General features: G+C 39.7%; 1 protein-coding gene across 3 annotated transcripts; it reads left to right on the top strand.

Moving 5' to 3' along the window:
- Nucleotides 1–487: 487 nt before the first annotated feature.
- Nucleotides 488–42,964, top strand: FHDC1 (FH2 domain containing 1). Of its 3 annotated transcripts, none has more exons than XM_075198640.1 (12): nt 488–680; nt 9,670–10,248; nt 20,016–20,077; nt 22,022–22,124; nt 27,249–27,334; nt 28,158–28,258; nt 30,894–30,964; nt 31,072–31,179; nt 32,688–32,758; nt 35,921–36,038; nt 37,614–37,778; nt 38,331–42,964. In XM_075198640.1, exons 2-12 carry the CDS (start codon nt 9,787–9,789, stop codon nt 40,308–40,310), a joined length of 3,327 nt encoding a protein of 1,108 aa, XP_075054741.1. In that variant the 5' UTR covers nt 488–680; nt 9,670–9,786; the 3' UTR covers nt 40,311–42,964. The 3 variants fall into 3 exon arrangements, with proteins under 3 accessions (XP_075054741.1, XP_075054758.1, XP_075054751.1); XM_075198657.1 differs by lacking the exon at nt 488–680 and adding an exon at nt 1,791–1,821; XM_075198650.1 differs by lacking the exon at nt 488–680 and adding an exon at nt 1,836–1,938.
- Nucleotides 42,965–60,948: the final 17,984 nt, after the last annotated feature.

Below are 60,948 nucleotides of genomic sequence, written 5' to 3'. Positions count from 1 at the left end.
CAGTGCTGTGAGGCAGAAGTGCTAACCACTAAGCCACCGTGCCACTTTTGTTTCTGTCCAGATACCCATTTTTAGCTAAAACTAACCTTACTGGTAGCCAATCATAAATATCTGAAACTCGGGAGAAACGGGGACTGTGATTTCAGTTTGTGTTTAAGCTAATACATTCAATTACTTATAGTAGTCTCAACAAGCTGATTGAATAATAAGAATAGAGAGCTTAAAAGAACACTAAACTAGACTGTTTGCTGTGATGGAATTATTAGAAGTCCCCTTGGGTTGGGTAAAATAAATCAATCCCGTGACTGGAAACTTTTAAAAAGCATGATCACCTCACTTGATAGTAAATAGTTATAGTGGAAACAGTGGGAGGTTAAAGCTGAAACATCCCCACTTGGAGATTGCAGGATAGGTCTCTGTACCTGCTCAGCCCCGCCTTCAGATGAACACTCTGCGCATGTGCGGCATCGTCTCCGTGCTGCCAGTGTACAGATACTACAGCCGTCATAGGCTGCCAGCAGATATACTGGAGCAGCTCCCTGGAGACGGCGGCTTGGTCATCACTGGGCACAACATTGCTGGATTATTTATTCTCCCGGCTGCTTTGTTCTTAAGCGTCAGTCACTGTGAACGGAGCAAATGTTATTTCTCATTTCCATGGAGGTGCAGACACATGACAGGTAATATTTTTTTTTCCTGTATCACAGTAGATTGATAATGAGCTGCCTGTGTTGCACTGAGCTTGTAAGTGGGATCTGACTGACAGTAACAGTTTACCTGCAGATGTATGCGGTCTGAAGGAAACACCGGGATACACCTGATCAGCCTTAGCAGGGCTGTACTAGCCTGGAGTTTATATACTGTATTCCCAGGGGACGTCAGGTGCTTTGATGTTGCAGTAACTCATATATACTCGTTGATCTGATCTGATAACACGTTTGGATTTAAATGGTAATTTCTAAAGAGGTTACACTGAAGCTACACATCAGATCCCATTCGCGTTTTGCAGAATGCACTTGTTTGGTGATCACTTATTATAGACCTACGTTCTGGATGAACTTTAGGTACTCAATCTAAAGTCCTGTCTACCTGCTCTTGTTATGTTGTTTTGTATTATTTTTGACAGGTTTCTAAGAGTCTAACTCCACTCATTGAATACTTCCACTGCATTGGCTAATGTGTTATTTATTAATACTTTCTTGGGTAATGCTCCCCCTCAGAACAGATATTTTAGGACTTTAAAATGTGCACTTGGATTTAACTCAAAGTACATGCGGCAATTTGTATTTTTTTTTTACTTTGAGGTGATCAAATGGCTTCTTAAGTTACCGAGTAAAAACTTCTTTCTGTGATCCTGGCAAACCTGAGACCTATCGATCCTTGATTGTGTCTGGCAATTCCCTGTGTGCGCTGTGCTATTGTCTGTGGGGCTCAGACACTGTGGCCAGTGATCGCCCTCGCATGCTGGGGCTTTGGCGACGCGGAGCCATGGTTTCCAAGTCATTATTCCCCATTGAATCAAAGTAGGAGCTATAAACTCCCCTTGGTCCCCAGCCTTAGAGACTGAGTCGCTTTTGAGGGGGAGGGACGCTGGATGCTAACCTCCACCCAGGATCATTCAATGGGAGAGCAGGCAAGTGACATCAAATAAGGTTTGCATTGTAAAATGAAGGGAGGGGATGGGAGAGAGACTCTTGGGCTGGGTGGGGGGAGGAGAACTGGTGAGGGTGAGCTCATCCCAGCTCAATCACAAGCATTACTTACTGGTTTTCCCAGGAAAGCTGTCGAGCAACCTGTTGTGTTGCATTCATCTGGGCAGAGGTGACTTATTTTCGTTTCAATAGTTAATAATACAGTTATTGGGGAGAAACATGGCAACCTGTCATGTTCCTGAGACTAAGTGATTATGGGAGACACTTACCTTTAGTCACAAGTCAGGTAAGTGGAGTCCCTCTATTTAATATAAAACAGGGATGCTAGTATGAAACATAGGCATAGCCTATGGAAAAAAAAACAAATGTGTTTGTGTTGTTACCTATAATAAAATGCATACAACATGGCTACATAGTGATTATTTGTAAAATAACTGCATTATGCTACAGAACAGGCTATGGTAGCAATATTATGATGTTAGATGTTCCTAGTTATTTAGGATGGGGAACTGTTTTTGGTTTTTTTTTGGTAAAATCTATAAACAAAATAAAAATGGGAAGATTAACACATAGCAACAAAACCACAAGTAAGTGAAAGTTGGGAGCTATCTATTCATCTAGGCAAAATAGTCTCCTGTCAGGAATGTGGTGTTTTTATTCTCCCTGTATGTTTATATTTATGTATAGATGTAAAACAGATACCTGATGGTATCTATGTACAGTCCTAGTGAGTGGGCTTTTTCTATCAGGTATGTTTTATTTTGATCTGTGGTATAATTGTTTCTTCTCAGGAAAAGTCCTTTACACGAACAGGTCTCCTTTCCACAGAAGCTGGCAATAGATTAGCCTAAGGGCCCAGCTGATTTACATAGTGTATATTTGTGTGTAGTTATGTATGTGTGTGTCTATCTAATGTGTGTGTGTGTTTTATGTGGAGTTTTGTCTACCTCAACCTATTGCAACAATGTCTGCAATCTTTAAAACGGCCATTAGCACATGTAACATTGAAGTTTGCAAAATACTCTAGTTTCTGCACTTGTGGTCCTACGGTTATTAGTGGGGTTATGTTAATATAATTATAATGTGTTATGTGCTGCTTCAAAGACACTCAGTCCAAATCTAGTGTGGGTTTTCTCAAATTATGGTATGCATATACCTGACTTATATAAACTATGTACAAGACAAATCAGAAGGTACACAACAAAAAAAACAGATAAAAGGGGCTACTTAGTAAATAATTGAAATATTCTAGAGCAAACCATCTTCTCAGGTACCCTCAGCAGTTCAGGTTTTAAGTATTTCCCAGTGTGATAACATGGGATAATTAGTAAATAAGCAATTTAGACACATTTGCATGTGTTTGATTATCTGCAAAACATGGTCTATGGAGGTTAACTGAGAAGACATTTGAGAAGCTCCAGTGTCTGATACACTTGTATAAAAGAAGGAGATGTGTGTGTTGCATTTTACATTGCAGATAAATAGAGACATATGTAAGAAGCACAGCATAAATGTCACTGATGTTTTATGCAGTATTGGATATGTCGGTTTGTTTCTGCAACTGCTTGGTGTTAGGTTACCAACTACTGAACTGATGTATTAATGATGCAAAACATAGATGTACATGCATTTATCAAAGTTCATTATTGGACAAGGCCTCCATTGCTATCCTACTTATGGCCAGGGCCTGATGAATGTTTCAGGCCTAGGCTAAGAAGCTCGTAGTGCCCCCTCGCTATCATAGCCAGCTAGCATGCAGTAGGTAAGAAGAAACCCCACCTTCATTTAAAATCTGTCTTTCTTCACCCCGCCAAACAGTGTTTATCTTCCTGGTATTTTGAACCTCATCTCCACTTGACTTTTTAAATGGGTCATGACCATTTTGCACCCCCCCCATCAAGCTTAGCGATGCAGCCTATTGGATAATCAGGCCCTGCTGATGGTGGACATTATGTGGTGTTTCATAGATCTCCTATATCTTTTAAATCAAATGTCTGGTTTTTTTTTTCAGCTGGTTCCAAAATTATGGGATCTATTTATGATCCCAGCTTGGTAACTCTGAACATGTATAACTGCAAAGTGCAGTGGTACATATTGAGGTACTGCTGCAATTTACTGAACTGGTGCTGCTCTGGGAGCCCCAGCAAAGACCCTATTCCTCCACAAAGCCTTTTTTCTGTTCACCGGCAGCTTAAACCTACCCACGAATGGTGAAAGTGCTCTGTGCATTTAGATAGCACTTTTACAGGTGAGGGATCCAGCGAAGCCATTGAAACTTCAGCTGACTCCCATTTAAAGAGACAGGTAGCACCGAGATGACATCACTTTGCTGTGAAAAGCTTTGTTTTTAATAAATTGCCCAATGTTGCTGTCCCCATAGAGGTCTATGGGGACAGCGGTAAGTGTGCCGGTAAGTGGGTTAATGCCAGAGAAATATCTGATTTCCCCACCGTTAATCTTTTGTCATATAAGAAAAAGCAGTGATAAATGGACCCCTATATGTGGATTGATGAATCCTCAGAGTTGGGCACATTTTTGGCTACTTGGGCTAAATAGGATTCAACTCATTGCATCATGCAGGGTTTATACTGTATCTCAGAAGATTTTCAATATTGTCTGTTTCTCCAAAGCAAAGGTGTTGAAAGCAGTCACTGTGCTTGATATTTACACATCAAATATTTCACTAATCGAATTGTAGATAAGCAAATTGATTTTATGGCTGGTATATTGTATAGGATAATTCATATAAATGATTACAGCTGTCCCCTATAGGAAATAATCAGAAACTAGTTGATTTAAAGAATATTTTCACGTATCAGCAGTTTACTGTTTAGACCCTTTGGACATAAGAAGGTTTGGATGATGAGTAGGGGGTAAGGTAAATTATCTGGAGGGGTTTCTAGCATGCTAGAATTACATTACTCTTCAGGTGATGTTACACTTACTGTTCCAAGCACAGGCAGTCTTATGTAACTCATTCTGAATGTAACACTGCAGTGTTAGTTATTAAAGGGCAGGGAGATAATAAAATGTGCAGAAATATCAAAACAAAGCCTTGAAATCCCCTTAGGCAAAAACATTATTGTATATGGCTTTATTTTATAAGCGTCTGTTCCCTTTTCTTATGGATTTGTTTAGTTTCCCTTATTAAGGTGATTGTAGTATTGTTCTCACTTCACACGTTCCGTGACCATTTTTACACAAAGGGATTTAAGACTTAACTTTGTTTTTCAAGTCATGGTGAAGTGTCATCTTGATGGTTTTTCCATTGTTTGTTCCTCAGTCCACTCCCAGACTCTGCACTTGTTCCTTATCTGAAGGCAGGATGTTACAATTGATTTGGGGATCTGGACGAGTGGTTTTGCCAGTTTCTTACCTGCTCAATCACTTCTATTCAGGATGTAGCTGTGATGGCAAGATGACATGCCATGGGCTTTCATTATGAAGTGAGTGGATTTCCACTGACCTCAATTATATTCTTCCTAGTTAAACATCCACTCATTCTGTATTGTGTTTGTGTTACTTATTGAGTAGGCTTTATTTAAGTTGTCATGTTTATAAATCAAATCAATATGCTGATAATTCCACCATATCTCTGCTCTTTTTTTTTTTTTTATGTGCAGCATTTTCTGGTCATATGATCTCCCGTTATAGTTCATCCAATCTATAATATATTACATGTTCATCCTTATACTCTTGGGGGTATAGTTACTAAACTGCGGGTTTGAAAAAGTGAAGATGTTGCCTATAGCATCCAATCAAATTCTAGCTGTCATTTTGTAGAATACACTAAATTAATGACAGTTAGAATCTGATTGGCTGCTATAGGCAGCATCTCCACTTTTTCAAACCCGCAGTTTAGTAACTATACCTGTTTTTACGTATGCCATTCCTCCATTGCCCAATGCTGTGACACCACTCCACAGCCATACCATTGTTGGTAAGGATTGAATAGTATGATTATTTTGTATTATGGTGAAACCTATTATTAATTGGCTAACTCCACATAGCTAAACAGTATTGCATGTAACGCTTAGGTACACTAGCATTCAATTTGGAAATATAAGCAACCTGATTGGTTCAGAATGAAGTCACCACAAACTGAATTCTCTTAAAAAATTGCCCTTTTTAAACAAAATATAAATATATACTGGTGTTATTTAAACTTTTGTCTTAAGTCTAGGTGCGTAGAGTATTTGATGGCTTTAAGCTGGGTACACACTACACAGTTTTCATCCAATAATCGGCTAAATCAGCCAACATACAACTGCTCGTTCAAAGTCTAGTCAGTGTGTGCAGTGACACGATGGTCGAAAGTCTGCCCAAATGGACGATTGTCGCCTCATTTGGTTGGTCGTACCGTTTAATATTTTCGTTCCAATCTCGTTTCCGCTGTGTAGTGTGTATAAACTTCCGACCGATCCACAACAGTGAGTACGAAATTAGTCATTGCTCACGACAACATGGCTGTAAAAAGTCGATAAAGGGACGTCCGCTCTTCCCTTTATCATCCTAAACAAGGCTAGTGTGTATGCAGTCCATGGACCGAGCGATCGGACCATTGATCGTATGTAAAATCACTCTGCATAAAAAGTTGGTCGAAATTTCTGTAGTGTGTACCCAGCTTTAGTGAGTAGATAACTGGTCATAAACTCCCTACAATATAATTTACCTTGGCTTATTAAAATCCTCTTCTAGTAGCAGAACATTATTTCTCACAGCCAGAAATGTATAAATGGTTAATGGGTGGAAGTGACTATATCATGCCCAACAACCCAGATTGTTACTTTGTAGAAAAACAATGAGAACTTTCACAGCCCTGTCTCTCCACTTACTAAGCTCTGTGTATTTTATCCTTTTATTGTACTTTGGCTGCATATGTGTAAAGCTAATAAAATATCTTTGTTCCTGCTTTTGAACAGTTAGTATGCAACTTTTTTTTGTAAAGGGAATGGACCTGAACCAAGAAAGAAGTTGTCCGTCCTATTAGATAAAGCCTTGTAGTTTTTTTTTTGTCCGCTGTAAATGCAGGTAAATCGTATTTGTTTTTGTGTGCACAGTAATTACTCCATCATTAGGCAAATAGATACCCATCAGTAATTGAGATGTTTAAAATGGACAAAGGGACACCTATTTGTTTTAACAGGATACAAGTAATCAGGATTGTTTCTGGCATGGTCATAAAGTCCGTTTTAAAAAAAGAGGTAAACACTGATGGGTTGTTTGTTTACTGGTTATTGTGCACTTGGCTTTTTAAATATCAAGGGGTTTTTTTTCTCGCTTGTGTTTTTGTGTGTGGTCATACTGTAATGGTTATGGTAGAAGCTCTATTTACATTTCCTATAGTGCTTTCCATTTGTCATTAGCAACAGCAAAATCGGTCGCCCTGTGACCACACACTGAGTAGGAGGGAAGATGAGTTTTTCCAAAGTATGCATGACAAAGGCTGACGATATTGGATGGGCAATATAGTCACAGGATGAAAATTGTCTATAACCAGATGTTTCTAGATGTGTGTTTGTATTGTTTCTTACAATAGGAATCTCCCACCTGTAATACTAAGCTGCCAATGTCCACACGTCATCGACTATACAAAGATCAAGGTTACTTTAAAAGAAAAGTGCTAAAACAGCTGATACTAGCTTACAAGTGCTTGTCTGAACAGCTGTATTCATAGCAGCTGGATATATCCATAGGACACTTTTCTGTGTCTGTACTTAAAGTTGTATTGAAAACACTCACCACTAATCGGAGTCCCAGAAAAAACCACCTACAACAGGATAGCCTTGTGAGAGAGAGTTATTACTGGAGCTCTTACTGGTTCCAAATACTGAATAATATAAAATTCTATTACTACTACTTTGTAGGAAAAAAAACCCTTTTTTTGTAATTAAAGGTTCCCAGTAGTGAAAGCTGTGACTCTCCTTGAAATAACCGGTACATATGGTAGACCTAAATATCCTTGTTTGGTGATATTGTGACCTACAGGCAATTAATATTGAATTTTGCGGGCTATATAGGCACACATAAACTGGGTCAACATATATATTTTTTGTCAATTTCCAAAGAAACCTTTCATAGAGTAGCAGCTAGTACTTTAGGATTATGCAGGTTCATTTTTTTTATTATAATAAATCCAATATTATGTTTTTGATAACTACTCTACTCCTTTATCATCAGATTGTTCCTTTTATTAGAAATCTCCAGGCAGTGTGCTGGTTCAACATTGTGGGTGAAAGGTTGCCCATCCTGAGCTTGAAGTGTAAGCTCTTTTGGAAAGCGCGCTTAAACAGCTCATCTATGGAAACCACTGTCCATAGATTACATAACGCAGGGGTGTCCAACCTTTTAGCTTCCCTGGGCCACATTGGCAGACGACGAGTTGGTTTGGGCCGCACATAAGATACACTAACAATAACGATAGCTGATCATCCAAAAAAACCATAGAAAACATAGTTTTTATATATATATATATATCACTTTTTTTTCAAATCCCCCTATACTTACCTTTCAATCGCCCTGTTCAAAAAATCTTCTCTAGTTATTATACTATAATCACTTTTTGTATTGTTTCGATGCAATATCAATAAAGTGCATTTAAGCCAGGCATTGTATATCAGGGTGCCCTGACCAGGCCTGCGGTACCTGACATATACATCACTGTGACCCCAAATTGTGACCTGTTTTGCTAATTACACCACTGTTAGTTAAGGGATAACAACTTATAATAGGCCAAAGAGAATAATATATAATGCCCCATTAGTATTACAAGTAGAAGTATGTAGCAGGGAGATAAGGTCCATGATGCTACAGGACCAGGTGACTTTTATTCACTGGTCAGCGTCCCTTGAAATAATAAAAAAAATCCCCCTTAACTTACCTTTTAATCGGCTTGCTCTCCTGTCCTCTTTTCTTTTCTCCAATTCTGGTGACTCCTCTGTGCTGCGCTCCACAATGGATGTTGGGCGTGATGACATCACGCCCGACATTCACTGCGAGCACCGCACGGAGGAGGAGACAAGGGAGTGAGTCGGAGAACAAGCTGACGTGACCGCGTGACCGCAAGGTAAGTATTTTCTTTTCTTTTTTTTTTTTGCAGGATTTTTTTTTTTCAATGAACAGTGCTGCCCCCTTGCCACAACCAAAACTCCTTCTGGGCCACATTTACAGGCGTGCTGGGCCGCAACCCTGACATAAAGGAACCCACAGTAATCTACATATTTCTGTATGATTCTTTGGGTCATGTTTGTTCATTACTGTATTCATAGCAAGAGATTAAGACACAGCAGGTGGATTTTTAGGATGAATATGTACTTGTCTACACACCACTTTCGTTTCTTAGAGAGTTAGAGACGTTTTACATCATGGGAAAGGGATATCTTAGAATGTGTTTGTCATTGCCACCTTTGGACCCTGTGTCCTTTTATCCAGCTGTTTAAGGCATCGTATGTGAGTGTATAAATCAGTGAGGTTTAGGCAGCTAAAGGGTGACCGCAGGTAATTCTGTTTTTCCTGCAAACATGGGGGGAAAACTTTCATCAGCTTTCGTCTGGTAGTGGAAAATATTTATTCACATTCCGAGAGAAAGACTTGGGATTGGCCTAGAGAGGCAAGATGTTTGTATGTAATATAGTTTTTTGTTTGGTTGCTACTGTTAACTGGAAAAAAAAGGTTTCATAAATACAGGTATGAATGATACAAATATTTATATGTGTGCCTGCCTAAGACTGACCATAGACCCATTCAATGTACAATACAATGTGGTTACAAACACAGTAATGCATTAATTTATATCACTCTATCACAATCTACATTACAACTTGTCATGGCACTGCTAGGTGGTTTGAGAGAACTTGAGACTGGATAATCCTTTAACATGAGTGGTGATATTTACAGTTCTTTGATTATCTCATTTTCTTTCTTGCCAGTAATATAATTTCTCAGACTTCATATAGTTTACAATCCTCACAATTAAAATAATCTTCTTTTTTTCTTCTTTCGTTCTGATTCTTTTTAGGTCTTAAAAATGGAGCATAAGCATAATGCTGAGTGAAGATTTGGACTTCGGATGTCTTTCTACTGCTCTGGATTTTACCGTTAGTGATGTACCATATGAAGATATTCCTGCATCAAGATGCATGTTATGAACTGTGTCTCATTGGTCAACGATAAAGAGAATGGTGAGTGCAGTGTGGTCATCACAGAGTTAATGCTTGGACATCCGCTGCCAGTACCAGCACCATCACCTCCCCCTCCACCTCCGCCACCACCTTTCTTTCAAAATAATGGCCCTCAATCAGTACCACCACCACCTCCTCCTCCCCCACCAGGGGCTCCACCACCTCCTCTGTTTCTACACAATGGACATGGCAATAACCATAAGAAGAAAAGGCTACGGAGCTTCTTTTGGAAAACCATCCCTGAAGAGCAAGTCAGGGGTAAAACCAACATCTGGACTATGGCTGCTCGACAGCATCAGTACCAAATTGATACAAAAACAATTGAGGAACTGTTTGGGCAGCAAGAGGAAGTAAAGTCTGGAGTGGTCAGAAGATCCGGGAGCTCTAAATCCTCTTTTCGTGACACAAAGGATGAGGTAACTTATACCGCTACAAAATGTTTAGTTTTATTCCATCCACACTTTTATTTAAAGAACCTGCTGAACGCCTTTAACTTTTTTTTGTCATTTAAGGAATATTTTTATATTTTATGCTAAAGAATTATAAACATACAGGTGTTTAGTCAGATCCCAGAATTAATGACTTTCTGGGTCTATGTTCAGGGCCGCCATCAGGGGGTTATGGCTGATACGGCTGTGGGGGGCCCATACAGACCCTTCTGTCTGTCCGGGCCCCCTGGTCTGTCCAGGCACCCTAGCCTGGCTGCCTGCCTTCTGTATGGCATTGCGGTGGCTCCCAGACACTGATAGACCGGAAGCGCATGGCACTATGACATCATCACATTGCGGCTTATCAGTGTCCGGGAGCCACCGCAATGCCATACAGGAGACAGGTACAGCATGAGAAAAGAGGGGAAGGGAGAATTATTTCACTGTGCACCCTGAAATCTAGGTGCTGCTTGATTTTCCAGGGCAGCTTCCCTGGAATGCTCTAGGTCAGGATTGGCTAACCTGTGGAACTCCAGGTGTTCTGAAACTACAAGTCCCAGCATACCCTTCCAGCAATAAGCTGCTATATATTAGCAAAGCATGCTGGGGCTTGTAGTTTCACAACACCTGGAGTGCCACAGGTTAGCCAAGCCTGCTCTAGGTGAACTTGCGCACATGAAGGACCGATGCGGATCTGCAATTGTTGGTAAATGAGTGTCTACGAGTGTGATAACTAAGATATCTGTGCTATGAACTAGCTGGAAAATGTAATTAACTAGTTGTATGTAAATGGCTAAACCTAAGTATCTAGCGGTAAGTGCGGGAAGACAGTGGATATCCTCCATGTGTGGGGACCATCACATGGAGGAAATCTTCACAGTCTCAATGGCTCATGGAAAAAACTATACTATGCTATTAATTCGTGGCCTGGCATCCTTATGTCTCACATGAGTAACATCAGTATATTATTGTAAGAAAACAAGTAACCAGTATATAATCTGTAAACCAAGTTGTATTAAGTCAGGAATATAAAATGATTTGAACTTATTCAAAATTCATCAAATTAGGTTCATTCAAGTGTTTCATACTTCCTTGTTGTATCATTAAGATTTTTATTCTGATTCGATTTGGTTCAGCAAGCACAGACCAATTTGAAGTTCAACCTCTCTGTTCACATGGAAGACCATTAATAAAACTATATAATATTTTCATGGTGTGAAGAGGAAAACTCTTTCACCCTACATCGGTCTGTACAGCTATATAACATTTCAATAGTCTCCAAGCCCACTGAAAATAGAAAAACTATTTGTTTATTGTATAAAACTGGAAATGAATAACATATGAAGGTGACTGATGACGGCAGAGTGATAGTCAGCTGGCTAGTGCTACCTAAGAATATACCTATCTTATTTGGTCTGTGATAGGTAACTGCAAGCAGGCAGAATAACACTTCAAGCTATCATCTTACACTTTTGCTTTTTCCCACGAGCATAATTTTCAAATTATACCCCAGTAAAATGCATGTGTTATTCAAGGGCCTATTATTATTATTATTATTATTATTATTATTATTATTATTATTATTTTTTATTGTGGTGGTATACATTGCCCACATTTGTTAAAATATTGCTGAGGCAGCTCCTCTTCTCAGCCTCACCTCTTCCCATCCACTGTCCTATTATACCATGTATTGCCTTGATATGGAAGTCTTTCTACTACACAACTCACTGCTAGATGAGGCAAACCCAGCCACAACAAATTGGGCCTGCTTCATCAAGGCACATATCTGCCGATTTAACTCATTAGTTTGTAATGTATTTCTACACAATACCTGTGAGATGGATCTCTTCTCGGTATTGATGTGATATTGGAGCCATGTACTGTGTTTAGGGAAGGGGGGGGGGGGCGGAGAATGTCCTGTGATGATGAAGGGGGGGCATGCATGTATGGTGAACAGGGAATGTACAGCGAGGAGGAGGGGGAGGGGCATGCATGGTGAGCAGGGGGGACGGCCTGACAGATTAATTAGTACCAGGCCCCACAGTTTCTGATAGCAGCCCTGTTCATGTTCAGTAGAGGTTTCGGTCTTAAATATTTCTTGGCTTAATATATTTAAAGCAGAAGAAGTAGGAGAGGCGATAATACATTAATTAGGTGTATCTTGGCAAAAGGTGTGAATACTGTTTGCTGAATTATTGTCTGTTTTTTATTTGTAATTAATTAAAAAAAAAAGCTCTAATTTATTTATCTTTTAAAAATATATTGGAATTTTTTTTTCCTCCAATCAATGTGGTACCCAGAAATCTTTTTGACATTAAGATTTGGTAGGTTGGTAATCTTGCTGTTTCCCTCTACCCAAGTACAAACTCGTACATGCTCTGTGAGATGTTCATTGCAACATAGTGGGGCTTATTTTATAACATGGTGCTAAGAGTAATTATGTACTGTATCCAACAGCAACCCATCATATGTCAGCTTTATTCAGTTTAGTTTAGTCAGACTAATGAAATCTGATATTGTTATAGGTTATAACACATAATTACTTTATACACAAGATATTAAACAACCCCACAGCAGTTTGTTGAAGGGATTGGGCTCCCCGCTTGGTTGCATGATCAGTAAATGCTTTAAATCGTGAGAGACAAGCAGCAGGTATTTTGGGCCGAGGGTGTCATGTTATTCTATGTGAGGCAAACAGGTGAGGCTCATATCCAGCACAGAAATGTCTTCTGTGGGCAGGGATGCCCACTGGTTCACTCTTTCAGCCGATATATGTATGTGTGTGTGTGTGTGTGTGTGTGTGTGTATATGTGTGTGTGTATATATATATATATATATATATATATATATATATATATATATATATATATATATATATATATATAATTTGATATAGTGTTAGTATGCATTTGATTTCCCATATTTTTATTCTTGCTTAAGTCTGTATTTCAGGATTTTAAATGGGTTTTAGTTTACCTTTTTGATACATTTTTTGATGGCAACAAATATTCGTTTCTGTTTTTGATAACATTGTCAGTCCTTTCTTAAATTGATCTATACTGTCTGTCAGCACCCTTTTCTCACTGAAGACTAAGGGGTATATTTACTAAACTGTGGGTTTGAAAAAGTGGAGATGTTGCCTGTAGCCAGAGCTGCCATCAGGGGGGGTACATGGAGTACAGCAGTATGGGGCCCCACCAGCCCTGATCCCAAACAAATTTATTGGGGGAGGGGGCCATCATAGTAAATTACGGGACGTAGTGGCACCATTTCTAGGCGGCAGTTGCTCCTGAGATGTTAGAGGTGGAGCAGGGAGGGACCTCTACATGTAATTAAGGATGTCGGGGCCCCACAGCTGCCGCCATTTGCTCCAGTGCCAGCTTCTGGACAGAGAGACACAACAAGGCAGAGAGGCTCCCTGCAGCATCGCCAGGGGCGGATCTAGGAAATTGTTATACCGGGGGCGATTTAGAGGGGGGCGATTTAGGCCCCGCCCCCTTTCTGACTTCTGAGGCTGCCGGCGGCTGCACAGTATGTGCAGGTCCGTTCTGCAGTGACAGGCAGGGACAGTGTGCTGCCTGCCCGCTCCGATTGTGTTTTAAACACAATCAGAGCGGGCGGGCAGCACATTGTCCCTGCCTGTCACTGCCGAGCGGACCTGCGCATAGTGTGCAGCCGCCGGCAGCAAGCCCCTGCTAGGGGGGGGGCAATTGCCCTGATCGCCCGCCTCCCCCCCCCCTGGATCCGCCACTGAGCATCGCTAACATCATGTAATTAATTACGTTACAGCGCTGTCATTGTAGAGCAGCCGAAAGGAAAGAACAAGAAAATGCAGAGGGGTAAGTAAACTACTGCAGGAGTTCAATGGAGTTGGGGATGGGCTGTATAGGATGCCGGTCGGGAGGCAAATGTTGGGTAGAGAATAATTTAAAAATGAAGGTGGGGTGAGAGAAGGAAGGAGGAGGGCCCTGTCTGTTACATTTGTACTGGGCCCTGCTACTTCTGGTGGCAGCCCTACCTATAGCAACCAGTCAGATTCTAGCTGTCATTTTGTAGAATGCACAAAATAACTAGAATCTGATTGGTTGTTATAGGCAACATCTCCACGTTTCCAAATTTACCCCTAAATCTCTTATCTTCCAACTATAAGGGGTTATATCTCATCATCTGCAGGAACATTATACTGAACAGCTTGTCAGAGAATTTGTTGTACAGCCCATTAATGTATCTTCTTAAATGTTTATCATCTGGGATGATCAGTACTACACAAACTGCGTGAACTGTCGCGCTTGTATTATGCTGGTAGACAAACACTCCAACCTCTCTACTTGAAGAGGAACTCTACCTGTTGTCCAGGCGGGTTTTATTTTTTAAATCTCTTGTCATGCTCATCACACACTGCAGTAAATGGTCCTATGTCACAGTGTGTGAGCCCTTTTAATGAGCATTGATTTTTAGACATGCTGTTAAAATGACAGCTATTGGGGTTGTCTGTACGGTCTTCTTCTGACTGCACGAACAGGTACACACAGTGAGCTGCAGGTAGCCAGGATGTAGTTGTGAGTAGATGTCATCATTTTTGAGTAAACTGATATATGCGGATTCATGACTAGACATTATCATAGTGAATTGCCCTACAATGCAGAAGGCTGTAGATAGCTGTATTTTCAATAAGGTATGTGAATTGTATTTTATTTTATTATTATAATTTTAGTGCAGCAAAGTGCTCTTGGGTGTGATGATGTTTGAAGGTGGAGACAATAACAGGCGGAATATGTACAGGGAGTTGAGAACAATTTATTCTGGCTTCTTGCTTGTGGTGTTACCAGGTGATTCATGCATTTTGGTTTGCATTTCCCAGAGCAGCACGTTACACTAACAAATGATTTAAAAGCCACAAAGAGATTTGCTCACCGATCTACCTTCATGTTGTATGGTGTCTGAGCAGATGTAATATTATTATTATTGTTTATTTATATAGTGCCACCAAATTATGCAGCACTGTACAGAGATTATTTGTCATTCCCTGCCCCATTGGATCTTACATTAGAAGTACACGCACACATCTTTATATAATGAATAACTAAACAATGCACAGAAATCTGTGACATGTGCTTTTCAAGGGAAGTTGTGAGGTTTGTTTGTTTAATTTTGGAAGATTGGACTGTTTTTAATGGTCAGTATCAAGTGACACCCTTCTTGAGGTCTGTATCTCGGGTCCCACTGATATTCACTTTGTAATAGTACAAGAAATACAGAAGTAATCTGTCAGCACTAGTTTACAACGTGTAATCCCTTTGCTGTTTCTAAATTAGTCCTGTGACATCATCGTTTTAAAGATAATAATGTTGGAGACTTTTGACGCATACACATCAATCAAACAAAAGATAAATTTGTTGGCCAAGTTTAGGAGTATTTTCAACACTTTTCTTGTTATCAAAATTGTTTTTCTGTATCTTATGTTTTCTGGATTGTGAGAAGAACATCTCACAATTGGTTATATAGTCACATATTATCTTGTTTTGTTGTGTAATTCCATTCAGTATTGCTGTATTTTGGTCCAAAGTTATTGTTGTTCTCCAGGATATGTTTAATATTGGGAGAATTTGGCAATGTGATTTCCTTAATGAGTCCCGTAAGATTTCTTTATAGTGTAATGATCAAGCTAAACCTTTTATGATCGGCTTTATTCTGCAGACTTCGTTTTAGTTGGTTTACTTAGTCTCCATTAATTGTTAAGAAGTTACATTAAAAGTGTATCCCTCCCTATGCTTTGTGCCTCAGTGATGTCACGGGGTCCTAGTGAATTAATAGGTTCAGCCTGCAAAATAGCTGCTCCCACTGTTTGCAGGAGACGGGTACACTTTAATAGTAATTGTGCTGATGACCCTGCGTACATTGCAAAGTGTTACTAAGGTAACCTAGAGAGAGAGAGAACGCCTGACACATCCACTGCCAGCTCAGTCATTAACACTCCCCTTCTGTCCTCTTTGTTCATTGGCGTGCAATAAAGCTGCAATAAAACTTTGTAAAATATGTTAAAACAGCAATGGGTGTGGGCCTACTTGGGAGTCCAGCTGCCCATGTGGCATCAACTTGCGCGATGCTTTCAGGACCCTTCATTAGTGACAAATGGCTTCCAATTAATGGTAAGCCACCAGATATCTTTAAAAATTCGTCTGAAAAGATGTGTGCTGAATTCTTAATAAAATGTCACACACACTATATATATATATATATATATATATATATATATATATATATATATATATATATATAATTTATTTATTTGCAGCTGAACAAATGGTCCTTTTACCGGTTTCAGCCTAATGCAAGTCTTCTGCTTGGTGCAAAATTTCTGTCTGATCTCTGGTGTCAGGCATCATTGTTTAGTATGTGCAGTCACATGCACTAAAATAGCTCAGTCGTCACACAAATCCTGTTTTAATTGGGACTCGTAGTGGGCGCTGAGTGATTGTACAGTGTGAGTCAGAGCTTGTATTTCCGCAAGATGCAAGTGTCATCATTAAATTGCTGAGCAAAGTGCTGCCAATCATTGTCAAAGGCTGCAACAGTTAACTCTGTAATGTGCCCCTTGCATAACTGGTTAAATGTGTGTTACGTAGTGTGGAGGGCCCAGTCTCCGATTCTGTGGCACGTCTCAGGTGAGATTTTACTGGAACCCTTCAGAAATACTACAATATTCTAACTCCACCTCTAGTTTCTCTTCAACGTACGTAGCCTTGAGGCTCATTTTTGCTAATTAAGTATCCTACGTGACTATTAGAGATAAAACATTGGGGGACATTTACACAGGCAACAAGTGGTTGCTATGGTCAAAACTAATTGGCAACTGTTTTTTGGTTTTTGGTACAGTTGAGAAAATTTAAATAAATGTCTACCATTGTTTGTTGGGAGTCTTTCCTGCCTATCCATGTTTATACCTCATTGAATAACATTTTTTGCTGGGGATATGAAGACCATTGACATTGCAATGGTGATACACAAGAGGGGTTGGGGTGACCTGGAATTCTGTTTGTGGCAGAACATCCTAGAGCTACTACAAGCAGAACACTAGGATGTCTCACAGGTGAGAGAGACCTGTTGTTAGGTTACTATGATGGCAGTCCTGTATAGTGGCCATGACAAGTTACAGAAGAGCTGCATTTGTTGCTGTTTGTAACACCCGCAACTCCATGTATTTCTTAAACAACTGGGTTTATTTTTAAGTATTGGGTTTAGAACCCCTTTAAAGACAGGCTGCCCTCTAAAAGTGATGTTCTCCTTCAGACAGTGGAAAAAAAGTAGTCTCTTACAGTTCTATCGTATACCTGGCAGGTTTCAAGAAATAAATATATCACTTGATGCCTCTTGCACAATTAACTATACAGTTCCTTATTTCCTTGTTGATTCCCTGCTGAATTTGCTTTTCCATAAAGCCAAAGATTAGGAAAATACTGTGGCGCGTAGTTTATCAGCTGCCTGCAAATATGACTTTGAATAATGGCTTTGGTGCCATATGAGATATCCATGCTGGGCAGTTGACCATCAAGATTTTTTTATTGAATGACTGACTTGGTGATACAGACAGTGACCCTTTTGTATCTGAATGAAGCTTATGTTTGTTTGTTTCCATCTATCTATTATATCAAAACAGGAATATAGATAACTGTCAGTTCCTGGTTTGAGAATTATTGTTCTGTTATATACTACAGTGCTCCATTTTTATGTTGCTCTTTTATATGGCAAATATGGGTCCCAAAATGTAATGCCGTTGGATTTGGTCTCTCTAGATCCTCACATCAGCGCTCTGCACCCCTGGCCACTGAATAATTTTAACTGGGCCTATTACATTTGGCTTCATTTTCAGACCGGATGGTCCACTTCAACAGCATTACTGTAATGGAAGCAAGAGTGCTTTTTTTTATTATATTGATACAGTTAGTTTTTGCAACAACTTCTTTATGATGGCTCTTTTTGTTATATAAAAGGTTGAGTACTTTCCTTTGGAACTATAGACACATTAACCAAAATAACAAGAGCTTCATATATACTTTGATAGAATATTAATATTTGCTTCTGTATATTTTCTCACACCATTGTTGCTACAAGAGTTGAACTTTAGAACCTGACAAGGATTAATCGGTAATGACGTCCACGTTCATCATAACTTGTATAGATGGGTGATAGAACTGTACAGTGTGTTCTTATTGGGAATTAACAGCTGTTTTTCTGAACCTGACTGCAAGATGCGGATGTGTTCCCTTGAATGTTTATTTACTGTTTATTGTCTTATCCTTGGCATCCCTTGATGACACGTGACTTTATCACAAAGCACGTCTTTACCTAAAACCAGCTCTGAAACATACAAGTGAAATTAAAGAATTGTTAAGCTGAGTTAAATAATTTTTTTATATTTTTGTAATATAATTTCAAAGATTTTTTAGTTGATTAATTTCAAAGTGTATTAGTTATTAGTGAGAAGACTTTAGAATGTAATGTTCTCATTGTCGCAAAAAAATTACAAAGATGTCAAAGAAGGCACAGACACATAAGGACCGAACAACATGATTCAATATACCATAAGTTGGTTCGGGCTTAGCTAAATTCAGACAAGGGGGTATATTACTAAACTGCGGGTTTGAAAAAAATGGAGATGTTGCCTGTAGCAACCAATCAGAATCTAGCTGTCATTTTGTAGAATGCACTACATAAATGAAAGCTAGAATCTGATTGGTTGCTATAGGCAGCATCTACACTTTTTCAAACCCACAGTTTAGTAAATATACCCTAAGGTGTGTGTAAGAACCGTTAAAAAAAAATACTATACATTTCTTGCTTCACAGAACTCTCTTCCCTTTGATTATTAGAATGCAAAGCTACCTGAATGTATCTGGAACTCAGAACATGCAAATTAATTGTAAATCTCAGTACATTCATAGTAATTGTGGGTAGTGTGCAATCATTTTTTAGTCCACTAAAATAACCAGTAATCACCTTATTTATTATACTGGAAGTTGGAAGTCTCTTTGTACAATGAGTTACCTTGTGATGCTTTGGTAGAGGGGGTGTCCTTTTCTCTTAATATGTGGTCTTATGAACTGACATGTCATGTCTAGGACTCTGCCTAAATGGCTGTGTGTGCTACTTATTTGTACGTCCTAAGGCAGCAGGAGTTAGAGCCCCTCTCTGTTACTTACAAAATGTTTGAGCGCTCTACAAGGGTAAATGAATCTGTTTAGGCATAAACTCATAGACCCTCAGTTTACTCCATCATTTTAGTGTTTTCAAATTTGTAGTATTAAATTGATTGATTTTCAGTAGTGGTGGTTTTCTTATCACCCGCATCCTGTGTATTGCACTGTACGTGGCTATTAGAGACTTGCTGTCCATATAGTAGATAAAGACGTGTTTGTAGAGGGCTCTTTTACAGTCTACACATTGGAAACTGATGGCACTGCAGGAAGATGATAATATGGGAGGGGTACAGAGACTCTCTTAATTAACAGAACAGACTTTCAGCCATTACGTGATGGCTTAAAATGACTGACAGCTGCTTCGATTTGTTCTAAAGAGAGGTGTGTGTGTGTGTGTGTGTGTGTGTGTGTGTGTGTGTGTTCCTTATCAATTTGGCAAAGCTGCTGAGAATTTGAAATTTCATTGATCATTTGCTTAAGTGTTTTGTGTGTTTCTATATAAAGGTCACTTATTTATGACTAAATGTTAAATCCATAATGTTTTTGCTGTTTTTATAGGTTTCTCTTTTGGATTCAAAAAGAAGCATGAATATTGGGATTTATTTGAAGCAGTTCAAAAAGTAAGTTTTATGTTGTGGTTGAAAACTGAAACTGTGTATTTCATGTTATGGGAACTAAATGGCAACCAAAGTAAATAGTAGCTAGTTAGTTGTAATGACTCACTGTACACAGAACAGGAAAGCAAATGTCATTGCCAATGTCAATCACTTTCATAAACTGGGCTGCTCTTCTTCGTATCAAACCTGTACTGATGGTGTTGAAATGTCATCATTATCTCGTCTATACTTTTCCCAAAGTCACAGAGTCTGCCTTTCATTATTCACTACTAGAATCTTGCTGAATGTGTCTCCTTTTTGTAATTGCAGATATTAGGCAAGAAAGGGAGGGCTATATTGCCAAAACAAACATTAGTCTTTGTAGATACCAATCTCTGATGAGTCAGTGGTATAATATACAGATCATGGTGACGGGCACATACAAGGGATTCAATCATAGTTTTGTGCCAGTTTTTCCAAATAAGTATTTAAAAAAAAAAAAAAAAGTGTAACATTGAGGGAATAAGCATTTATTGGGGAGAGTATGAAGCATGTAGGATTAGTTATCGACACTAATAAATCTATAATGTGTGTATGTATTTTATAAAGCAACACACAAAATAGAGATGGAGAAATCAGTAGAGATAGATGTGTATATATTGAGCCTGATTCATATTCGGACATACGTTTGTGTAGAGTATCTTGCATGAAATGGTTCTATGCACAGGGGCAGATAAAGACTTTTTCTTGGGGGTGAGGGGCATGACTATAATTGGTGCCCCCACCACCTCACCTCCTGCACTCCTAGCAGGGGCAAGCTGCCTGCAGCCGCACACTCTGTACATGTGTCTGGAAGCCGAGAGGGAGCTAGAGGACCCTGCCTGCTCGGTCCGATTCTCTTCATGCCTCTTGTCCGCAATGCACATGTACACAGTGCCCCTCTCGATCCGCCATTGTCTGCACATGCACAGAAACAGGGCATGTGCAGAATCGGACATTATGCCAACGAATGCGTTTGTATACATTTTATGTTTGAAATACATATGACCTTTATGACTGCCTACGACTTGAGGGGAGGAGAAGGGGAGGACAGACATAGGCCATGTACGTTAATGGCGTGCCGAGGGCATTTTGATACAAATGCTGTTGATTCAATTCCTGGATTTCTCATAAGTACGTTGGTTTCACCCATATCGTTTGCGCCAACTGCAGGGCAGGTGTAAGTGCCAACTGATGGTGATGACTGAAACGGCGTAGTCTTTGTTTTAAAAACTAAATGTATGTATGCCACTATCTATCACAGGACATGTGTATGCAAGTAAGATAGGCTATAAAAGGCATTGTATGTACAGAATGCATTAAAACATCATTATGTATTTAATGTTAAAAACAAATATATTAAAAAAATTATATATTTTTTTAAAATCCATATTCATGATTATACTGTTAATATTAATTTCTCATATAATATAATTTTTTATGCGTTCTTAGGAGACCTTATATTGCTTAAACGCTTCTGTGTATACTGCAGTCTGTTATTTCTGTTAACATACAGCAAGTACTGTGTAGTCAGAACATACTTACACCCAGATTCAAATGGAAGCTTATCTTGAGATCCAATTGGATTTATATAAGGTCGGAATTAAGCTCATGTTCCCTCCTTTAAAAAAAAACAAACAAAAAAAACAATCCCCAACTTGCATGCAGCCTTGAATCAGTCCCAATATGTTTTCTTCATCTAAATTATTGCCATATAGGATTATTGCACAGTGGTCGGTTAAAACTGTAAAAATATACAGCTCGGTTTAACAAATGTGAAAGAAATGTTAATCGTTTTATCCAGCTCATATATTCCTAAATACCTTTATAGTGCCAGAAGGCTGCTTTTTATTCAACAATAAAGGGCTATTTTTATAGGAAGAAGTCAGGTTCTTCATCTTTATTGAAATGTATGTTTTGTGTGAACAGGTCTGTTGAACATATCATTGAAGATATTCGTAAGGGGAGGTGCGATTTATATGACTCTGAGGCTCTACAAGAACTCCTTAAGTTGTCTCCAGAACCAGAAGAGGTAACGCATCTTTATATATACATAGTGGCATAAATGTGGTTTAAAATGATTTTCCATAATTTGTTATACAAATGTTCTATATGACTTTAAGGCAGAGGCATGCTTGATGGGGAAGAGATGACGCCTGTACAGGGTTGCTGCTTCTCCTGGCAGGGAAGGTGTTAGCGATAAGGTTTTTGTAATCTCATTAGTGACGTAACCCTTTTTTTCCATTGATAGAAGTAGAGCCCTGCCCAGCAGCCTTGGCTCTTGGACAGTGTACCTGTGTCTGTACAGTTACAGAGGGCTAGAGACTGAAACACATGTATTATTTATGCTTTAACCCAATACCAAGCTTCTTTCAGAACACCTTTGTGGTTACAAACACAGTTTTGAATAAGTAGTTTTACGTTAGAACAAGACATTATAATATAGACTACACTGAAATATCTCTGATCCAAACTATTATGCTCTTTTACGCTGATCTAAATGAACTCATCTTGTCTTTCTGTCCACCTCTCATTTTACTTTGTTAAAGCATCAAATAACATATAATCAATATTTAAGTTGGAAAAAGCATATCCTGGTACGTCACCTCGTGCCACTGTTACAGTTTCCATTAGCTGCTGACACCCTTCCTGTCTCAGACAAGATAATTCCTGTGTCAAAGGCAGGAAATAATATTAAAAAAAAGCAATACCCCACTGGCATTATGGCCTAATTATTTACTTAAAGTCAAAATGTGAGCTAATCTGTAGTGATTGTAAGTTCTTATATGCTTGGTGATATGTTCTACAGTAAGCGGGTTGTCTGTAAAACATGTAGGGGTTACTTGCTCTGCCCAGAAAACCTTTCGTTTAACGTGTTAAGCCGCCAATAGCGTGATCTGCAGAGATGACGAGAACTCATCTTTTCATGCCAAATTAATAAGCGTTTTGTAGACTGGTTTTACAACTCAATTACAAAGATTTTGGAGTATGCTTATGTCTCCTCAACAAGTGGTGAGTTACTATACATGTAATATCCATCTGTTCTTTGTATAGACACATGCAGGTCTAAGAGGTGTCCACAAACCCACTTCTTTTATAGAGGATTTTGTTATTTATTTTTTTTATAACTTTTGCTTCAGATAAGTTATTGTTTTAGTTTTACCCTTTGTGTTCATTAAACTTTAATTACCTCTCCTAATATAAAAGCCCAAATGTAAGTTCAGCCCTTGTATGGGTTACCACCCACAGGATAATAGTCTGAATCACAGAAACTATACTAGAGGGGAAGGAGACTGACTATGTTCCTGTAGGATTTTGTATCTAGAGTTTTAATCCTTCTATATAAAGCTTCTCGTATTGTCTAGTTGTATGTGTTAGCTGCAGCCTTGCCCTGGAGCTTCGTCTGTTATCACTCTCTTAACAAACCTGTGTTCCTAGTGTACCCTGCCTAGTGATTGTGCTTATGTAATGCCACACACTTCAGCAAGCTTTTAATATTCGCTCAGGTGATTTATGAGACAGTCCTCCCATTCATTTTCATAGCTTTTCTTGGAAAAAGCTATAAATATTTCCAAGGACGTGTAAAATCTATGAGAATATAATTATTTCGGATAACTCTTTAGGCTGATCTGGCCATCCTGCAAATTTACTATGGGAGGGAAAATGTTTTGTCTATAGTGTACACTAGTTTTGCTCATGTATCTCCTCTAGCTATTGTATTGTAAAGTACACAGTCTAAATAGCAAAGAGCAAACTAGTGTAAAAAAGTAAATCAAGACTTCTTAAATAGCAAGTGTTTGAGGGTTTCAACTCCAGTGGGCATGGCTTGGAATGGGCAGTGCACAATGTTGTTGCTTTTTTTTGCATTTAGTACAATTTTACTTTTTAAGGGAAATGCATTGTAATAGACACTGTTGTTTTGCACTACTATCTGCTAATGGAGGAGGGGGGATGGAATAAATGCATCACTCATTAGACGGAGTTTTGTTTTTGTAAATAGTGTTGACAGCAAATACTGCACATAGTAGATCATACAAAGAATTTGAGGATTTGCAGATTCCTTATTGTATTCTTTGTGCTTCATCAGGAATCCCAAGTTAACCTTTACAACTTAAGTGGCTGACTTTTTATATTTCCTTTTTTTCATAAAAGGACACATTTATTCCATCTCTGAAATCTCCTTTGCTTTTTCCATTTTTTTGTTGTGTCCTTTTACCACGTTGCGTGCAGTAAACCTGAATTTGTTCATACATTTGTAAAATGATTTGCATGACAAATACGACATATGTCTGTATAGATAATTCTATAATGATTAGAGATGGTCACTGACCCCCGTGTTTTGGTTTTGGATTCGGTTTTGGATCTGGATTACCGTCGTGTTTTGGTTTTGGTTTTGGTTTTGCAAAACCGCCATTGCGTGTTTTGGTTTTGGTTTTGGTTTTGTTTGGTTTTGTTTTGCTATTTTGTTGGGAAATACATGTTTTTGTGCCTAAAATAACCCAATTTAGTGCTCCAACTGTTTTAGAGATAAGTAATCTAATTGTTGAGGTAATAAATCATCCAAAAAAACTGTTTAATTCTTCGTTGGTAGGCCTTCATTTATTCTACACACAAAACAGATTGTCTTCCTCTCCATCTATGCATATTGGCAATGCAGCCATCGTCTTTGAATCTATATTACACCCTACACTTATAGTTAAATATGTAAAGAAATGGAAAAAGACAGTTTGCTTTCTGTCTCTATAGGCCCCCTCCACTTTTTTAAAAAAACAAAAAATTCAGCCATTATAGACTGTACAATATTAATTGACATGGAGAAAGCCAGTTTGGTTTCTGTCTCTCTAGGCCCCCCTCCACTTGTATAAAATACCAAAAAATCCAGCCGTTATAGACTGTACAATATTAATTGACATGGAGAAAGCCAGTTTGGTTTCTGTCTCTCTAGGCCCCCCTCCACTTGTATAAAATACTAATAAATTCAGCCGTTATATACTGTACAATATAAATAGAAATTGAGAAAGGCAATTTGGTATCTGTCTGCATCATAATCATCAACATCATCATTAGCGCCCTCGTCGCCTACACAAATCTCCCCCTCATCCTCTTCTAATTCCAAAGTGGCATCCTCAATTTGGGTATCACCGGCTACACTCGGGCTATTAAGGCACACATCAGCAGAATGCTCACGATTAGACATCCCACTGTTGGATGGACTCTCCACAGGGATTGTTGTCATTTGTGAATCAGAGCAAATATTCTCCTGTAATGCCTCACTGGTATCTTGCAGCTCAGCTTTGACGCGTAACAGTAGTTGTGCACCAATTGTAGGCTGGGTAACTTTTTGGGATCTGCCACTAATAGCCAAAGGTGAAGGCCTCATTCTCTCTTTGCCACTGCGTGTGTAGAATGGCATGCTTGCAATTTTTTTTTTATCGTCACTTAACTTTTGCTCAGTTACACTTCTTTTTCGCTTCAATACAGTAAATTTTTTTTTGGTTTTTGTTTTTTGCACTAATTTGAAAACACTCTGTTGTTTGACATCGCCTTGGCCAGATGACGTACTGGGAACACTAACATCAGGACTGGTGACAGAACCTGGTTGCTCATTTAGATCATATGTGGACTGCTTTGAATCCATTGCGTAGATACTGCTGACAGATATGACTTTTGACAGCCAGAAATATTAATGCACAATTAGAGAGGACACCCCAAAAACACTGAGGAGTGCTTAAAATTATTGAGTAGATACTGCTGACAGATATGACTTTTGACAGCCAGAAATATTAATGCACAATTAGAGAGGACACCCCAAAAACACTGAGGAGTGCTTAAAATTATTGAGTAGATACTGCTGACAGATATGACTTTTGACAGCCAGAAATATTAATGCACAATTAGGGAGGACACCCCAAAAACACAGAGGAGTGCTAAAATTTATTGAGTAGATACTGCTGACAGATATGACTTTTGACAGCCAGAAATATTAATGCACAATTAGAGAGGACACCCCAAAAACACTGAGGAGTGCTTAAAATTATTGAGTAGATACTGCTGACAGATATGACTTTTGACAGCCAGAAATATTAATGCACAATTAGAGAGGACACCCCAAAAACACTGAGGAGTGCTAACATTTATTGAGTAGATACTGCTGACAGATATGACTTTTGACAGCCAGAAATATTAATGCACAATTAGAGAGGACACCCCAAAAACACTGAGGAGTGCTAACATTTATTGAGTAGATACTGCTGACAGATATGACTTTTGACAGCCAGAAATATTAATGCACAATTATGGGGGACAACCCAAAAGCGCTGGGGAGTGCCAAATATGAAGAAAAAATAATAAACCTCTATCCTCCTCTCTGCACTAGCGATTTTGGTTAGAGCAATTGCAAGAACAATATTGTATTCTTTCTCTGTCCCTGCTCTAATTAGCCTATGACTACACCCTGCTCTCTCCCTCTGTCAAATGGCGATGGATTGCTGTGGAGGCGTGTATTTATAAAGTTGAAGTATCGCGAGAACCGAGTCCCGAGATCCGACGACGTCACAATGACGTTCGGCCTCGATTTGGATTCGGAATTGGCGGGAGAGTACCGAGCTGCTCAGCTCGGTACTCGGATACCCAAAGTTCGGGTGGGTTCGGTTCTCGGAGAACCGGACCCGCCCATCTCTAATAATGATACACTGTGAAATAAATCCTATTATTGCAACCCATTGTAGTCTTTATATTACGTGAGGGATTATGTACAATTATATATAGTTACTGCTTTTATATTTCGTCTTGCCTTAACATGTAGTCATGATAGTGGTGCCTAAAACAGGGATTATAAATAACTTTGCAAGGCTGTTTCTTTTTTTTTTGTTTTTGTTTTTTTAAATATATAAATAAATAAATAAATCCTATTCAGTGTTTGGTAGAAGAGAAGGAATTTGGTAGACCAGCTATTATCGGATTAGCGTATTGTACAATTTAGGAGTGTTCTTTCATATTACAACAATTAAGGTATCCTTTTTCAGTTGAATAAAATAAACTTTCTGGAATCATCAAATGAACGGATAACATTAATCTCTGTACATCCTCTACGTTTTTTTTTTGTTTTTTTTTTGCTGGTTAAATAATAATAATTTTTTTTATGCCCTATTAATAGGTAAAGAAGCTGAAAGCATTTAGTGGAGAAATAACAAAATTGTCTCTGACGGATTCGTTTATGTACATGCTGATTCAGGTGCCAAAGTAAGTTTAAAAAGAGAGAAAATGAATATAAATTTGGGGGGACCCCTTCATCATAGGCAGCTGTCCGAACCTATTTGTCTGCCATATAGGTAAACTGCTAACCTTCAGATTCTGTTTGTATGATTAGGTGTATTTATATAGGATGAGGGCTCCTATTGTATTCATTCTTCCAAACTAACAAACATACCAGAAATCAGGTCCAGGGTTAGATTTGTGGATAAGAATATTTAGCAGCATCCGTACCCCCTATGTATGAGGAGTCAGATAGCCCTGCACCGATTGCCTGTAGTTAGGTGACACACACAGCTCTCTGAGCACAGAGTAAGCCGCCCGGTTTTGTCTCAGGAGTGCCAGTCTCTGGCGGCCTGATTGCCCCGCCTATAATCTGGCTCTGCAGGAAATGTGTGCAGGGCTAGAACAACTTGTTGCCAGTAGGAGCATTGAAATGTTAAACGCAGCACAATGTGTAGCTGGGAGCTAGACCAACATGTAGCCAATCTGAGCATCATATTGATAACTGAGCAGTGTGTGGAGAGTGTGGTGTCGAACACAACTCTATAAGAAATGGATTTCATACACAGCCTACTGGTTAAAGAGAGATAATATCCATAAACTCAGATTTATAACATACATGACCCTGCGCAAACGCACTCATTTTGTATACCGGTAACTTGAATTTACTAGTCCAAGAAAGATGTGTACTGGATAAGGTTTAATTGTCCGTATACTGGTTATTTACGTAGTGAAAATTCATCACTGCGTCACATTAATATGATTTATTTCTAGTGAATCTTATGCATAGATGTTTGCTTTTTCCCCCCAGCTATTCCTTGCGAATAGAAGCCATGGTGCTGAAAAAAGAATTTTCACCTTCTTATTCCTTATTAAGTAAAGACATAATGATTATAAGATTTGCTACAAAAGGTAAGCTAATTAGTAACATGGCAGCTTCCTCACATGCATATACATACATACATGCATGCATATATCTTGTATATATCATACTATCCATGTTGAAAACTTTCTTGGTACTACTACTAACATGTTTTATCACAATTTCCTGTATTCTATAATTTCTGAATATTTTAGAACTGTGTTTTTCAACCATCTCCTGAGGCATCCACAGCAGGCCATGTACATACCCTCCCTGTATTCTAATTTTGGGAATTGGGAGATAGCCACCGCCTGTCTGAGAAAGGTATATGACTGTGCTGTGTTGGGGACATGGGTGCCTCACTTTAAGGACGTGCCAACTTCTTCTGAAGTGGGAAAACCTAATCTTCATAACAGCTCTTGGGAAAAACTCTGCAAACAAAGAGCAATGCCCCCAGACTGGTTAGACTTTTCTCTCTCCCACAGAATCTGACATCCTCCTTTAGACACTGATATCGGGCTGGGTGATGCAAAAAGCGTTGCCAGAACCTCTTTAAAACTTTTATGATGGGCACGGTGATTGTAGGTTACTCCCCTGTATCTAATAATTATCCTACATGGGAGCAAGAAGTCAGATTAAGCAGGTTTTTTTAATTGGAAATTAATTAAAACAGTGGCTGTATGATGGGCATTGCAAGTATGTTAAGTATTGTATAAGAGGCGTATAGGCAAAATGCACTATGTACTGTTTCTCTGACCTGACACTGCATCTGGGTTCAGTAATAAAGGGAGACTGTGCTATTCCTCTCCTTCCATTACTGAAGTGCTTTTGTACATATTGCCTCCTGCAACTGTTACTATGTGTTACTTCATCTGTCTCACTTTCTGCTGTGATTTTCAGCCATGTGTTTATATCATCTGACATTTGCTTACTTTTGCTGCTTTTGTAGTCTATCTACATGTACAATATTTTGTACCAATATTTTCTGTGTGATGTAATTACATGGCTAAATAGCACTGAAGCAATCTACGAAGGAAAATAATGTTGTAGTAAAAGTTATCAGTGGAAGCCAATATATTAAAATAATCTGAATGTGTAAAATACCTTCAAATCAGGAATTTTGTATAGGATATGCTGACAGTGCTCTTTATTTGTTTGTGTTCTAATCCTTGGGTGTCCATTTCCATGTTTAATTCAAGGTTTATTTTTAACTTTTAAATGAATGACTTGAATACATTTGTGCAGTCTGTCTGATCCAGTTCTCATTGACAAATGTTAAAGCACACTAATATGGACATTAATTACCTGGCCAAGTACTACAAGGCTTTGTGAGTTGTCATTAGGGATTATGGTAGGGGCCTGACCCACGATGTGTTAAGGTGTGTGCAGTGTGGGAGGGTAGAGAAAAGTGAATCACTTCCAATTTATACAGACTACAAGCAAAAATGAAATGTATTATAACACACGTATATATTAGAATTGTATATCTTGGAAAGGAAATACAGTGCTACCTCTTCATAACGCAACACCAGCTTACACACAGAGTAGTGAGGGTGACTATAATGTCATTTTATAAATTTTAACGCACATGAGGGTAAGCAAGGGGGTGGTGTAAACCATTAGCATTGCTAAAAGGAATTCTAAAATTCCAAATAAACTATACAATGAATTGTTTATCTGCCTTGTGTTAATGAAAATCTTGTTTTAAAGGAGAACTTCAGGCACAAGGTAATTTTTCTAAATCCCCCTCTCACCCCATTTACTACAAGTACAGAAGCTAAAGCTCCCCCAATCAGCTTCTGTCTGACAACTCCGCAAAGTGCAGTATATGACACCCAGGGTAGTAGAAGGGGGTTTTGGATTTAAAATAATCTCCTGCCTGTAGTTCCACTTGTAAAGTTGTAGTGAGTTTTATTAGTTGCTATAGATTGATAAAGTTTATTACATGTAAAAGTACAAGCATTACGCATACATTGGCTTGTAGACTCAGTGTGCTTTAATTACAGCCTTTGCTTAGTGAATGAGATGTTGACTCCCCTAAGAACAGCTCCGAGTAGCTTCAGTGAAGGGATACAAAATGTGGGAAGAAATTTATGTATTACAACATGGTCATTATGTGAGATAAGCATTTGAATTGGTAACTTTGTATTCTGTGCTGTAAATTGCATTAAATGCTCCTGCAGATCAGAGCATTGAATCACTTTCTTTGAGTTGTTGTATATATGTTATATCTATCTAAACTTGTATCTGTAAACAGTATATGAGCAAGTATTTGAAATAGAAATACGAGAGATGATCGCATAGTAAATAATGCCTACTATGACTGTGCTCTGGTTTACTACAGTATCTGAGCATCCTGTCTACTGTTCAGTCTATGAATAGCAAAGTAGGGATGAATTACAGTTGCCACGGCAGTGTGAGGCATTACATTACATACACCTGTACAGAAGTGGGACATGTGACAACACAAGTGTGTATCGTTTCCAGAGTTTTGTGCCATTCTTCTGTGCTGAATTGGAGGTAGAATCACATTGCCATCAAATAAACTCTATTTTTCCAGTGTGGAAATAGGTTTGTTTTTATTCCCAGTAATAAAATGCCAGTTGGTTTGAAAGGGAAATACGACATGTGCCTTAGGTATGTTTTGTTTTGTGTCTATAGTGAATTGTTTCTTTTTAATTTCAGAAATAATGTCAAGTGAGCAGCTGCACTCCATCTTGTTCTTGGTCCTGCAAGCTGGGAACATTATGAATGCGGTGAGTGTCATGTTGTGTGCCGCATGCTGCTCATGTCTTCAAATTGCTTGTTTTGTTTTTACGGAACCTTTGGAATATGCCTAATATATTTTGTGTGTTCTTGTTAGGGGGGCTATGCTGGAAATGCTGTTGGCTTTAAATTATCATCATTGCTCAGGCTCGCAGACACAAAGGCAAATAAACCTGGAATGAATCTGTTACATTTTGTGGCTCTGGTATGTACATATATCTTTTTTTGTATCTTGTGCTTGTGTGCACCTTGTTTCCCGGGTGGATGTTTTCTAAATCACACACATGACACATATGCTCATTCACACTGGCCTGCATGGAGATCAAGGCCGGATTAAAGGAATGGAGGCCCCTGGGCTAAGGGGGCCTTCATTCCCCCGTGGGGCCCCCCTATGACCCCCCCCCCCCCCCTCAAGTGCTTACCTTTTTCTCCTGGGACTGTAGTCCTTCCGCAGCGAGCTGTGTGCTCCTTGCTGAGGAGATCTTATGATAGTGAGACTCACAAGATCTACTCAGTAGGGAGACAACCAGCGCCACGGAAGGACTACAATGATTGGGCTTAATAGTGCCGCTGAGCACTGTCAAGGACCCCCTGGATGCCCGAGGCCCCTGGGCTGTAGCCCAGTTAGACCTCGAGTTAATCCGGCCCTGATGGAGATGGAAGAAGCACCAGAACTGCAGCTGCATGTTTGGTGGTTGGTGTATCTATAGGTAATAATTGTATGGAGAGACACCACATATCGCTTATGTCACAGAGATCAGTTATCCCCTTGAGCAGGGCCCTAATTAAGGCTGTGCAATAGGGGCTGCCACCCAGAGTGCCGCGCTGAAGGGGGCACAGTTTAGGAATATTTTAGGTTCATTTGGTTAAAATTGAGCGCTAGGAGGGCGGCATTTGTTTTTCTCGCCCCAGGCGCTAGAATTCTACGTTACAGCTCTGCCCATGAGTACTATATTTGGAAGCAAGGTCATTTGTGTATTTGCCCGTTATGCATACCAGACACTGATGTTTTCACATTTTTATGTAGTTGTGAGTTAGTATTATGAACAAATGTTAATTAGCTGCATCGTCACTTCTGTATGTTTGTTACTGTGCAACTGTACTTTTGTGTTCTTAACTGTGAGATTTCTCTAAACAATGATGTGTTTACTATTAATCCTTTCCCTGATTATTATTTATAATACCCACAACAATACTGTATGTAGTGAAATATCTGTGCTGGCGCATAGTGAAAAGCCTTTGTGGAGATGTAAATGTGTTACTGAAATGACGTTATGCACTTCTCCTGTGTACTGTACTCCGAGCCCTGTGATCTGCGCTGTCGCACTAGTATCTCCTGTCCTGCCCCTCCTGTATCATTCCTTCTCCGTAGTTCTCACGCCCCTTCTCCCCCGTGCCCTCCCTCTCCTCTCTGCCTCCGCCACCTAGTTCTTGGCAGCAATGAGTCTTGTTACCCTGTGTCAATTTGTTAACAATTGTCAGAGCGTAGATCAAGCATTGTGTGCATAGTGTTAGACAGAACAAACCCCATAGGTCCCAGAAGTATGTCGTACAAGCCAAATCAAAATGTTTTTTCAATGAAGTTTCACTTAAAATACACATACTTGGTACAGATTAATGTTTTCAAATGTAATTGTCAGTCAGTCATTTTATTATCCTTCATTGTAAATATCTCTTATTTTTTTTATTTTATTTATTTTTTCAATTCTCCAGGAGGCACAAAAGAAGGACACTGCACTGATGACCTTCTCGGAGCAGCTGCAACATCTTAGTGAAGCAGCCAGGTAAGAGCAGTGCTCTGACGTCTATTGTTACCTCTAAATTATAGCGCTGCTTCTCTCTCTGGGACTCTGTCAGTAGTTCTGCCATGGGCATTGTAGTCTTTACATTACAGTTGCATATTATTCTCTAGGGTACTTTCACATTTTTTATAGTACTTTTTTTTTTTTTTTTTTCTTTTTCATTTTTGCTTCCAAGACACAGCTTGTTAGAAACAAAACACAAAACCCTGTAAATATGTGATTTTCACCTTGAGCAGATAAGTATTGGAATAAGAAATTACTGTCTGAACTAACTGGGATTTGCCCGGGATCTGCATAACCAGCTAAAAAGTTGCTTGACCTAATCGGCCTTTTACTTTAGGAAATATACTCGCTAAAGTCCAAAATTGTCTCAATTTATCAAATTTCTTGGTGTAAGCCTAGGTTTCAAAGATTTGTCTTCCAGTGTTCCTGTCTGTGAAAAAATGCAGAGAACATTTCTGATATTTTCTATGCTGGACGGAATTCTCCCATGTTGTTGTTTTTACACTGGATAGATTAATATTTCACAGTGTATTGAAAATCCAATATAATTCTATGACCATGTTCAATGGTTTTGCTTTTTGGGAATGAATGGATTCCTGTATTTTGGCTTATGCCCAGTGTTGCCAGCGCTCTGTTACAGTCATTTATCTAGGAGGTTTTTGCATTATATGTTTTTTACTTCCTATTCTCAGTCGCCGTTGCAAATGAGCATTTGTCTATCGAATGTTAATTTACGTTGCCCCGCAGCAATGTGTCCCTGGTAGTAGTTATTATTGACATGTTGGCAATTAGGCAGTATAACGGATATTGGTGCCTTTTTTCTTGTTTCCCATTTGTGTTTGTGTTATTTGGGTTGACTTTGTGAGCAGTTATTATCGTATTTGGATGTTTTGTGTTCAGAGCTGGACAGTCTGAACATCAGATTGTTGCAATTATTCAACGTGTGGCCGAACACGTGCGCAAGTTCTTCTTCTGTTTTGGCTTCACCTGAACAGTTGGCTTTGTGCTTGATGACTACCTGCATTGGCACCTAATGTGTCCTGTATTTGTATTTTAGGAATACACTGTTGTTATTATGCACACAGTATTGCATAAGATTAAGAATACTGTAAGAGGAACTAGTTAATATGATGGTCGGTGATAAAATTGATCTGTATATGCTCAGATGGCTTAACATAAAAAATCTTATTGTGCTTTATATAATATTAATGGTAGTTTATGACCTTTATGCATGTTAGGTAACATATTTTAATATCTGTATAATGCACAAACAAAAATACATTCGCTAGTTAAAGTGCAAACACTTTTGATGCTGTCTTACCCCCGGTAGCATTAGTACATCTGGTGACTTTCTAGTATTGTAGCTCACTGCAGCCTAAGTCAGTTTCCAAATCTTAAAGCTAGGGTTTAATAAACAGTCAGAAGTGCAATGTGTGATGTGCCCAGCTGTTTGTATTGCCATACATCAGTGTTGTGGAGCCCTGCGTCCTATTTTTGGTGCTTGTGTGCTATGAAGCACTTGGAATGCATATAATAGACTAGGCCAGCGTTGGCTAACCTGTGACACTCCAGGTGTTGTGAAACTACAAGTCCCAGCATGCTTTGCCAATATATAGCAGCTTATTGCTGGAAGGGTATGCTGGGACTTGTAGTTTCACAACACCTGGAGTGTTACAGGTTAGCCAACACTGGACTAGGCAGTATATAAACTTACTTTGAAATCAAAAGCTATCAAAGGATTGTTTTTAAAATTGTTCCTGAAGTGTATTATTGTGTAATATTGGTAAGTTCTTATATAGGTTATTTGTTTGCTTATTATACATGAAGTACATATACATGCAGTTATGTATTGATACATTTGTGTTTAGTTAAAATGTTGTTTTCTAATTTTAGGGTTTATGTAAAACTAAAAACATTTCTGGCATTACAATATTTATAATCTGTAGAAGAACTATATTGTTATTGAACACAAATTATTGCTTTTAAAAAAATAAATAAATACATCTCTTCTACTGATATTTAGAATCTAGTATTGTTTTTAGTATGTATTTATCACGGTCACATAGGAAACTCTTAAACCTCACACTACTAAATGAAAATGATACAGCTCTGTTTCTTCCATTCACAAAGATGCTGCCCTAGATATAGTTTGTACAGTATGATAAATGATAGTTGTAACTATGTTTCTTTGCGCGCATTAAAGCTCCTGTAGAATGAAAGGAGAAAGGAATGCAGCATTGTTGTGTCAGGTGATTGGCTTTCCCACATTACTACTGAGGGAAGTTTCACTTGTTACTATGACAGAAGGAGCAGGGTCAAAGGGCTGCTTTATGCACAAAAGCTCAGCTTGTACTTGGCACTGAGCAAACCTAAGTTTTTTTTTTCAGAAAAGCGAAGGAGTATAAGCTGGCGTGGTGAGAAGCAGCAATCCCCTTTATCCCACACATCTGCACTTCTGCTGAGCAGTGAGCTCCACAATCTGTCTGATGTAGTGTTTAGATATCGCATCCATTTATGTCCATGCATTCCTATGACGGCCAGATGTGCTGGGTTGGATGTATAGGTGCTCTGTAATGGTGCAGAGGATTTGTGTTTTTGTTCCTGCAGCAGGAAGCAGACTTGTTCCTTTGTAATTGTGGGAAGCCATTAGTGTGGTTTGAGGCAAAGGAAAATGGAAAACAATTAGTCTCATTATTGAATTATGTATTATTGGTTTTGTCTGGGGATAGGTCAGGAGTCAAACCATTTATAACAAATTCTTATCTGGCAAACAAACGTAAAATAAGCAAAGTGTTTCTTTAACACTAGTCAGTAAAATATAGTTTGTTTAGATGCACATGATCCTTTACTAGCCGTGCTGCACAGATCAGTGATTTTTATGGCTTTTGAACATTTTACCTGGGAGTTGGTGAAAAATGATGTATTACTAATCCTGTAACAAGCTCTCTGTTCCGTGACCGAACTTCCACCCAACTTATCTTCTGTTTAGATTTGACAAACAGGCATGGTTATGTTTGACATTCAGGTGTTTGATGACCTATTCAAACATTACGGATTGAAGCCTTGATGCATACCTTTGCTCATTATGTAGCCTATCTCTTATATTTATTTATTTTTATTTATTTTTGTTTTGCCTTTCAGGTTATCCACAGACAACATAGAAGCAGAATTTCATGCACTATCAACAAAAACAAAAACTCTGAAAGATCAAATCAAAAAGGACCCTGAACTGGTTCATCAAATGGAAGAATTCCTCCAGGTATACAAGAGCGTTCATCCATTTATTCTTACATTTCTATTTAGTAGGAATGCTTTTTGTGTGTCTGTACTACAACTTGTATCAAAAGTGTACCGCCTCTTTTTGTGGACTATGTTACATACACTATTGTGTTACTATGTTAGACTATTTAGCAGCAAGTTCTTCAAGATTAATTACAAATGTGAGGATTACTATATGGTCCTGACACTGTATTGCATCACATACTTGTAAAAAGATCAAAAGACTATATTAAGTGTGAGGAAGGAAAGGTATCGATTTTCCTTTCTCATGGCCCAGTAGATAATGGTATAAAAAGAAGCACAAAGAGCACCAACAATGCCTCCATACTATACAAGCACACACCCTATTAAAGCACTTTGGAAAAAAAAAAGTTATAGTGGTGAATGTGTCTCCAACGCTTTTTTATTCTTTATTACTATGGTCAACATTTTTGCTATATTTAACTGATGTTTTATATATCTTATTTGTTTCTTGGTACTCCTTATGGTGTCCATTACATTTCTAAAAAGTGAATTGGTCTTATGTCAGAATATCTTTTGTCCACATGTTTATCATAAACCAACATTAAGTTATTTATAGATAACTGATAACCCTCGAACTATGAATTTTTTTATTTTACCTACCATGCTTTGCTGCTTTAAAAAATATTTTTTTTCACAATCTCGCATAGTTTCCCCCCCCCCCCCCCCCTTTAAAAAGGCAAGTGAAGTACCTTTTTTCCATCTGACTTTTTTCTTAGCTGTCCTCCTACAAATCATTGGCTCCTTTTCAAAATCTCTCTAGAGGGCAGACAAGTAAGGCTGCCAGTCACACAGCTGTCAACATGTCATGTGATGGCAAAGAGGGAGAGGGGGAGAAGGAAGGGGAAGATTTTACAGTGCAGACATTGCTCAGAGGGGCATTCCAAAACCTCTCTGCTCACTACATCCCATGACACTGGTTGCCATGGTCACATGACATTGTGCATCAGTATTAACAGCCTGAAGTAACAAACCAATGTACAATTGTAATTACCAAGCCTATTTGTAGCCTGCCACAGGAATTTGTTAAAAACAAAAAACACGCACCCCCTTTTTTCATGGGACTGTTTAATATGCATTTAGCTAGGTAATTATCACCCTTTTATCATTCTTCATCTCCTTTTTGTTCAGTGTGTACCTGTTTTAGAAAAGGTGGGAGCAGAACAATCTGTAGCTAAACAGTGGAAGGAGATAAGTGGGCTGATCTTGTGAGAGGCAGTGTCCAGTCTGCTCATGTGGTTATGTTTGTAAGGACTGTGCTAAATGGGGTTGTGACAATGTCATGATGTGAGGAGAGAAACTGAGAGTTAGGAAGGAGCAGGGTCTCCCCGCAGTACAGAACGTGATGTCAGGGTTTTCTCAAATGAAAGTAGGTAGGATTGTGGTGTCATACCCACTTCTTTATGAAGCAAAGATCATTCATCCAGTTAATTGAATCTTCTCATATTGGAAAAAATCTTAATTTATCAATTTATTATGATGTGTGCGTGTATTTCACATGTCGCCAATGGTGTGCTTGTTCATTTTCTTTTAGGGTGCTGTGAAACAGTTGAAAGAATTGGACAAGCAGAGATTGGAGTTACAGAAAGAGGGGAATGCCCTTATTGACTTCTTCTGTGAAGACAAAGAAACCATGAAACTTGATGAATGTTTCCAGATTTTTCGAGATTTCTGTAACAAGTTCAACAAAGCTGTAAAGGTGAGAATACTATGGGTGCTGTCCTACAATGAAGTGGTTAATAAAGCATTGTGTTTTCACATGTCTACATATATATCTTTTTATACAGACTTTGTGTATTTAGATACATGCATATTCTGTGTATAGTCATTTATTACGTACCCTGAGAGTTGGCTAATGGTTTAAATAATTTGCCAAATTAATGTGGTTTTCTGGTTAAATGTAGTACCATATTAGAGAGTATTCCAGACCAAGGGGTGTTGTAGAATACAATAATGCTAAATTATACTAGACTAATAGAAGTGGTCAGTTTTTCTGGTTTTGGTTTGTTATGGTTTTTTGTTTGTTTTTTGTTGTTGTTGTTTTTTTAGTTTTAGAGGTCCTTCAAATTTCAGGGCTAGCACAAACTTATTTTATATTTTTCTGAATTCATCAAATATCCAAGGATTTTCCAGAATATATGCTGGTGTATTATGGAGGCTTAACTTGTATAATAAATTAGCAATATTTTACCAAACACTAAACGTTAACTTTGTGTATAATAGAATTGTCTTTGTTTTACTATATTTCTAGGAAAATCAGGACAGAGAGATGAAAGATCTACGACAGCAGAAGAGACTGAAGGAGCTAGAGCTAAAACGCCACTCCTGGGTCTGTGGCGAGAATGGAGGGTTTGGAAGAAGTAGTAGTGAAAGTGACGTGGAGTTACTGACTAAAAAAGGACTTGAAGAATTTTTACCATTTTTGCAGCAAAGACCGCAAAGCCCATTAAGTAGAAACTCGAGCTCTAGACGTTCCCGCCACTCCTTAGGAGTTACGGCAGACCGAGAACTTCAGATGTATTTGGAAGCCCCACAGGATGACCAAGCAAACAAATTCAACAGCCTACCACGAACTCACACTCATCAGTCAAGACCCACAGTAGCTTGGATGGGTTCCATAGCGAAAAACGATCAGGACTTAAACATTATGCACTTAAATAACAATGAATCCATTACAAATTCCCATAAAGTGCCTACGGTTCTTATTAGTCTGGAAGATGAGCTTGTTGACAACACTCCCGTTGCTAATATGCATTATAATCTGAGTGATACAGACCGTAACAACAATCATCAACCAACCTACCAAAATAAGGTTGAAGCTCTGCACAAAAAGACTGCAAGTGCTTTAACAGTCACTATTGAAGAAAGGGAGCTTGTGAAAAAGTTACAACAGTTTGATGCCCAAGGATCTGTGAATGAATATACTCATGACGCATGCATTGCAGATATAGAAACATTTGAAGATTCGAGTTTTCAATCCTTTAGCCTTGCAGATGACAACACAATACCATCAATCAAAAATACCAAAGACAAGACAAGCAACTCCCGAAGTACCTCAAACAAGATGACTGATATGACAGAAGCACATTTAAACAGTGTCGGCATGTCGAAGGATACATGTATTTCTGATCAGCAAGAGCACAGACCATTGTTTTATGTTGAAGATACCACAGATAGCTCTTTAACATTGGACTGTTCTGAAGGTCAAGAAAAGATGCAGGAGAAAGCGGGAACAAATATACAGAGTAAGAAGCCAAATGGAGTAGTATCGAATGTATCTGTTTCAAAACAGCCTAACACAGAACGTGGCACTAGGAAGACAAGCATTTCAAAGGAGAGTACTACGAAAAACAAAGATCCCAGGAGGCAGAACTCCTTGAAAGAAAGAACCCCAAGCTTCACAAAGACAACTGTTGTTCGCTCGAGTAACACCGCTACGACAAAGCCTGTGCGCATGTTGAATGATTCTGAGCATGAGACAATGCGCAAAGTTGTTCCCATTTCTAAGTCCAACAAGCCAGGAAGTATAAAACGTACAGAACTCAGGAGTTCAATGCGGGATGATGTAAAGTCAGATCTAAAGCAAACAGTGCGTTCCAAAACTGATAACATTCCAAAAGCTTCTCCCAAGACCAGCACAACTACTGAGGAACCTAAGTTTCAAAGAGGTGGAAGTTTTACATCCAACAGTTCTCATTTTCAAAGGGACCAAATTCAGCGCAAAAGTTCTGTTAGAAAACCGGCAGCTAAACCAGTTAGAAATATTAGTAGGCCAAAGCCTGATGAAACCAAGATCTGCCGCACGACTCCAAAACCGCCAACTGCTGCCGAAACAAGCAAGCCTCCACCAAACACCACCATGAAGACCTTTTCATCTACTCCAAATTTTGCCAGGAATACTGTAGCATCATCGTCACGACGGGCATTACCAGAACCTTCCTCTTCTACGCCAGTAAAAACGGCAACAATAACTAGATCATCATCCTTACGCCAATCTAAAGGAAAGTCTGAACCATTAACTAGAGATTCAGTGCCCAAGGAAAATGGCAGTCTGAGTACATTAAAAAGGGTAAATAGCATGAGAACAAATGGGAAGGTGACCGAAGCCGTTAATAGCAATAAAAATGACTCTGTCCAAAAAGAAAAGACTATAGTTGAAAAGTCCTCTTTGAAACTTAAGGATACAGGCAAAGCAACACTAGATAAAATACTAAAACCTTTGCTGAAGTAGATGTGTGATAAAAACTTTTATGGTTAATTGACAACCCCTGTTTGGGTGAGTGAACAAAGGAAGGTTATCTTAGAACCCCTTCCTCTTGACGTGCTGTGCTCATGAGAAGCGCAGCAAAACCTTTTCTTGATGTAGACCATGAAGACTGAGATAGCCAAGTACCCTTTTTGGCGAGTGCATTATGCAGCCTCATGAAGGAATTTGTGCTGTAAAAAAAATGCTCCAGTGGAGCTCGGCTTGAAGGGTGCTTATCTTGGAATAAATCTTCATCTGCAGGCATGAGTTACTGGAAAACTGACATTTCCGTGGGGATTGTTCAACTGAGCAAACAGGACTCTGGTTTTTCACCTCCCATAGGTACAAGTTAATCACTGACTTTATTATGGCTGGCTGCTTCTAGCTAATGGTGTACTTGATCATGCTGCCATTGGTTTCAATAAAAAGGACTCTGCTGGGTGGAGTCTCTCTCTTTGCTGTACGTTATAATATAATGACTGCCACAGGTGTGTTTCACTACTGCACAAAGAAGCACACAAGAGGATGACTCATTGATGCTTTTGCATACAAATTCAGAGCTATCCACTTTCAAGAACACAAAAGTGCCATGTATTTATTATGCATATGAAAGGTGTTACCACTCTATATTTAAAGCCTGAGCATTTGATGAGAGCACTTCAACCATTCCATGTTTCCCATTGTGATTGTCCTCTGTCACATGTGAATCCTGCTGCTAGACTGTGATCATGTAAGCTTTGATAATAAAGAACTCTCTGTTCTACATCTTCCTCTCCCTGTTGGCCAAACAAAGAGGAACATACAAGTTTTGGATAGTAATTCTATTCCAATAATATTCTGTTGCAACTTCTTGTGTATTTTCACAATTTTATAGATTCCATTCTATGGAGGTATAAATGTTGTCAATGTATTGCTGTCAGAGTGCTTGACATGGTACTGCCCACAATACGTTTACAGATGTCAAAGTTTATGCTTTGTACCCAGTGGGTCTCCATAGCAAATTTTCAGAGCAGTATGAATTTTATACTCCTATTTTATATTTAATGGTCTCCAAAATAAAATATTATACTTGATGGTGAATTATTGTAAAAGATGGAAAGTGATTGGAAGGCTTCATTGCAATCCAACAAAACCAGCTGTTTTTCCTAAATGAAGCCACAGCTATGTTCACCTTGTAATGTCTAGCAATACCTATTACAGTCGCCTACACAGAATGCCAAAGCATACGTGACTAGTAAAGAGGGGATCCTCATATCTAGGTATGTTTTTCTTACTTTCTTTGATCATATACATTACACAGCTTTCACAGAGAATCCTTGCATGTTATTCAGTACAGTGTGTTTCTTAAGTACAAGCGGCAAGAGTGGGCAAATGTTAGACGTTTCTTGCTTTTGCCAAACTATACCTAAAACTAAAACAAGAACAGTGTCTTCTCTATGACCTGAGCTGGCAATACTACCAGCGTGTGTTAAAAACTGACTAATGGGTCTATAGAATTGGTATGCTTTTCTTATAAAATATAAATCTTTAATAGTGCTTTGTATAAAGAGAGAACATGTCTACATTAAGATGCTCTTCTCCTCAGACTCTAATTTATTGGTTCAGAATGCTGCTATGTAGACAGATATTAGTTATAATGTACAAAAAAAAAATCATTGTTTAGCAGAGCAGGTCAAAGACAGACACCCTTACAAGAACACTACCTTGGAGATAGCTCTCTGTTAATATAATCTGCTATTGGTCTTATGTTACACTTCCGTCACCTCATTTATACACTACCTACTTATTTACTTATTGGAGCACTCCACCATAGCCATAAATTATGACGTAAAACCACCCTTCTGCCAACTAGCAGAACATTGCTATTCTGAAAACTGAAACACCAATGTTCTGCTATTTTTTGAGGAAGGTTTTTTCTTTACGCAATTGTTCGTCGGATACAGAGAGCTCCTTGATGGGAAGAGTATGTTATGAATGACAGCGGCCTAGACTCTGGATCCCTGCTAGCTGGGGAGAGGTGGCAATTTATTCTATAGCTTAGTGTTACATAGCAGTTATTATATAATGGCATGATGTGGTGGTCATAGGCTCAAAGCTATGCATTACACAGCATTAACATCTTTATTTGAATATAGACCACTCACTTACATATGCTAATCCATATTATTACAGTGGTTTAGATACATGTTGCCAAAGTGGATGACTTGAACACCTTTATATTACACCGTGTAAGCCTTTGCTCATTGGATTGTGGATTATAAATGTTATCCTCATGTAAAGAAAGAGATAATATGATGACAAATGATTAAGCTTAGTGATGAATTCAGTTGACCCCTTGTTGTTTTGTAAGGATAAAATATAACATACAGGTCATAAAACATTTTTTTCCTGTCTAGATATCCATAATAAAAGTGTGTATAGAAAGCATATACTCAGGAACAGGATACACACAGTTGTTAATATGTCGGTTCTCTCATTTGTATGTGTTACTACCATTTTCTGACTAAACGATTATTTAAATATGTTTAATAATGTAAATTTGTATACTAGAAGGTACAATGTACAGAGGCAAGATGTATTTAATGGATCTTTACATATTTCAGAATAGTTTGCTAATAAACTTCTCAAGTGAAAATTAAGTTTGTATTGTCTTTTCTCCTCGCCCCTCTGATCAGAAATCAGCTGACATACACTGCACTGAAATGTTTTCCACATTAATGTTTTGTCTAGCTCCGTATATACCTATAATAGTACTTTGGTAGGCGTCTCTCCCCTACATTTTTCTTCACAGACCATAGTCTTTTTCTCCCTTTAGCCCCCGCTAACCATCTGTGATTGCTATTCTCTTGTGAGATCACATGCAAGAAGGCAGATTCAAATGCAGCATGTGGAAGTATGAGGTATTATAATATCAGTTGTCAATCAAGTTACATCTGCAGTTTTTGAAGACCTTACTGCAGGAACTGGGTAATGTGCAAATATCTGCAGCACATCTCATTAGAGTGTGCACCCTGGGAAACCTAGAGAGGCATACTGTGCGCAGCAGCTTGTCGTCAGTGGGGTGCACTGCCTGGGGGCAGGGGTCTGAGTGCCTCCAGTTAATATCATGTCACAAAGTATTGCCCCCCAGTTCATTATGTTGCACAGCAGTGCCCCCGTTTAATGTTATGCACACAAACATACAATACCATACTTGCCTACTTTTGGGCACTGAAATCCGGGAGATCCCGGACAGGGGGGCGTGACTAGAGGGCGCAAAGGGACAGGGCGTGGTCAATTGCATCATTTTGGCCTCGCCCCCAGCGTCAAAAATTATGCTTTGATGCAGGGGACGGGGCCAAAATGACACGATTCACTGCGAATCGGTTTATTTTGGCCAGGTATTTGCCGGATGCGGGCGACTTGCCTGCTCTCCCGGGAGTCCGGGAGGCCAACCCGGACTCCCGGGAGAGCAGGCAAGTCTCCCGGATATTTCGGGAGAGTTGGCAAGTATGTAAAATACCATTAAACACATAAATGAATACAAACATATGTAGGCAGGATTGAAGTGAACAGAATGGTCAGATCTGTTTTCCTATGTGCGACGTATCTCTAAGTCAGCACACACCAGACATAGTCCGTTCCGCAATGAAATATGGGAGGAGCTCCATTTCAGCAGTTGCGGCACATAATTAGACTGTATTAGGGTGTGCCTGGGCAACAGAGACACACCTATGAATGTGCAGTGCAAAGGTTATTTCATGTGTTAGAGAACAAAATCTGAATAATACTAAACGCCTTAACATTACAATAAATGTATAGGGTTACAGATGTAATCTTGAGATGAGGAATTATGTTTCTAAAGTAGAAAATAATTTAAATTTGTATATATATTTTTTATAATGCAGTGGATATTGCATTCTCATGAAGAAAGTAAATCAGATTTTACAGGCAGTGTTGTTGGTGATCTGGTACATTTTAATACTAGGGTGTAGAATCTAAATATATAGATGTTCGTATAGTAATGTAGGAATATGAAAGGGTGTGAGCAATAAGTTTTCTAGGTTGACAGTAGAAAGTCCCATTGACTTGTCTGAATTATGGCACACTTTAAGAAGGCATTAATTAAAAAAAAAAAAATTGTATGTCCTGTTAATTATGTATAATAAAAAGCACACCCCTATTAACACTGAGGTAAGACACGGGCAGGAGTATTTATTGTTTGTTCAACTTTTCTTATTGTCATCGGTTTACATTATTTTATGATTCTAATTAAGACAGTAAGTATAAATGTAGATATAATTTATTCTAACATAATAGTACTATAAATATGGTTTTGGCATTTAATCAATCCTATGCACATAATTATACATTACCTTACTGTTCTGTAAACTTTTACTTATTGGTGTGTCATCAATGCTGTCTTCTTACAAGCTATCTGCACAGATGGTAGAGGAACCAATTGACATAGAACACCGATTATAAAAGAAAAGTTATCTTCCTTTGAAGAATGTTTCCCTCATGTACCTTGTTCAAACCCTTGATATATATGAAAGTTCCTATCATGTTACCCCTTTACCTTCTCTGCTCCAAACTATACATATTAAGTTCTATTAGTCTTTCGGGGTAAGTTTTGTGATGTAGATCATGCACCATTTTAGTTGCCTTCTTTGTACAGTCTCTAATGTATTTATATCCTTCTGGAGATATGGCCTCCAGAACTGAACATAGTATTCTAGATGAGGCCGAACCAAGAACCTACACAGTGGCATTATTACTTCTTGCTTTCTGCAGAAAGAAATGACCTATGAACATTTTAAGAACATTGGTAGAATTTGATCTCCCGAGTAAAATCTGTTCATCTAATTGATTTTTGGTGTGTGGCATTTTTTTCTTTTTTTTTAATTTTTTTATATGAAACTACATTTCCAAGGTGTAAATAATGGTCTAAGACTATAATTATAATGCTGCACAGGTAGTAATAGCCAAACTAGATCTAAAAACTCTATCCATCTGAAGATCAAGACAACACAATACCCAAGAACAGGATTGAAGTGAACAGAATGGTCCGTCAGTAGCCAATGTCAATGTTTGGAGAAAAGAATGGTCAGGAGGAAAAAAAGGTTGGAAACAGAGTAACAACGGGCAATGGATTTCTCACAGCAAATGCTCAGTACTATTACCTGGATAATGCCAGGAAGGCTAAGGAAACGAATGTTGTGTGATGTCATAATCCTGTGCCACATACAAAAAGTCTTAGCGCAACAGTTTCAATGGAATACTAATGATATGTTTTATGCACACGTAACAAGTCCACAATGACACCAGGACATGGCGACTGCGGTGAAATGGAGGGGGCTGTGCTGTTGGCACAAGTCAGGCAAGTTAGTGCAATATATTTAGGAAAGAAGGAGAATTGGGGGACATTTATAGACCCATCGCAACCAGTCAAACATTTGTTTATGTTTTCTAAATTCTACCAGAAAAATTATAAGTTAGTTACTATGAGAAACATCACCGTTTCTACAGAGGTACCTGTGGAACAGTTTCCATAAATACTGAGAATTGTGTTCCATCTACCGGCTGTTTATAATTTATATTCTGCTTTTTACCATGACTGTATATAATGGTTGGCACTCTATGGCACATGATAGTCTGTTATAACGAAGAACTTTGCAGGTGCTTCATGCATTTGTTATACAAATAAACTTATAATGGTGCTGCTCTGGAAGAAGAGAGAGGGCACATAAAACTGGAAATGTTAATGCATTTTCACATAGTATGGCAAATTAAGCTTTAAATTAATTGGAATGAGAAGTTAGAAGATATTGTTGTTTATGCTGAAAGGTCCACTCTAGAATGAGTACAAACCCTTACATGTATAGTATACAGTCAAGTCCATAAATATTGGGCCATCAACACAATTCTCATATTTTGGGCTCTATACACCACCACAATGGATATGAAATGAAACAAGCAAGATGTGCTTTAACTGCAGACTTTCAGCTTTAATTTGAGGGTATTTACATCCAAATCAGGTGAACAGTATAGAAAGTACAACGGTTTCTATATGTGCCTCCCACTTTTTAATGGACCAAAAGTAATGGGACAAACTAAACAATCCTACATCAAACATTCACTTTTTAATACTTTGTTGCAAATCCTTTGCAGTCAATTACAGCCTGAAGTCTGGAAGGCATAGACATCACCAGATGCTGGGATTCATCCCTGGTGATTCTCTGCCAGGCCTCTACTGCAAATGTCTTCAGTTCCTGCTTGTTCTTGGGGCATTTTCCCTTCAGTTTTGTCTTCATCAAGTGAAATGCATGCTCAATCAGATTCAGGTCAGGTGATTGACTTGGCCATTGCATAACATTCCACTTGTTAGCCTTAAAAAACGCTTTGGTTACTTTTGCAGTATGCTTCGGGTCATTGCCGTCCAATGAGTTCTGAAGCATTTGACTGAATATGAGCAGATAATATTGCCCGAAACACTTCAGAATTCATCCTGCTGCTTTTGTCAGCAGTCACATCATCAATAAATACAAGGGAACCAGTTCCATTGGCAGCCATACATGTCCATGCCATGACACTACCACCACCATGCTTCACTGATGAGGTGGTATGTTTTGGATCTGTTACGAGCCGCGGCAGTGCCCAGCCGCCGCGACTCACTCACCTGCGTCCCGGCCGTCGCTATGGCGACCGGGACGTCACTTCCGCCCCTGACCCGGCCGTTGCTGGGGCAACGAGAAGACACTTCAGCGCTGCGTCCCGGCAATGAGAGGAAGCCGGGCGCAGCGCTCACCATATTCTCTAGCCTTATGCCTTAAGCCTAGCAACTTATTAATTATGCTGGGGGCTGTGTCTAATTCAGAGCTAGGCTCTGATTGGTGGCCACTGGTATTTAGGGCAATGAGGTCTGCTGCCTCATTGCCGGTTATAGCTTCTGTGCTCCAGTCTGCTGACCTGCTTGTTCCAGTTCCTGTTTCCTGTATCTACGTTTTGACTTCCCGTGTATGACCCTTGGCTTCGTATTTGACTTCGCTTGTGTTTCCTGTGACCCTGATCCTTGGCTTGTTTACCCGTTCCGCTACTTTGCCTGTGACCTCTGACCTCAGCTTGTTCATCGATACTGATACTTGCTGCCGGCCTTTGACCTCTGCGTGGACCTGACTCTTCTTGCCTGGGTTCTCCCCAGCCTGTACACACTTCACGACCCTCTGTCAGTCTGCAGCCCAGTCTGTCCCCACCATCAGGGGCTCCAGTGAACACCTGACTGGCAGAGTAGACTCCGGGTTGTGTTGTGCTGGCTGGAGGGGTTCCTAACAGGATCATGAGCAGTTCCTTCCCTTCTTCATACTCTTCTCTTCCCATCACTCTGGTACAAGTTGATCTTTGTCTCATCTGTCCATAGGATTTGTTCCAGAACTGTAATGGCTTTTTTTAGATGTTGTTTGCCAAACTCTAATCTGGTCTCCCTGTTTTTGTGGCTCACAAATGGTTTACATCTTGTGGTGAACTCTCTATATTCACTCTTGTGAAGTCTTCTCTTGATTGTTGACTTTGACACATATACACCTACCTCCTGGAGAGTGCTCTTGATTTGGCCAACTGTTGTGAAGGGGTTTTTCTTCACCAGGGAAAAAAAAACTCTGTCATCCACCACAGTTGTTTTCCGTTGTCTTCTGGGTCTTTTGGTATCGCTGAGCTCTCCGATGCGTTTTTTCTTTTTAAGAATTTTCCAAACAGTTGATTTGGCCACACTTAATGTTTTTGCTATCTCTGATGGGTTTGTTTTGATTTTTCAGCCTTATGATGGCTTGCTTCACTGATAGTGATAGCTCTTTGGATCTCATATTGAGAGTTGACAGCAACAGATTCCAAATGCAAATGTCACACCTATAATCGACTCCAGACCTTTTACCTGCTTAATTGATGATGAAATAACGAGGGAATAGCCCACACATGTCCATGAAATAGGTTTTAAGTTGATTGTCCCATTAATTTTGGTCCCTTAAAAAGTGTGAGGCACATATAGAAACCGTTGTAATTCCTACACCGTTCACCTGATTTGGATGTAAATACCCTCAAATTAAAGCTAAAAGGCTGCAGTTAAAGCACATCTTGTTAGTTTCATTTCATATCCATTGTGGTGGTGTATAGAGCCCAAAATATGAGAATTGTGTTGATGTCCCAATATTTATGGACTTGACTGTAGTAGCATAAGTGATGCTATTTTTAGTTGGTGTGAGCCTCTAACAGAATAAATCATTTGACTATCATTTACCAACATGCTCTATTGTAACAAACTTACCTCTATCAATGACTTTGTCTTCTGAATCTCAACTTTTTGTCTGTAACAGTGACTCACATAATCTAACACTGCATCACATGCAGCACTTTAACACAATGGTTTCCACCACACCTGCACCTCTTGTGGAAGCAGATGATGAGGTTGGGATAACGCTCTGCCCGCTACCCTGCAGCTCCGGTCTATCACGCTGGCTGGAGCTGCAGGATAGCTGGCAGAACGTTAGTATACTAGTGTTCGAGGGATGCTGGGTCCCAACCTCAGTACAGCTGTATAATGGATTAGAGTGGTCTAATTTGTAGGTCACAGGAATCGCAGCAGGTAAGTAGATGTCAAAGCAGGATCTTGAAGCAGTGATGTTTTATTAGCTTACGTAGTCCTTATAAGGACAGTTGCACACTAGTTTGTATTAATCTTCCTGGTGCCGGAGTCCATTTAAAGATGGCCACCATACAGGTGCGGTGCACAAATGCTCAGGGACCCGTCACATTTTATCTCTGTTACTGGGGAAAGTATGCAGTGGATATAATTTGTGACCACATTACAGACAATTGTCTCTCTTGCCTGCTCACACTCCTGGAAACTAAGGGCTTTAGGGATAATGTAGAATTGGAGGCATTTCCGTCACGAACGTTGGCAAGAAAATATACGCATTAAAATAGCACTCTTATCATGATGCATCATGTTCTACAACACTAGCATATGTAGGAAATGGTACCATTAGGCGAACCTACATAGTTGCCTTGGTTACAAATGTTGAGGGGGCACCTAAAACACTGAGTGAGTGACATAATGTTACTCATCCAATGTTTTTAATGCCTCTGCAGCATTCCCACATGGAGTACCGATTGCTGATATGAAGGAGAAGCAGCCAGCAGCAGCTTACATGTGAAGTTGCTGGCTGCTGCTCATTCATGTCCGTGTTATGCTGGGAGTGTGGCACTATGATATCAATGCCAAGCGCCACACTCTTAGTCTCAAGAGGAGAGGATGCTGCCTTCATCTCCCGCCTGCTAAGATAAACAGTGGTGACAAGGGTGCCATGTTTGAGCCAGCCTGCTCAGGAGAGCTGTAGCTAGACAATCATCATCATCATCATTTATTTATTTATATAGCGCCACTAATTCTGCAGCGCCAATGTTAGTAGTCAATACGAAAGTCATACCATAACCAATTTGTACAATCTAATAAGGTAAAGAATTGTCATATACACAGCAAAGAATATTGTCTTGATAGTGTTACTTATAAATGTGACATCACATTTGCCAAATGAATTGTAATGTTTGCTGATGATATTCTGTGTTTAGAACCCTCTATACTTCTTTTTTAACCTAAATTTTTCACTGTTCACTTAACCTGGTTTTACACACACACTTCCATTTAGGTTGGCAGACTGGGCAAGAACTAGCCCCCTACCGTAAATATCCCCCACTACACACTCTTATCAAATACTTGAGTTTTTACCTGTGTTAAAATCTCTTTTCTAGCTATGGAAACTATTTGTTTCCTCTTTAGCTCTAACCTTTCTGCCGTTGCCCTTTTTTTATTTTTTTTTAACCATCTCTCTTAAACTCAAAGTAATGTCCACCTAATCAACCTCTACATCGACATGTTGGCCACATTTTTAGCTCAGCCCTGCTTCCTTAATGGTAAGTCTTGTATTAATTAATGCTAAGGGCTTAAACTCACCTAACATGCGTAGATTGACCCATCGTTATTTTGCTTCTCAGAAGATGGATATAGGAGACACATTTCACGACATATACCCCCTCTCCCCCCAGTTCAACAATCAAACACCCTGTTATATGTTGAAATGTAATGGTGTTGCTATTTTATTTGGTATTACCTGTCAGTTCAAGCTCCAAAAGAAAGTAACAGAGAAAAAGATGATAATCCTCAACCATCATCTTAATTTCCCTAGATTACCCTATTACCATCCTCTACACTGCTAACGCAAGACAACAACCTTCTGACCAACATTGCAACACACATAGCCCTTTGCAGTCTGGCTGGTCCATTGTGCAATATGATGTAGCACATGCCCTTGTGTTTCTAACTCCCATTGTCCTATAGATTGTAAGCTTTCGAGCAGGGTTCTCTTACCTCTCTGTCTGTATGTATTACCCAGTATTGTCTTATTAATGTTCGTTCCCAATTGTAAAGCGCTACGGAATTTCTTGGCGCTATATAAATAAATGTTGATGATGATGATGATCTTGGTGGGAAAACTGGGATCTAGATGTATCGCATTACTTTCACAGTATGCCCCTAAGTTAAAGCAACTACCTTTACTTTAGACACTATGCCTTGAAACTCAAAAAGTTAGAGCAGGAGCCTTATTTATTATTGGGGATTACAATGTTGCCCGTGACTAAAAATGTATAGAACACCCCTACTGCTAAATCCATCTTGCTCGTTGACGTCAACATATCTTCTGCCTCCACCAGATTCTCACTGACCATGACTTGTACAATGCTTGGAGAGTGAAATACCCCAGCTACTCTAGACTTCACCCTTTTCTACCACATTCATATTCACCTGTTGACCTTCAATTAACCCATAAATGGTCTTTGCAAAACATCTCAAATATTGATATTCTTCCTATTGCGTGGTCTATGTCCCTTTGATTTGGAAATGGGAGCCTTTTACTAAAACTTGTTCCCCTAGACCCTGGAGGTTGGCTGCTTATATATTTTCTGATTCAGAAATCATAAAAGAGAGTTTCATGAATGATAAGCAAGCTAATACGCCAGAGGAAACTTCCATAACTACTGGTGCACATTGCAAGCAGTTATGAAAGGCTGTGGTAATTCAAGCTACAGACAGAAACCAGAGAGAAAACATAGAAGTCCTACATGAAAAGAATCCACTAGACCCCAAGGTTAAAGCATACTTGAATGAAACTCGTAAAAAATTGCAGTCAGACTTCAAAATGTTCTATCCCAACTTAATAAAAAATTATATACATAGGGAATAGAGCGAGCAAGCTCTTGGCAAACAGGCTCAAAGGGAAAAATTCTATTAACCTTATCAAGATTTTGAATTACAATCAGGGTGGGCATATCTCTCTAGTCCTTTAGATATAGCAAACCAAACCAAATTACCGGCTATTATGAAAACTATATAACCTCCAGAATTATAGAGTAAACCCCCTATGAACAATTTCTTAGATGCATTATACCTTCCCAATCTGTCCTCGGAATTAACGGTATCGCTGTGCTCCCCCTGGACAGAGGATGAAATTGAAAGAGCCAGAAAACCACTGAAAGAAGATATTTTTTGTCACTTTGCAACTTGAGCTGACCCCAATACTCACTGCCTTATTTAATAATGCCACCTCCAACTCCTCGATTTCCTAAAAAATGCTATTGCTTTCACTTTCCTTTGACAAGCTTCAATAGTGATATATGTCCTCTATCCTCTCTACTGGACTCTTCTTAAAAGCAGTATCTACCCTATATAACGGCTCTTTGGCACACATTTATAGTAATGGTTTTCTGTCTTCACACTTTGACATTTCAAATGACACCATACAGAGTGTCCCCTATCACCTCTTGTGATTAGTAATAGAGCCACTAGCATAAAAAAATAAGAAAATCTGATTACAGGTACAATCATTGGCAACATGCATCATTTTCACTGATTACATGCTATTGTTTGTGTCAAACCCTGAGAACTCGTTGTCAGCCCTACATCAAAATCTTCAACAATATTCTGAGACTTCATACTATACACTTAATACATCCAAGTCAGAAATCTTGGCTGTTGAAACCCAAAAAGCCTCTTGAGACATTCACAAAGAAAAATATAAATATATCTGGTAATCTCCTTTTTTGAAATACATAGGCATTCGCATACTTGAGAATCTTTCACAAATTATCATCAGTAACTACTCTGTCTTGTTAAACCAATTAACTACTCTGATAGAAACACGGGACAATTATGAGGTCTTGTGGCTGGGTATAATAGCGTACGTAAAAATGATGCTTCTTCCTAAAATTTTGTACCTTATTTAGTTCCCGTACAGATTCTTAATACGTTTTATGGTGTTTCACTTACCTTCATTTGGAGAGGCAAATGCCCTAGACTAGCTAAACAGAAAATGGCAAGATTTAAGTTAAGGAGCGGTCTAGCTGCTCCCAAACTCAAATTATATCGGCTTGCATGTCCATTGGTTCAGATTAAAGACTGGCTAGCACCTAGCCCATCCAAACCACAGGCAGATATTGAAAAGCATCTATCAAACTCTTTTCCCCTAGAGAATCTTGTATGGGTGGACAAAAATCAAAGATTCCTGGCAGACCTATGGTGTCCCATCTTCTCATCTCTCGATCCCAAACTTGCAACTGACATCTTGGCACAACCAGGGCATCATTAATCTATTTAAAGATTATAGTCTGATTTTCTTTTGTTTAACTAAAAAGAAAAGTGTAATATCCCTGTCCAAGATTTTTATAAATATTTACAAACTCATCATTGGATTCAATCTCAAGACAGCTCCCTACCCGTCTTTAAACCTCCTTCTTTTTATTAATCTAAGACTATGAACATCTGGACACAAGGGTGGAGTATCCTTCTGAAATAATTACCTCATAAACTTGTTAGTAGAACATAAATTGACAGCTCAACTTAAATGGAGAACAGATCTACAAATCATTCTGACAGAAGACGATTGGGAACATATTTTTAAAATGTTTTAAAGATGTCTAGATGCATCCACCATTCAGAAATGGTAATCAAACTTAGTCATAGTTTTAGGCTGCCAGTTTGATAACTAACTTGCAGAACAGATGACAGAGATCTTTATCTTTAGCAGCCGCCTTTCCCATAGAGCTTTATGTGCTCACAGATACTCAGATGCCTCCAGGACTTAACTCTTAGCATACTGCAAGTTTGTTATATAATACCGCCGCGGCAGGCCAGAGGAGGCTGAATAGATGGCAGCGGATGGTCAGACATAAGCCGAGGTCAGGGGTCACAAGCAAGGTAGAATGGTCCGATAACACGCCAAAGGTCAGGGTCACAAGAGAAACAGCGGGGTCCAAGTTACAGGCCAAAGGGTCAGGGTCACAGGCAAGCAGGCAGAGTCCAAGGTACAGGCAAAAGTCACAACAGCAGGTCCAATAGGAAAACAGACAGAGTATCCAGAGGAACTGGAATAGGACAAGACCAGGTCAGCAGCAGGGTAAGTTCACGCTATAACAGGCAGGGAGGCTAAGCCATCCTTGCCTTAAATACTGGACCTAGCCTATCGGGGATCTGCCCTGAAACAATCCACAGGAGCTGTTTAATTAATAGGAGATTCATTAATCAGCACACGCGCCTGGCTGCCCTGTGTTGCCGAGGCATGCTTAACAGAACACTTGGCGTGCAACGGTCATGGCCGAGAATCTGGAAGTGACGTCCCAGTCATCATGGAAATGGGCGGGACGCCGAGGAGAGGCAAAGAGTGCCGGCGGTGCCCACAGCCACCCCAGTTCCTAACACATAGATTGTATTAGACCCCTGATAGTCACACCTGTCTGCAGGGGGATGACTATTTACTTGTTTCGGCTCTGACACTTACTAGTGTTCTGTCAGCCCTGAAAGGGTGACATTTCATTCAACATATGCTGCCTCCCTGCTTCCAGAAGGTTGTCTCTGGGTTCACACACAGTTGCTGTGTCTCTAGTCATATTGTTATATTCTGAGGTAATGCAGTCCCCCCGAATGAGGTCTCCTCACTATCATACAGCCACATTCTGAGGTAATTTCTCCCTCAATTCCTGTCCCATTTCACTCATATTATCTCTGTTATGATGTTCTTTGACCCTCATAGCAGTAGGCCATGGACCCACTCCACAGATTTCAGGAGGGATCCCGGGTCCTCCTCACATCCATCCTGGGTCCCTGGCTGTCCCTCTCTCCCCACACACTTCTGTTGAGCTCATATCAGTCTTATGTTGCTGAGCAACCATTCTTGGTGTGTCTCCACTGGGCCCTAGAGCCAGGGCTACACATTCAGTCACTGGGATGTGTGAATAACAATGCCAGAGGGAGCGTTACATTTATATAGGATTTATATGTGTATCTCTTTAAATTCTAGCCAGTAGATCCTGTTGAAATAAATTTGGCATTGTACTCTAAGGAGGCTAGGATAATATCTTATATGGTCATATAATAGTTTAGAATTCCCTTTTTACCAAGAACACCACTTATGCTGCATCATTTAAATGCTTAAGTAATGGTGTTTTATATCTAGAATGTTTCTGGACTGTTTCATATTTAGAATCCAGACTCTGGGATCAATTAGGACCTCATCCTCCACTATTTCTTTTCCTTACATACATAACTCTTGTCACAGCAATAGGGTTTCTGGGATCCGTCTCAGGACCCTTGGAACCTGCTGTGGCAGGAATGTAGTGGAAACTGGGAGGCCGGATGAATGTCTTGCTCATAGAGGTTATTCTATCCCTTTATACCAGATGTTAGGAGAAGGAGTGCTAGACTGGACTCCGTACTGAAATCTGAACCTGATGGATTGGAACCTGAATGTGGGAAAGGGGGAACCTGAACCCACGACCAGAGCCTCAGTACCGCCAAGAATTCAGAAACTCAGACGAATATAGTACCACAAGTGGAACTGGGAAGAGTTCAGAACTCAGGAGGTGAATATACAGGGGTGGCAACCTCCTTAACAGAATAAGTCTGGAACTGGCCCTGGACAACTCAAAACCTGATGTAGTCTTGGAACTGTAAGTCGGTACCACGAAACACAGAGATGGCTCCAGAATGTGGATCATTCAGAAAAACAACTTCCTACCCCAGAGAGCCAGGAAGAGATTGAAGAGAGGATGATCCACACGGAAGGTAACAGCTGGAATCTGTACACGAGCAGATAGAATGAAGTTGAATCCACATGAGGAATTAACCGCCAAAGTCTTTATTTCAGCAGGCAGACTGAAGCTGAATTCACACAAAGGGTTAATGGTTAAAGTCTGTATCACAGCAAGCAGAGTGAGGCTGAGTTCACACAATGGTAAATGGTTCAAGTCCGTATCACAGCAAACAGTATGAAGCAGCAACAAACTGCAACAGTGGTGAACTGGAACCAGGAACTAGGAAGTGTTGCACTGGCAATTAGCTGAGTGTAGAATGAGAGTCTTATAGTCTGCAGAGGAAGCTAATTAGTGGATGAGATCAGGAGCTCAGACTCAGCAGGATGTTTAGCAAATGTCTCACCCAAGATGGCAGCCTCCAGTACAGCAAACAGAAGTCACACTTTATCCCAGGATTTAGAATTCTACATTCTGACAGGAGGGATATGCACTGTGATATGATACCACCAAATGGCATAAACAGGGCTATTTTCTAATATGGGTCAAGTTTAGTGCATTCCAACCATATATAGATAGGGGTACCTGTGTTTTATTGACATCTCCAAAACTTGTCAGGGTTTCATGAGAATATTTTACTTATGATACCGCTGCATGAAATTGTATGTTTGAGAGTTAGTTGTGCTGAGCGGTGTTTCAAATGGGTTTAAATCTCTCCCCAGTATGTTATATTTATTTTTTCCTAAATAGTGGAACAACTGTATGTATGGCCAAAAATCATGACTGGGTAGAGAAAGACTGTCCTGAACAACTGAGAAGGGATTGATACCAACATGAGCAAACTAATTGCCCGCCCTGTAGGTTCCACGTTGCATCACAGTTTTAAATCGCTACTGAATTTAATCCCAAAGGGAAGTTAGAGTTGACAATGAGGTGAAAGGAGATGTATAAATTGAGATTTTTTTAAGTAATCTTAAGTTTTTTCCCAACAGGTCAACGTTGGATTAATGGTGGGGTGTTGAATACGAGGAAGTTCTTGTAGCCAAGGGGCAGCTTCTATAGGTATATAGGTCTGAACCATTCTCAGATTCTATTTAGGAAGACTGTGTCATAGTACATTAGGAAGTTGGGAAGTTGCGTAGTACGAAAAACGTATTTTACTCTAATAAAACAGTATGTGTGTATGTTTTTAATTATTTTCTTCATGTCATAAGCTTATTTCCATTGTAAAAAATAGGCTTGGCCTAAGAAAACCATAAATAAAGAAACATTCATTTAACCCTATTGACTAAGGGTATTTGTGCTCTCTGCTGCCTCATAAGATTCCAGACAAGTGATAGACAAGAATATATGCATATCATGTATTTACTTTACCTTACATCATTTAAAATAAGGTAGGTCTAGGTCACAACGAGATAGGAGAGACGCAACAGCGAAGTCGGCAACAAATAGAGCCCCCATGGTGCAGTGCGAGAACACCGCCCTTTTAGCAGGTCTGCGCCAAAGCATTATGGATAAGATTAAGAGGAGCTGGTTCGTTAATATGTTTGAGCTAACAAAAGCGACAAAGAAGGAGTTGGACGCGGCCTGCGCAAAGGGGGGCATTGGAGAAGAGGCCCTATAAAAATTTCCCTAATTGGCTGACGGGGTATTGTGCCTTTGCTGTGTGTTACATAGAGACGAGGCCATAGGCTAGTGAGAAGGTCTGGAAGTATTTGCGTCTTATAAATGAGATGTATATTAACGACCGCCCGGGACCTGGCGTAAGTATGATGAGCAGTGCCGCGAAAAAGTGAGTGGGTAGTTAGATATGCCGTTAGGTTTTCGGGACGTGGAGATTTGGATGAAGCTAAATTGGGCTAGCTTAGCTTCTGGTTCGGGGTTCCAGGGGTTTCTACAAGGGGGAGACGAAGTGCTCCCCAGTTTACTAAAAATAGATGTTTCGCGTTCAACAATTTGTCGTGCAGAGGCCGCGGCAGCGATGGTAACATTGCTTAAGGCCCATTCCCCCATATGTACGGATGTGTTAGAATGGTGGCTCAAGTTATACCCTGATGTGAAACAGGCAGCATTTCTCCACAAAGGTTTTCGGCATTGCTTCCTATTGGGTCCGCGGTTAACACCAGGGCCGCTAGGAACCTCAAATCAGCTTATATTTTTCCGGAGATACTTGACGAAAAAAATTGCGGCAAAGTCAGCCTGGGGCGCATGATTGGCCAATTTAACTCCCCTCCCATTGCGGATTTAGTTATCTCCCCAGTAGGGGTAGTTCCAATAAAGATCCCAGGCAAATTTTGTTTAATTCAGCACCTATCTCACACGGTAGGAAATTCGGTTAATGACGCCATAGATCAGGATATCAGTTCTGTAGTATATCAGTCATTTGAGGAAGCCCTACTGCTGGTTAGACGTTTTGGCTCAGAAGCCCTTATGGAAAAATTGGATATTGAGTCATTTAAGTACATGGGGTTTCAAATCAAAGACAAGTATTATATAGATAGATGCCTGCCCATGGGATGTTCTCCTTCTTGTGCCTATTTTGAATCATTTAGCTCCTTTCTACACTGGGCAATTCAGGCGGGGAGGGGTCAAGAGGGTATTGCGCATTATCTCGATGACTTTCTATTTGTAGGGCCGGCCAGTTCCGCATTGTGTGCAGATACGCTGTACTCCGCGCAAGCTCTCTTCTTGGTCATTGGGGTACCAGTACACGGGATAAGACAGAGGGCCCATCAATGTGTTTATCCTTTCTGGGGATAGAAATAGAAACGGTGGAGGGCTGCTGTCATTTGCCGGCCGATAAAATTTCCAAACTGGAGAGTTTGATATCCAGTACTCTGGCCTCTCCTTCGCTTAGGTTGAAACAAGTACAAGCGTCGTTTGGATTGTTTAATTTTGCATGCAGGGTTATTCCGATGGGAAGAATTTTTTGTAGAAAACTTCAGTTAGCCACGGCATGTAGGAATAGACCCCATGCTTTAATTACACTGAACAATGAGATCAGGCAGGACTTTGTGGTGTGAACATCTTTTCTTGAGAGGTTTAATGGTGTCAGGATTTTCCTTCCCCTCCTATCTCCACTAGGGATTTAGAGTTGCTTACAGATGCTGCAGGGTCTAGAGGATTCGGAGCGTACTTTCAGGGTGAGTGGTGTGCATCCCCATGGCCACAGGATTAGATTGATGTAGATTTGGTAAAGAATTTACTGGTTTTAGAGTTATTTCCCATCATTGTGTCCTTGGAGTTGTGGGCTCCAAAGCTCAGGGGGTACAATGTTTCCTTTTGGTGCGATAATTTGGGAGTGGTTCAGGAAATCAATCATCAGAGTTCATATTCTAGGCCGGCAGTAAATCTGTTGCGGGTCCTGGTGCTTTGTTGCTTGGATTATGACATAAATTTTCGTGCCAAACATGTCCTGGGGATAGAAAATTGTATTGCAGACTCCCTTTCCCGTTTTAGGTCATTGGCTAATCCCATAGGTATAGCTTGTCCACCTTATATTTGGCAGATGGTCGGGCCGGCATAAGATTCCTGGCTGAAGCTTCTCTAGCCCCTTCCACAACAAAGGCTTACAGGTTGGCTTGGAAGCGGTTGGAGAGTTTTCTTTTATCCTCTAACAGGCGTTCTCCGGGTGCTGATCACGACATTGATGATTTTATGTGGGTGTGCTATCAGGAAGGTCTTAGTAAAACATCTATGACTTCAACATTGGCGAAATTGCGAGGGCTTCCAGATCCAACAAAGTCGTTTCTTGTTAGGAAAACACTAAAAGGGTGGTCCAGACTTAACCCGATACCTAGGGATAATAGGAGGCCTATAGATCCGGCTTTGCTGGCCCGTATTATTTCAGTTTTGGTGGACATAGCCGCTGATGTTTTTGAAGTTGCCCTGTTTAGCGCTGCCTTTTCCATGGCCTTTCATGGGGCATTGAGAGTCAGTGAGTTGGTTGCGCAGTCGAAGACTCGGTTAGGGACGGCCATTTTAGCACAAAATGTTATTAGCACAAAATGTTATTTTGCATTCCAATAGTATACAATGTAAGATTATTCGGTCCAAAACGGATCAATCAGGGGTGGGTCATTGGTTTTCACTTATGAGGCAGTAGGTAGGAGAGCAGTGCAGTCGGTAAGTTTGCATATGGTGCTTGGGTTATCTCGTCATAGGTCACTACTTCCCCTTTTGTTCGTGGTGTCATCACATGTTTGGTCCGACTGTGAGAAGGACCCTTGGCCGGTATGTTAAAGGTTATACTGGCGGTTTTTAAGGGGGTGTAGTCTTGCCAGTCTTGTCAGGGCTGCCAAGAGGAATTCAGGGCCCCAGTACAACAAATTCATGGGGCCCCCCCTTATAGTTGAGTAAGCCAAAGGCGGCGCAAAATTTTTCAGGGGAGTGGTCACACAATTGGGGGCGTGGCTATGCGCCATTGGGGCGTAGCTAGCACATCAAAATCACTAGGTCCTGAATTCACCGGACCGTGACATTTGTACAAGCACTCCTTGTGTAGTATAGGAAGAATGCAGTGTGTACAGAAAGAGTTCAGTTTTGGCCTGCACCCACTGGGCTCACCAAACACTCACCAAACATTGGCATTGTCCCTACTAGAATCACAACATTTCACACACTATGCTGCTCTGTCCTACCTGTTCTTCTCACTTTTCCCACATGTGGCTGCTGGTTTCTTTAGTTGCGGCTTGTCCGGATCCTGGAATGTTGGAGGACCTATTTGGAAAAAAAATGGCTATATTTAGAAAATTACAGCCAGCTCCACCGTTAAATCAATAGCATCCATGATTAATAATTAGGCCTTACTCCAGCCCCAACATTAAAATAGTATTCACATTATCCCGCAAACAAAATAGCAACCATTAATTAGCCACCATCTACCTCACACACACTACATTGCCAAAAGCTCTGTGCCATCACACACATTACTGTGCCCCTTTATCATCACCACGCTATGCCCCCTTATGATCACACTGCGCCCTCCATGCTGCCTTTGCCCCTTTCTTCATCCCCCTGTGCCATGCTGCCTTTGCCCCCTCCATTCATCATCCCCCTGTACCATGCTGTCTTTGTCCCTCTTTTCTTTAACCCCCTGTGCCATGCTGCTTTTGTCCCTCTTTTCTTTAACCCCCTGTGCCATGCTGCTTTTGTCCCTCCTTTCTTTAACCCCCTGTGCCTCTCTGCATTTCTCCTTCCTTTCTTTAACCCCCCGTGCCATGCTGTTTTTGTCCCTCTTTTCTTTATCCCCCTGTGCCATGCTGCCTTTATCCCCCTTTTTTTAACCCCCTGTGCCTCTCTGCATTTCTACTTCCTTTCTTTAACCCCCTGTGCTATGCTGCCTTTGTCCCCCTTTCTTTAACCCCCGTGCTATGCTGCCTCTGTCCCCCTTTCTTTAACCCCCTGTGCCATGCTGCCTCTGTCCCCTTTCTTTAACCCCCTGTGCCATGCTGCCTTTGTCCCCCTTTCTTTAACCCCCTGTGCCATGCTGCTTTTGTCCCTCTTTTCTTTAACC

Source organism: Mixophyes fleayi, chromosome 1 (assembly GCF_038048845.1).
Source record: "Mixophyes fleayi isolate aMixFle1 chromosome 1, aMixFle1.hap1, whole genome shotgun sequence".
NCBI lineage: Eukaryota > Metazoa > Chordata > Amphibia > Anura > Limnodynastidae > Mixophyes > Mixophyes fleayi.
This window is presented reverse-complemented; position numbering and strand designations above follow the sequence as displayed.

Bases quoted from the DNA above. Each gene is read 5' to 3' on its own strand.
- FHDC1 (XM_075198640.1), top strand. From the start codon at position 9,787: ATGCATGTTATGAACTGTGTCTCATTGGTCAACGATAAAGAGAATGGT. The intron at 20,078-22,021 runs GTAAGTTTTATG...TTGTGTGAACAG, and splicing joins TATTTGAAGCAGTTCAAAAA to GTCTGTTGAACATATCATTG. The intron at 31,180-32,687 runs GTATGTACATAT...TCAATTCTCCAG, and splicing joins TGTTACATTTTGTGGCTCTG to GAGGCACAAAAGAAGGACAC.